Source organism: Patiria miniata, unplaced genomic scaffold (genome assembly GCF_015706575.1).
Source record: "Patiria miniata isolate m_02_andy unplaced genomic scaffold, ASM1570657v1 HiC_scaffold_30, whole genome shotgun sequence".
Classification (NCBI taxonomy): domain Eukaryota; kingdom Metazoa; phylum Echinodermata; class Asteroidea; order Valvatida; family Asterinidae; genus Patiria; species Patiria miniata.
This window is the reverse complement of record NW_024037070.1, coordinates 3,124,495-3,196,583: the sequence shown is the minus strand read 5'-3', so window position 1 is coordinate 3,196,583 and position 72,089 is coordinate 3,124,495. Positions and strand designations below refer to the sequence as shown.

The 72,089-nt window shown below is 39.6% G+C and overlaps 3 protein-coding genes across 4 annotated transcripts; 2 read left to right on the top strand and 1 right to left on the bottom strand.

The window, feature by feature from the left end:
- Nucleotides 1-15,577: 15,577 nt before the first annotated feature.
- On the top strand, nucleotides 15,578-43,072 carry LOC119739072 (cubilin-like). The gene is made up of 13 exons (XM_038213908.1): nucleotides 15,578-15,737; nucleotides 16,387-16,748; nucleotides 17,871-18,066; nucleotides 18,657-18,764; nucleotides 18,888-19,232; nucleotides 32,649-32,756; nucleotides 32,880-33,221; nucleotides 33,812-33,919; nucleotides 36,512-36,847; nucleotides 37,630-37,695; nucleotides 38,824-39,042; nucleotides 39,971-40,070; nucleotides 42,771-43,072. The coding sequence occupies exons 1-13, from the start codon at nucleotides 15,656-15,658 to the stop codon at nucleotides 43,030-43,032; spliced, it is 2,634 nt and encodes an 877-aa protein (XP_038069836.1). The 5' UTR covers nucleotides 15,578-15,655; the 3' UTR covers nucleotides 43,033-43,072.
- A 3,816-nt stretch (nucleotides 43,073-46,888) lies between these two features.
- On the top strand, nucleotides 46,889-60,718 carry LOC119739480 (hyalin-like). 2 transcript variants are annotated; one of them, XM_038214452.1, is made up of 14 exons: nucleotides 46,889-47,561; nucleotides 49,315-49,548; nucleotides 50,961-51,126; nucleotides 51,828-51,955; nucleotides 52,424-52,684; nucleotides 53,320-53,577; nucleotides 53,894-54,151; nucleotides 54,304-54,549; nucleotides 55,465-55,719; nucleotides 56,106-56,348; nucleotides 56,752-56,943; nucleotides 57,852-58,064; nucleotides 58,332-58,413; nucleotides 58,698-60,718. In XM_038214452.1, exons 1-14 carry the CDS (start codon nucleotides 47,345-47,347, stop codon nucleotides 58,990-58,992), a joined length of 3,048 nt encoding a protein of 1,015 aa, XP_038070380.1. In that variant the 5' UTR covers nucleotides 46,889-47,344; the 3' UTR covers nucleotides 58,993-60,718. The 2 variants fall into 2 exon arrangements, with proteins under 2 accessions (XP_038070380.1, XP_038070381.1); XM_038214453.1 differs by lacking the exons at nucleotides 46,889-47,561; nucleotides 49,315-49,548 and adding an exon at nucleotides 50,126-50,477.
- Nucleotides 60,719-64,973: 4,255 nt separating this feature from the next.
- On the bottom strand, nucleotides 64,974-66,595 carry LOC119739071 (the record flags this gene model as incomplete). Its single annotated transcript, XM_038213907.1, has 1 exon — nucleotides 64,974-66,595. A coding segment is annotated over one exon (801 nt), but the record flags the coding sequence as incomplete, so codon positions are not given.
- Nucleotides 66,596-72,089: the final 5,494 nt, after the last annotated feature.

Genomic DNA, 72,089 nt, shown 5'->3' with positions numbered 1-72,089 from the left:
ATTATTCAGGTTTTTTTTGTAATGTAAATCCAAAGAAAAGGCACTGATGAGGAACTTCAAGTAAACCCCCCAAAAAAACATTTTCTCTTATTCTCATTAAAGGGAAGATACAACATTTGCAAACATTACAAAACGAAATGATCAAATTATCACAAAATACCTTGCTGGATTGTTAGGGATTGACAGTCTAAAGCATCCTGTAAAATTGTGGCTCCTGGTGTGCTGACATTTTCAAGAAAAATGGTATTTTTCCAAAGCTGGTCGGCCGTCCAGCGTTGGAGAAAACTGGCTTATTTTCAAAACTGCTCCTAATTTTTCATAATTAGTTATTCTGTGTTTTCTTTGCAATTGATTACACAACTGTGAAGCCTACTAGACTGACTCTCTGATCTTACAATTCCCCAAAGTCTATAAATTCTCCGTTTCATCTTAAGTGGGGTCGGGGAACCAGACTACAAGAACATGAATGGTTTTCTTGGTTTTTCCAACATCTACAAGCCAAAAAACGTGAAACAAGTCATTTTAACAATATTTGCTATAACATACTAATCCTTCAAATCCATTTAACTCTTAAAATTGCAGCAAAAGCAAATGTTGTACATTCCCTTTAATGAGTGGTGAAAGGACAGTACTTACACAACATACATCTGCTTACTCTAAAAAGTCTCAGGTTAGATTTGACCCGGGAATACGGGTCCTATTGGGCCTGACACTTCTCTGGGTCAAAATTTCGAGCCAAAATGACACTTTTCCGGGTAACAATGACTCTTATTGGGTCAAAATTACAATTTTTCCGAGTCATAATGACACCTCTCGGGTCAAAGTGACACCTCTCTGGGTCAAAATGACACTTTTCCGAGTCAAAATGACACTTTTCCGGGTCAAAATGACAATTTACGATTCCAAATGACACTTTTCCGGGTCACAATGACTCTTTTCCGGTCAAAATTACACTTTTCCGAGTCATAATGAAACCTCTTGGGTCAAAGTGACACCAAAATGACATTTTCCCGAGTTAAAATGACACTTTTCCGGGTAACAATGACACTTTTCGGGTCAAAATGACACTTTTTCTAGTCGAAATGAAACCTCTCGGGTCAAAGTGACAATTAACGATTCCAAATGACGCTTTTCCGGTCACACTGACTCTTTTCCAGTCAAAATTACACTTTTCCGAGGCAAAATTACACTTTTCCGAGGAAAATTCCGAGGCAAAATTTGACTCACTTCCAGGTCGTTGCGACCAAGAAAGTTTCATTTCGAATAGGAAAGTGACCCAGGGACATTTTTAGAGTGTAACAAGACATCTTTCAAACCCAATATCTCCAGGCGGAAGAAAAAACGCTATGACACTCGGAGGGCAGCTAATCGCCAATTCGGCGCGCTGACTCGACCTCACGGAAAATCAAAACGAAAGAACGGGACCAAGATCGTTAGAGATGCCACCGATCGGACCGACCCAGAGGTCCCGCTGGACGTGCTGCATTGTCCACTGCCTCCGGATCCAGCCCCGAATGGACCGCTGCCAGATAGTATTCAGGCGCGGTTCTAGAGCCTATATATGGGGGTGGGGGGGAGGGCTAGCAGGGTGGATGCAGAATTTTTTCAGGTAGGCGTGCTTAAATGTAGACCGGTTATTTTCTCAGGACACTTAGGCCTCCGAAAATCAATAGGTGGGGGAGGGAGGGGGGGGGGGGGGGGGGGGGGGGGGGGGGGGGGTTCGTGCCATACTTTCAATGGGGAGCGCTGATAAAATCCTACAATCAGGCACATTTTATTAACGAAAAGTGTGCAAATACACCCTTCTCACGACTATAGGGGGAGACTTTTCGCATGTACGTCACTTTCTAAAATTTGCTAGTGCAAATTTTTATTTTTATGGATTTTCTTGGGGGGGGGGGGGGGCTAGACAAATTTGTGTGTGGTGTTTTTTTTTTTGGGCTAAAGCCCCCCCCCCCCGCCACTGGTCGTGATGACCGACCAAACATTCTACCCACTGATCAATCACAGATTTGCACGGAAGGTATCTAACTATCTTCTAGGAGCCCACTGCGTATTTGCTGGTTATCGTCGGTTTGCGTGTTGTAGTCGATTGCTTCTCCCGCATTGTATAATCGATGCCATCATAATCTTAAACTGCCCGAAATCTCCTTTCACCGTAAACCCTATTATAGTGTTTAACTTATAAATGCTTTTTATTGCTTTAAAAACATTGTACGCGTTTAAGGGCTCAGTTTTTGAGTCGGATTCATTACGCAGGCATCCAGGTACCAGAAACAAAGCCACAAACAGCCGGTAGGACTGTTGTATCTGCTTGCTTGTAACTGAAATGAAATTTGACTTAGAGACATTCTGATTATATTGTAAACGCTTCGTGTAGGCCATTAAGTGGAGAGTGTTTTTCTTAAGGTGTTTGAAATTTGAATTTCATAACATTTAACTTATAGATAATGTAGCGTTTAAGATGAATACAACGTTTTTGTGCACCTAAACAGAATCGTACACGGGCCATTTATAAGTTAAACACGATGTTTAATGTTCCCAAGCAAAACCGTTTACGAATTTTGAAGAATATGTATACATGTATATTACATTATGCATACTATTTACACAGACGGGCATAATGCTTACGCATACTGTATATTGCCTAGACAAGCATAATGCATACACAGACAGCTCTAGTGCTTAGGATATGTACATAGCGCTGTAATGATTATATGAATGTATGGATTAAATCTTGTGGATTGGCATCTTACCCCTTATTGATTTTTGTTTACCATCTTGAAATCACTGTGAGAGATACCTTATGCGTTGCAGGTATCTCAGACGTTGTTCTTTGTTTTGTTAAATGAACGCATAAAGGGTATCCACAACAACATTGTAGTCTAACTCTCTATTTTTTGGGGAGGGCGGGACCGTTTTGAGACAGGAGAAACATCTGCTACTGCCCTTTTTTATGGATTTTTGTTTACCATCTTGAAATCACTGTGAGAGATACCTTATGCGTTGCAGGTATCTCAGACGTTGTTCTTTGTTTTGTTAAATGAACGCATAAAGGGTATCCACAACAACATTGTAGTCTAACTCTCTATTTTTTGGGGAGGGCGGGACCGTTTTGAGACAGGAGAAACATCTGCTACTGCCCTTTTTTATGGATTTTGTTTGGGGGGGGGGGCTAGACTTTTTTGTTTACCCCTCAGCCCCCCCCCCCCCCGCCCGTAGAACCGCCCCTGGTGAAAAAGGTCCCTAAACTAGAGCGTAATACGGTGCCAATTCGGGCGATTCACAATGCAGTGCGCCACCAACAGTTTGCCATGGTGTGTCTATTTTCTGGTCTGGTTCCCAGACCAGAAGATTGTGACTATTCCTGATGGATCTTAGGTCAGCTAGCCCCCAGCGCTCCATTTTGTCACGTGACTAAAACGAGAGGATTGCCTCCCGTTTCCGAAATTGACTGAAGTTTGCCGAATGTATTACGTCGACAATCTCGGATAGCGCCCAGGTATTTCCGAGTGTAACATATATGGGTTTATTTACCCACCTTAATATCGCATATCTAAAAACACTGAGGTTCATTCATGCTGATTTATATTCAGTCTTATTGTGGTTCTTTGGCAAACTCGAGTCTTGGAACATATTTGCGATGTGTGATGTCCCTGAGCCACCATAAGACAAGAATTTATCCAAAGGGACACTTTTTACTCACCCCGTAGAACTTAATTATTGCAACAATGCAATGCAAGCTCTGATCATGAAGACTCTTGTTGAAAAAAGCAGGTACTTTTCCCTGGGTGCTTGCAAATGAAGGGGAGTATTTCAAAACTGGCTGAGTTGCCTTCCCACACTATAACATTCTCCCAAAAATGCTGATTACATTTTTGTCAAAAAACGAAAGAAAATTCGAAAACATCCCATGCTGCTTCTAAACTTAATAAATAAAATCTTCTTAAGGGCGATTCCACGGTAACTTTCGTTACATTTGAGACACACAAAAAAGTTTCACAACTTAATGCATTGTTGTCAACTGTCTGTTTGAACATGTGAATACAAAGTGGAAAGTTTTTTTCGGGGTGGCGTGGCAGCAGTTTTAAAGTTGGTAACTTTCTGTACATAAAAAGGACATGCATAATTTTTGGGAAGTCTTGATTCAGAAGTCGGCTCCGTACTGGACATACATTGATAAAAATGATATACCATTTATTAACTGTACACTTATTACTAGTAGTTTAATTTATATAAACGACATACAGATCCTTGTCATTTGATTGGTTGAACCCACATCACACGTGTCATTCGTTATTACTGCCATTTACGCCGGGGCTCAAAAAGTACTATCCGCCCATGGGGAATGGGAAATATTATTCAACACCTGAATAAATCCCCGTCATCTGATTGGTCGATCGTTGATCACATGTCATTGAATTATTCTTCCCAACGCACGGCGCGCGGCGCACAGTGCAATGGAAGTTCTATTGCACGGTGAATAGAACTTCCATTGCACGGTGTCACTGCTGCTGGTGGTGGCGCTGTTTTAAATCGATATATTTATGATGGTTCTCAACCGGTTGAACAGTTTGCATAAATTAAAAATGATGAACTTGTTGAACTTTTAAACAGTTTTTAACCTGAAAAAAATTGGCTATTAAAAGTCAACCAATCAGATGACAAGGATTTATTCAGGTGTGATATTATACAAATAATGAATGGTTGTGAGTGCAATGGTAAGAATAATTTCATAAGGTGACAGATGGAATGTTCCATACCACGAGGCGAAGCCGACTGGAATGGAACATTTCATCTGTCACCGAATGAAATTATTCTTTCCATTGCACGAACGTGAAACATTCATTATTTGTTTTATATAACACCTGAATATATCTGTGTCATAATAGCCATTTTTTTCAGGTTAAAAACTGTTTAAAAGTTCGACAAGTTCATCATATTAAATTTACGCAAACTGTTCCAACAGGTTGAGAACAATCATATTCAACAATCACGGCAAGCGCAAAAGCGCCACGGCAAGCGCAAAAGCGCCACGGGTTTATTGGGAAGGGGCGTAATCATTCATGCCGCTACTACATCAAAAAATAAAATGGGAAGGAGAATGGCCGCCACCAGGAATTCTTATTAATCACAGACTCTAATTCTTTGAGAAGTGATTTTATGGCTGAGAAAATAGCAATGAAAACCGGTCAGTGAAGCAACGTCCAGGGAATAAATCGTCGATATTAATTTGTTGTAGGATGATTCCAAGATTATTCCACGAGAGTTGCTGCCGTGAATCAGAGTTTATAAAGTAGAGGGAAAGTAGGACTCGCTATATCAGCACCATCAGGGCCGTTCCTCATGTCTTTACATTTCGTGGGATGCAAACAATTACGAGGACAGGAGGCTCTGTGAGCTGATGCATTTTTTGAAGAGTTTTTTCCTTCCGACTAGCATGCAGAGAAGAGTTCCGTTAATTTGAGCCTTAGTTCACCGGTGTGTATACCAGTGTCGGCACACAAGTGAGCTGCCCAGAGTGTATGAGTTAAGTTTTTTTTCTTTTTCAGTATATCATACACATCTAGGAAGTCGATTAAGGCTCTCCTGCAGGGCTGCGGTAGTGGGTGGGTAAGGCTTGTCAACACGTAACTCGCCCGCGTGCCCATTAGGTTAGAAATTCCCAGAGAGCGGGAATTTCAAAACTCTTCCCTGAACGTTGCTTGCACTGACCGGTTTTCCTTGCTATTTTCTCAGCCGTAAAATCACTTCTCAAAGAATTAAAGTCTGTGATTAAAAGAATTCATGGTGGCGGCCATACTCCTTTCCGCTTAATTTTAGATGTAGTGGCGGCATGTATGATTACGCCCCTTCCCAATAAACCCAAGGCGCTTTTGCTTTCGTCGTGGCGCTTTTGCTTTCGCCGTGGCGCTTTTGCGCTTGCCGTGGCGCTTTTGCGCTTGCCGTGGCGCTTTTGCGCTTGCCGCGGCGCTTTTTCTTTTGCCGCGGCGCTGTTGCGCTTGCCGCGGCGCAGTTGCGCTTGCCGCGGCGCTTTTGCTTTTGACGTGACAGTTGTGGGCCACCGTACATTGCACTGTGCGCTGAGCGCCACGCGCGCGTCGTGCGCTGGGACGAATAATTCAATGACATGTGATCAACGATCGACCAATCAGATGACAGGAATTTATTCAGGTGTTGTATTAAAAACAAATAATGAATGTTTCACGTTCGTGCAATGGAAAGACAGATGAAATGTTCCATTTGTCTTTCCAATGGAAAGACAGATGAAATGTTCTATTCCACTCGGCTTCGCCTCGGGGAATGGAACATTTCATCTGTCACCTCATGAAATTATTTTTACCATTGCACTCGCAAACATTCATTATTTGTAAACTATAGACCGCTTGCAGACGCGTTCGATAATCGACGCGCGAAAGCGCGCGACGCCATGTTGTGGGACAGGCGTATATCTATCCACGCACATTTTGTCCCAGAACATGGCGTCGCTCACCTTAGCGCGTCAATTATCGATCGCGTCTGCAAGCGGTCTATTGAACAGTTAGGATCATTCTCATTCCATGACGCGGTATTTGTGTGCAAATGCATGCTGATGTGCGCGTTCAGCGTTGCGCGTAGCGCGTATTGTTCCAAAGAGCCAGCGCTACAGCGTTGGGTTCAAACATAATTCGTGAAGGGGTGGTTTAGATAAGAGAAATTCGTTTTTCACCAATTTTATATTGAAATAAAAGTTCAAATATATCAAATGACAAGGATTTATATGTCAGTTATATAAAACAAATATTGAGTGGCTTTAAAATGTGAAATGGGAGGATTCGCCTCGTAAAATGGAAAAGTCCAAATTTTACCTTGCGATAATATTCCTCCCATTCCACGCTGATCTACTCAATATTTGTATGATAGGAAATCTCAGTTCCCATTTTGGCCACCGACCCTACAACGGTTGTAACTCACGTTACGGTTTGTCCGTCCATCTTTGGTACAAGTTTAAACATTTGAAGATAATATGATAAGGCAAAAAAAAATAATAAGTCGGTCTCTGGTCAGTGCGCGCGTCGATTTTAATCATGCGCGTCAATCTTTTTCTTTCCAAAATGTTCCGCGGTAGCTCCAACAGCGCCCTCTATTGCCGCACCTGCTCATTTTTTTTTTTAACAAAGAGCACCAAGGAATGGGAAATTGCACCAAGGCAAATGATCGAGAGCACCAAGGCAAATAATGGAGGACACCAATGTACATGAGGACACCAAAAAGCAAAATAGTACCCTACCTTGTCTGTACAATCAAAGCTTGAAGAAGAAAAAAAAAAAAAAAAAAAAAAAGCCGCGTCCCCGCGTCAATTCCGGAACTTTGGTCTGACCAGAGACCGAATATTTTTTTTTGGCCTAATAATCAAAAACTCGAACCATATTTTCAATGCGGATAATATCCTATAATCATGCACACTATAGCACCTAATAGTGTACAAATTCCCCCTTCTCATGACAACTTGAAGGGGGGGGGGGGGAGTCCGTTCGTATATAACGTCACCTTCTAACATTTGCTACAGCCATTTTTTAATGTTTTGTTTAAGGGGGGGGGGGCTAGACAAACGGGTTGTTTTTTTTGGGGGGGGGGGCTAAAGTCAGCCATAGCCATACTTCTCATCCCACCGGCATACCACTCAAATGAAAGATGTTGTCCCCGTTAATTTGATGCCACATTTGTTGTTGTGATACTTGTAGTTCTGAAGATATAATATATTTCCATTTTGCAGCCATGTCCACTTTTCCGTGGAATTGCCCTTAAAAACAGGGCCAGAGTTAGCGGACAGTCACGTATTGCACGTACGGTGTCGAGGCTGAAAGTCAATTAAGGTTCATAGATCCGGGATCAGTTCCCTTGGCCTCGGGCATCCGTGCCCTGTTGATTTTTGTTAACATAAATTCCGGTAAACACATCCGTGGTGGCTTCCTGGTACCATCTGGTGCAATCGGTGCAAGAAAGTTCACTAGCTGAAAGTTGAACCAAACCAACCATCCACCTGTCTTCTCTGTCAGTGTTTGGGATTTTTACCTGGATATGCTCACTCTCTTTGAAACAATTCGGTCTTAACATTTGCTCCAGAGTTGAACAACAAGCGGAGCATTTGCCAAACAAAATGTTGTAATTCACCTTGTCATTTCCCTTTGTTGTTCATTTAAAAATACTATAAAATAGTAAAATATAATACAAATAGATTAAAATGATAACAAAATACAATGCACATAAAAAAAACATGAAGACTAATCATTCGGAGATAAGATAAACGTAGTTAAAATGAAGTATAGAATTAATGAAATTCAAATATATCGAAGGCCCTATATTAGTTTTGAATAAATGATGTATACAGCCGTGTTAGCCTGCTAGATACAGTTATTAAGAGAAGGTAGCATTTTAAAGATTTCATCAGATGCAATCATTATAGGAGAGACAACCGAAGTCAGACTTAGTAAAACTGTCTGGGTGAAGAGTTCAAACAAAGGCAGGGACCTATTTCATCAGATGCAATCATTATAGGAGAGACAACCGAAGTCAGACTTAGTAAAACTGTCTGAGTGAAGAGTTCAAACAAAGGCAGGTGGTGACTCCGGGTGGAGTTTAGTACTGTGATGAAAAAAAAGACATAGTTCGCGGTCCTTGTTGAATGTTGTTTCGTTTTTTGGGGGGAATATGGAGAGCTGAATTGAAGTATAAATTGTACATGTGCTGTTGTCGTGCAGCCGGGCGGTGTGAATTATTTTATGCAACCTCATTCAACTCCAAACAGCAACGGAGCTGTCTCATGGAGAGTGTGTGAAGTTCGTGTTCGTAACTTTCTTCCTGGCATTAAATCACAGAGGAGCAACATCATTCATCCTGTTTTAATTACTGTGTACTTCCCCTGTGTCTGATATGGACACCGGGAGTCTACAATGGCCGGTTTGGTCGCCCATTTAGTTCTGTCCTTTTGTTTTAGTTCTGTTCCTTTTGCGCTTGCCGTGGCGCTTTTGCGCTTGCCGTGGCGCTTTTGCGCTTGCCGCGACGCTTTTTCTTTTGCCGTGGCGCTGTTGCGCTTGCCGCGGCGCTGTTGCGCTTGCCGCGGCGCAGTTGCGCTTGCCGCGGCGCTTTTGCTTTTGCCGTGACAGTTGTTGGCCACCGTACATTGCACTGTGCGCTGCGCGCCACGCGCGCGTCGTGCGCTGGGACGAATAATTCAATGACATGTGATCAACGATCGACCAATCAGATGACGGGAATTTATTCAGGTGTTGTATAAAAAAACAAATAATGAATGTTTCACGTTCGTGCAATGGAAAGACAGATGAAATGTTCCATTTGTCTTTCCAATGGAAAGACAGATGAAATGTTCTATTCCACTCGGCTTCGCCTCGCGGAATGGAACATTTCATCTGTCACCTCATGAAATGATTTTTACCATTGCACTCGCAAACATTCATTATTTGTAAACTATTGAACAGTTAGGATCATTCTCATTCCATGACGCGGTATTTGTGTGCAAATGCATGCTGATGTGCGCGTTCAGCGTTGCGCGTAGCGCGTATTGTTCCAAAGAGCCAGCGCTACAGCGTTGGGTTCAAACATTATTCGTGAAGGGGTGGTTTAGATAAGAGAAATTGTTTTTCACCAATTTTATATTGAAATAAAAGTTCAAATATATCAAATGACAAGGATTTATATGTCAGTTATATAAAAACAAATATTGAGTGGCTTTAAAATGTGAAATGGGAGGAATATTATCGCTCGGTAAGATCTGGGCTTTTCCATTTCACTCGGCTTCGCCTTGTAAAATGGCAAAGTCCAGATTTTACCTTGCGATAATATTCCTCCCATTCCACGCTGATCTACTCAATATTTGTATGATAGGAAATCCCAGTTTCCATTTTGGCCACCGACCCTACAACGGTTTTAACTCACGTTACGGTTTGTCCGTCCATCTTTGGTACAAGTTTAAACATTTGAAGATAATATGATAAGGCCAAAAAAAAAATAATAAGTCGGTCTCTGGTCAGCGCGCGCGTCGATTTTAATCATGCGCGTCAATCTTTTTCTTTCCAAAATGTTCCGCGGTAGCTCCAACAGCGCCCTCTATTGCCGCACCTGCTCATTTTTTTTTAACAAAGAGCACCAAGGAATGGGAAATTGCACCAAGGCAAATGATCGAGAGCACCGAGGCAAATTATGGAAGACACCAATGTACATGAGGACACCAAAAAAGCAAAATAGTACCCCACCTTGTCTGTACAATCCAAGCTTGAAGAAAAAAAAAAAAAAAAAAAAAAGCCACGTCCCCGCGTCAATTCCGGAACTTTGGTCTGACCAGAGACCGAATATTTTTTTTTGGCCTAATAATCAAAAACTCGTACCATATTTTCAATGCGGATAACATCCTATAATCATGCACACTATAGCACCTAATAGTGTACAAATTCCCCCTTCTCATGACAACTTGAAGGGGGGGGGGGAGTCCGTTCGCATATAACGTCACCTTCTAACATTTGCTACTGCCATTTTTTAATGTTTAGTTTAAGGGGGGGGGGGCTAGACAAACGGGTTTTTTTGGGGGGGGGGCTAAAGTCAGCCTTAGCCATACTTCTCATCCCACCGGCATACCACTCAAATGAAAGATGTTGTCCCCGTTAATTTGATGCCACATTTGTTGTTGTGATACTTGTAGTTCTGAAGATATAATAAATTTCCATTTTGCAGCCATGTCCACTTTTCCGTGGAATTGCCCTTAAAAACAGGGCCAGAGTTAGCGGACAGTCACGTATTGCACGTACGGTGTCGAGGCTGAAAGTCAAGGTTCATAGATCCGGGATCAGTTCCCTTGGCCTCGGGCATCCGTGCCCTGTTGATTTTTGTTAACATAAATTCCGGTAAACACATCCGTGGTGGCTTCCTGGTACCATCTGGTGCAATCGGTGCAAGAAAGTTCACTAGCTGAAAGTTGAACCAAACCAACCATCCACCTGTCTTCTCTGTCAGTGTTTGGGATTTTTACCTGGATATGCTCACTCTCTTTGAAACAATTCGGTCTTAACATTTGCTCCAGAGTTGAACAACAAGCGGAGCATTTGCCAAACAAAATGTTGTAATTCACCTTGTCATTTCCCTTTGTTGTTCATTTAAAAATACAATAAAATAGTAAAATATAATACAAATAGATTAAAATAATAACAAAATACAATGCACATAATAAAATATGAAGACTAATCATTCGGAGATAAGATAAACGTAGTTAAAATGAAGTATAGAATTAATGAAATTCAAATATATCGAAGGCCCTATATTAGTTTTGAATAAATGATGTATACAGCCGTGTTAGCCTGCTAGATACAGTTATTAAGAGAAGGTAGCATTTTAAAGATTTCATCAGATGCAATCATTATAGGAGAGACAACCGAAGTCAGACTTAGTAAAACTGTCTGGGTGAAGAGTTCAAACAAAGGCAGGGACCTATTTCATCAGATGCAATCATTATAGGAGAGACAACCGAAGTCAGACTTAGTAAAACTGTCTGAGTGAAGAGTTCAAACAAAGGCAGGTGGTGATTCCGGGTGGAGTTTAGTACTGTGATGAAAAAAAAAGACATAGTTCGCGGTCCTTGTTGAATGTTGTTTTGTTTTTTTGGGGGAATATGGAGAGCTGAATTGAAGTATAAATTGTACATGTGCTGTTGTCGTGCAGCCGGGCGGTGTGAATTATTTTATGCAACCTCATTCAACTCCAAACAGCAACGGAGCTGTCTCATGGAGAGTGTGTGAAGTTCGTGTTCGTAACTTTCTTCCTGGCATTAAATCACAGAGGAGCAACATCATTCATCCTGTTTTAATTACTGTGTACTTCCCCCTGTGTCTGATACGGACACCGGGAGTCTACAATGGCCGGTTTGGTCGCCCATTTAGTTCTGTCCTTTTGTTTTGGAACGATCGTGATCGCTGAATTGGAGGAACCAACGCTTTGCAGTAAACGCCATGAAGCACCGCCGAATCTAAGGGCGTACCCAACACAAATAACGCACAGAAAGGTCCCTTTTCTTTTTTACTATACTCATGAGGACCTGACCCTTTCCTGAACTTTTACTCGACAGCTCCTATAGGGTTTGTACACGAAATTCTCCCGAGGACCTGGCCCCAGGTCCTCGGGCCCATTGAAATCGCATACACCCCATTGTCCCAAGTCCTCAGTCTGAATTGATAACCAACCCGCCAGAACATACATGTTTACATTACATAGTATTTACCTTGTGTGGACATTCCTTTGTTTTCGTGTAGTTAAGAAAAACCTGTGAATTAAAACTCATTTTCCTCACACTGTGAAAACTCCTTCAACCCACATTTTTTTCTTTCATTCCCTTCAGTGTTACTCTTCAATTTGCAACGGATAAACCTAACCCAAAATGCCTCTAAACCTGTTTCCCAGAGAGGGGGATACCTTGTGTGGACGAGTGCAAGTCCACACAATGTCGCTGCTACCTGGTTTATGTGAACTTCTTTTGTTCGGAAGTCCACACAGTGAATGTAATGCTTATACACAAGTGTGTAGTTGCCTGCAATCGGGGACCCCCTATTGTCCCTATTTTGTTTGTTACTTTTTAGGAAGGCCTCCCATATGTTTTGTACACGATCGCGGGGACCTTAGGGAATTGAAGACCTGTACCCTATGGAATGCAGAAACAAACTCAGCCTTACACAGTATACTAAGGGGAAGACCACAGTTTCCCTTATTTTGTTTCCTTTGTTCCTATTGAAATCTCAAACTGCGTAGCGTTTCCCTTATGGGGTAGATTGAATTCTAAAAATTTCCTCGGAACCCTGTGCATGTATCCTTTCCGACCCATAGCTCACCACTGTAGTGCGGACCCAGGTATGCCTATCACCTGGCCTCTCGTCTCTCATTGGGCACTGTGGTTTTACACTGAAAACTCTTATGGTGTACTTTTTACGACACATCGCGACGCCACTACAGGACGCGACAGCACAACGTCGTGTCGTGTAGTGGCGTCGCGTCGCTTGTTGAGAGGCGACGTGATGTGTCGTAAATAGTACACCATACACTAAAACAGCACAGACTTTTGTGCGTAAACTCTCAATGCCCAAAAGCATCGAGGCCGTCCCAGTATTAATGCAGGAAGTAAAAGTAAGATTCTGAAGTACATCATACGTGTCGTGCGATGACTTTAGTGCTGGATCAGGGTCATGTTCGGACAACTGATCAGAGGAATCTACTTGTATCAAGGGCAGCCTATCTACCGTGTAATACACAAGGTATGTAATCAATGAATTCCATTTTTTTGCAGCGATCCCGCAGGACGGTGTGTGGGATAATGTCCCTCAAATACTTGTTAGGCAGGGTCGCCAATGCACTGTAAACAACAAGAATTTAAAAGAAGAATTTGCCCAAGAGTGTCGGTAGTTGGTATGTTGACCAATATTCAATGGGCAATAATATACCAACACATTTATCCAACTTATTTTTAATAGTGTTAACGATGTCATCATCCCACAATGCATCCCGGTGTATATATATATTTTTACTGAAAGTTACCTAATCGTAACTGATGTATTAAAATTATTGTGCTTAATACCGCATCGCTCATTTAATATGTACTTAAATTTATGGGGATATTCTGCGAGGGATGGTAGCCTATAGGTGTAGGCCTATGTAGGTGTGCGGTTACGTGCTGATATGCAGATAGCATTCAGCTTCCCCACCCCACCGTCTTTCGAAGTATTACAAATAGATCTTGAAGTATTGGGATTCATCACTGGTCTCTATGGGAACTTATTTGCTTGTGTGCGCTCTATAAACTTTACAAAATGGACGCCGCGCCACGCATGCGCTATTCTGCGACAGTGGTTTTTCAGTGGGCGAAACCTAGGTGGGAGGGGGGAACATATTTTCAAAGGGGTCAACAAGGGCGGATCTGAACAGACGCTCACAAATCTTCAAAGGCCGATTGGCCATCAGTCGATTAAAGTGATTTCGGGCCAAAACAGGAGGGGATTAATTGGGGGTTGGGAGGGGGTGAATGGGGGTTGGAAGGGGCTGGAACTCAAGTTACCTCATGAGGGCGCTCTATAGCCAGGTAATGTGCATTCAAGTTGCGCAAGTTCAGGCCTGATACTGACCTCATCCCTTCTTTTCTCCCATTTTTTTTTTTAATCAAATATGAGTTATGAATCCTTTTTCTTGCCATATAAAATCGGTTTCGGGGAAAATAGCAAAATGTCGATTACATGTATATTAAAGGGAATGTACATCATTGGCTTTTGCTGTAATTTTCAGAAATGAACTATTTGAGGGGTTAGTATAATAGATCAAATATTGTTACACTGACATGTTTGAAGTTTTGTGTTCGAAAATGCTGGAAAAACCAAGAAAAACAAAAATGTTCAAGTAGTCTGGTTCCTTGACTCCACTAAAGATAAAATGGATCAATTTATAGATGCCGGAAAATTGTAAGGTAAGGGAACCAGTCTAGCTGGTCTGCACCCGATCGTGAACATGTAACCAATAGCAAACAAAATTTGGACTGAAAAAAGTGTAAAATTGGAGGAGTAGTTGAAAAATAGTTAGGTTTTTCCAACGGTGATCGGCCGACCACCGTTGGAAATGTATACCAAAATACCATTTTCTTGAAAATGACTTCACACCAGGTGCCATAATTTTACAGGATGCTTTAGACTGTCATTTACCAACATCCTAGTAAGGTATTTCGTAAAAACTTGGTAGTTTTATTTTGTGATGTTTGCAAATGTTGTATATTCCCTTTAAAGGGTACACCTAAGTAAATAGGCTAAAATACGTCCGCCAAGCCAATGAATAAAATGTATACATTCAAGTTATTCTATACTCAGAGTGTTTTAGAGCCATGAAATTGGGGAATTGAAGACAAATGACACTGTACCTACTGGCCTGGATTTATTTCAGTTTAGTTATTTTATATATTTATTTATTACATTTCTTTACCCAGGGTAAGCCCAAATAGTTTAAAACTGGGTTTCATTTGGGCCCTGCATACACTAAAAATGACTACACGCATGTACAAATACAATTCATTACAAATACAATACAACACAATGAAATACAATAAAATAAAAGCATATGGGATTACTGCATGACTTCAAAGCTATTTGGTATTGTGTAACTTTTATAAAGAAAACATGTACAGTTTGTAACGACATCGCTAACAGACTTTTCCTAAAAGATTGACTTGGGGCGTCCAATCCTGAGCATTTTGGGAAGAATATGGTCCGAAATTGGCACTATCGAGCCAGTGTTGTGGAGGGATTCCTTTTCAAATGGCTACTTTTTTTTTGTAATCTGCTCAAACTGAGAGGTTTGAGTATTTTTTTAAAAAGAGTTTTGATGTATGGGGCCTATCACTGGTCTGAGTGGGAAATGATTTGCTTGGGTTGCAGAAAAAAATTATTGCGGCCGGGACTCCGCAAAATCAAAAATGAAAGACTACTAAACACATATGGGACCGCAATGGAAATGAAAATTGGTCCTACGATATATAATCTTGTGGTCCTGTTTGTTTCAGGCTGCTATTTCATCGCGACAGCGTAATAAGTGTTACAGATAAGCTACTAGTCCATTCTATTAATTGCTGGAAAAATCATCCACGATGCGACGTTTCCTAAGCAAGGCGATTGGTGTTCTGACTGGACTTACGCTGCTTCTGCCCTCAGTGATACTGGCAGATAGCGGTGAGTTTTTATTTTTTTTCAGGATCTATCACCCCCATTTGTTATGCAGTTCAAACGATAGGGCTCGCTCACCCATCACGTGATCTGGCCTACGTCCATGTTTGGAAAAGTTAGCGTCGAACAATTAGCATCTCCATTATATACACCTTCAAAACGCTGGTTAAAATTTTGTTGGTTAAAAAAGTTTAACCAACGTTTTGAGAGTGAAGGGTGCATTCGAGAAGCTCACCCTAGCCCCCCCCCCCAAAAAAAATCCATAAAATTAAAAGAAAATAGCAGTACCAAAGGTTACAAGGTGAAACGGTCCCCCTACAAATAGTCGTGAGAAGGTGGCATTTGTACATCATTAGGTAATAAAGTGTGCATGATTGTCAGAATTTGTAAGCGCTCCACATTGAAACGAGAATATCTAAAATGTCTTGAACCCAATTAATGGTTGAAATTTCATCATACCAATTGGAAGGTGCTTCAACTGTGCACGTCCTGCTGGGTTTGTACGTACGAGCTGTGAATCTTGTAATGCTTATAGCATCATTTAACTCGATCATATAAATTTGTATGCAACATCATTGGAATTAATTGGCATGCATTACCAATATAAAGCTACCATTTCTCACCGTGAATCCTTTTGTGTACAATCTAAGAACAGAGCTGAACCTCATCAATCTTGCGGCAAACGAATCAGCCATCATATCCTCGCCATTCTATCCAAGCAACTACCAGAACAATTTGGACATCCAGTGGGTTATCCAAACAGCGGAGGACTTTAGAATCCTCCTCAGTTTCCTCGCTTTCAACACGGAGAGTTGTTGCGACCATCTGAGTGCCGGGAACGGGATCGATTCTGCAATTTCCTCTACAAGGATCTTCCGGTTGAGTGGGACCCTTCTCCCGCTTGATACGACCTCAACCGGCAATGCCATGTGGCTTAGGTTCACATCTGATGGTAGTTACACCAAAAGTGGGTTTTCTTTATCAGCTCGAAGCTTTGGATCAAGTGGTAAGAGTGCGGTGAATGAAGTTTAACACAGTAAGGCCACATGTAGTCTGTGAAAAATAGAATATTGATGGAATATTACAAATGAAATTAAAACGATTAATAAATGTATATTCTAAATATCATGTTGGTAAGTTGGTTGCTTCATAGCACTGTACCCGAGGAGCTTATTTTAGAAACTTTAACGAGGAATTTGTATATTTAAAAAAAAACATTGATTAATGAATATTTCAAATTGCATCCTGATTGCTTTATATAGTGAGGTGCGTAGCTAAGGAGCTATGTGGGAAACTTTAACTATCTATATCATTTTATAAAACTGTTCGAGGCCTGATATTTGGGAACTGAACTTAACTGAACTGCCCGATTCCCATATTCTATATCATTGGAAACTTACTTAATGTCCTTTCCAATGAACCCAAAATCCCATTACCAAGAATTGATCCAAGTGACCGGTTTTGTGCTGGAGGGTCGCATAAATTATACATCAGATATTTCTAAACAATGATGTTTACTGGTATCTTCAATTCGTGAAACTCATTTACAGTCGCGTTGGTTTACTTTTCTCGCAGTACAACATATAGGCTGTTTAGTCAACTCCCGTTGTCTGAACAACGGGACGTGTTAACCAGTTGGATGGACTGGCTCCAATTGTGAATGTCGTGATGGGTTTGAAGGCACGAGGTGTGAAACAGGAGAGGATTAAAATTCGATCTTTAGAATTTCAAATGCAACTTGAAATAAATTGATAAATTGTTACAAGCTGCCGTATGCATAGATATAGAATAAAAATGGCCGTATGACTGTTGTAAATTTGGCCAATCATTGCCTTCCATGGGGCTGGATCAATGCTGGTCCAGGGGCCATTTTTTTCGCTTGTTCTTTGAAGCCGGTCCATATATCACCGTTTATACACCTCACGTGATCGAGTCTCGACCAATCAGAAACCATCAACTCTCCAAGGTATTTATTAATGTTCTTTCACAGAGCTGATCAATCTCCCGGCAAACATGTCAGCCATCATATCCTCGCCATCCTATCCAAGCAACTACCAGAACAATCTGGACATCCAGTGGGTTATCCAAACAGCGTAGGACTTAAGAATCCTCCTCAGTTTCCTCGCTTTCGACACGCAGTACAACTATGATTATTTGGAGGTTGGCAATGGCCGCAACTCTACTGACTCCTCCAGTAGGGTGTTCCGTCGGAGTGGGAGAATTCTCCCGCCTGATACGCCCTCAACCGGCAATGCCATGTGGCTAAGGTTCACATCTGGTTCTAGTAGCACCAGCAGTGGTTTTTTTCTATCAGCTCGAAGCGTTGGATCATTTGGTAAGAGCGCGGTGAATGAAGTTAAACAATTTTATAACCACGTCTGACCCTTCAGTGCAAAACCAGTCGAAAGTTGCAAGGCCACACGAAAACGCAGTCTACGATAATACAATATTGATGACATAACTGTAAATACAAATCAGAAGCGAATACACATTGAGATATCATCTATGATAAATAGAATGTTGATCAAATAGTATTAATAACATGAAGACAATTGATAAAATTAATATTCCACACTTCATTTCATTGCTTTATAGAAATGCGCGTAACTAAGAAGTTTATGTAAGAAACTTAAACTACGAATTTGTAGAATTGTGAAAAAACTTTTTGAGGCCTAAAATTTTGGAACTGAAAATACTTATAACTGTCCGATTACCATTTTCTATATCATTGGAAACTTACTCAATGTCCTTTTCAATGAGCCCCAAATCCCATTTCCAAAAGTTAATGCTTGAGGGTCACACATGGATGTGCTTCAAATATTTCTATACAACACGAAAGATATGTCTTGATAAAACCGGTGTCCTAATTACATGAAATCACATTAATAGTTACTTTTGTTAACTTTTCTCTTGTTACAAACATAGGATGTATATTGAACTCTTGTCTGAACGGCGGGACGTGTCGACCAATTGGATGGTCAGGCTTCAACTGTGAATGTCTCGATGGGTTTGAAGGCACGAGGTGTGAAATAGGTAGGGATTAAAACTCGATCTATAGAATCTCTATTGCAACGTAGAGTTAGTTGATTGGTTTACCATACAGTAAAGAGCCATCCTTTCTCGCTCAATTCAATCTGGTGTCATGGTCTTTCACAGAGCTGATCAATCTCACGGAAAACAATTCAGCCATCATATCCTCGCCATCCTATCCAAGCAACTACCAGAACAATCTGGACATCCAGTGGGTTATCCAAACAGCGGAGGACTTAAGAATCCTCCTCAGTTTCCTCGCTTTCGACACGCAGTACAACTATGATTATTTGGAGGTTGGCAACGGCCGCAACTCTACTGACTCCACCAGTAGGGTGTTCCGTCAGAGTGGGAGAATTCTCCCGCCTGATACGCCCTCAACCGGCAATGCCATGTGGCTAAGGTTCACATCTGGTTCTAGGAGCACCAGCAGTGGTTTTTCTCTATCAGCTCGAAGCGTTGGATCATTTGGTAAGAGCTCGGTGAATGAAGTTAAACAATTTTATAACCACGTCTGACCCTTCAGTGCAAAACCAGTCGAAAGTTGCAAGGCCACACGAAAACGCAGTCTACGATAAATACAATATTGATGACATAACTGTAAATACAAATCAGAAGCGAACACACATTAAGATATCATCTATGATAAATAGAATATTGATCAAATAGTATTAATAACATGAAGACAATTGATAAAACTAGAGATGTGTTTGTGGACAAACACAAGCTGTTTTGGATATTCAAAATACTCTGTGCACGTGATGACCAATCAGTGACGTCACTTAAACTGTCATCTATAACAGCACATTATACGTACATATCAAGTTATAACCAAATCGAACATATAGGTCTGTAAAAAAATATAGGCCTATGAAGAACCAAATGCCCCTTTAAGGGACGTCACATGACATTTGATGATGACATCACATGAATTTTCATATATAACCCATCTCGGCATTGGTACGATCACGAATTTCTTCTAGGACCATCTGTGGGTGGTAGTCTAAGTGTGTACCAGGTCTAACGTCGATCGCATAATTTACAAAAGTGCCAAAGTAGAGTGTTTTAAAACGTGTACATACCCTATGGGGAAAAATGCATCTTTAATGTGATGTAACCCAACACCTGATGACGTCACGATCGCGCATTTCTTCTAGGACCATCTTTGGGTGGTGGTCTAAAAATGTATCAAGACTGAGGTCGATCGGATTTACGAAGGTGCCAATGTGGAGCGTTTTAAAACGAGTACAAAACATATGGGGAAAAACGCATCTTTAACGTGACGTAACCGAACACCTGATGACGCCACGATCACAAATTTTCTTCTTGGACCATCTGTGGGTGGTGGTCTAAGTGTGTACCAAGTGTAACGTCGATCGGATTTACGAAAGTGCCGAAATGGAGCGTTTTAATACATGTACAAACCCTATGGGGAAAATGCATCTTTAATGTGACGTAACCTGACACTTGATGACGTCACGATCACGAATTTCGTCTAGAACCATCTGTGGGTGGTGGTCTAAGTATGAATTAAGTTTAAAGTCGATCGGATTTACGAAGATGCCAAACTGGTGTGTTTTAAAACGTGTACAAAACATATGGGGAAAAATGCATCTTTAATTTGATGTAACCTGACACCTGATGACGTCATGATCACAAATTTCTTCTAGGACCATCTGTGGGTAGTGGTCTAAGTATGTACCAAGTCTGAAATCAATCGGATTTAAAAAGTGGCAAAGTGGACTTGTAGAAGAAACGTGTGTTAAACCTATGGAGAAAAAGTCTGAAAAAGGAGAAAGAAAAAAACTAGAAATGTGTTTGTGGACAAACACTGAGCTGTTTCGACCGTTTTATTAATGAAGAAAATATTAAAATTTGAAAAATTCATAAAAAACAGACGATGACGTCATGATGACGTCACTTCAGATTTTGAATGCTTTTATCTATACCTACCTACCCACCAAGTTTCATAACGATCGGACATACCCTTATGTGAATCACAAAACACGTTTTTGATGACATCATGATGACGTCACACATTTTATGAAATTTTGTGTATGTATCTTTCAACTAACAAACATGTTACAAAAAGAATTTTGAATTTACCATGTTCCATTGATGAGATTTGAGTAAAATAAGGTCAAAAAATTGCATAATTTATATAAAATCACATGATGACGTCATCGTGACGTCACTGCAATTTTCGTCTATAACACTTCCCGGAATACTTGCATACCAAGTTTGAACCCAATTGGACCTCCGGTTTTGTACATATAGGGTCATAAATTATGCACCTTTAGGATGACGTCATGTGACACGTGATGACGTCATGATGACGTCATGATTCGGCATACATCTTCAGATGGTTGTTTAAGTGTGTGCCTGGTTTGAAGTCGATCGGACCATATTTTATATAATTTTTACAAAATTTGAAGAAAATATTAAAATTTGAAAAATTCATAAAAAATCAGATGATGACGTCATGATGACGTCACTTCAGATTTCGAATGCTGTTATCTTTACCTACCTACCCACCAAATTTCATAAAGATCGGACATATTCTTATATGTGAATCAAAAAATCACGTTTTGATGACGTCATGATGACGTCACACATTTTATGAAATTTTGTGCATCTATCTAAGACCTAACAAACCTGTTACAAAAAGAATTTCGAATTTACCACATTCCCTTTATGAGATATGAGTAACAGGTCCAAAAATTTAATAATTTATATAAAATCACATGATGACGTCATCATGACGTCACTGCAATTTTCGTCTATAACACGTCCCGGAATACTTGCATACCAAGTTTGAACCAAATCGTACTTCCGGTTCTGTAGATATAGGGCCTTGAAGTATGCTCTTTTATGATGACGTCACGTGACACGTGATGACGTCATGATGACGAAAAGTTTCGGCACACATCTTCAGATGATAGTCTAACAGTGTGCTAGGTTTGAAGTCGGTCTGATTTGAAACAAGGCAAAAAGTGACTTGTAGAACGAAAACACGTGTTATCCTATGGGAAAAAAAGTGGAAAAAAAAAAAAAGGGAAAACTAGAAATTGTGGTTGTGAACAACCACAGAGCTGTTCCCAATATTGATTATCTGTTGGACCCATAGACATATAAGTAGAGATCTATGTCTGTTTGCAACAGAAGATAGGGCTTTTCCGCATTATGATTTGTTTTTGTCAATAATACGTCCCTGACTATGCATGAACATAAAATCTGTCAAAGTTAGCCGGAAATCGGCTAAAACGGTCACTGTGGACAGGATTTGACCTAAGCAACACGTGCGCTGCGCGCGGGCTGACTGACATACGATATGTACAACGTACGTGCATGTACATGTACTGTACATTGTGGACGTCCTGTGCATGTTTCAAAGCAGAGGTATTGTCAACCTGAAGTTTTAAGCGTGCGCAGGGCATGTCCCAGTTTGCGTATTGCCTCAGAGCTTTCAAATGTTTTAGACCTACCCTTCAATAGACAATTAAAGTAAAAACTAATATAAAAACTGCCATGGTTGATTTTTCAGGAATTTTCTAAGGAAAAAGGATCTTTTCCTTATAACTTCCGGTCTAATGACGTCATACACCTAAAACTTCGCACAAGTCTTAAGTTGGTCAAGGTCATCATATACACCAATATTTAGGCGATTCTGACAAACTTCGCCACAGACATCTATTCAAAATACATTTTTGACAATTTTCAACCTGTCGCTAGAGGGCGCTCGAAGATTGCATGACGTCATCGGTAGATGATTTAAAGAATACTATCAGCCAAGAGACTGACACCGTTGAAAGCAAGTTCATATCTATTACCACTTTCAAATAATAAGCTACTTCCGGTTTTGGCCTTTTTCGACCGGAAGCAAGGGTCACGTGATTGCACGCACACTGAATAAAATAAAGATCTCAACCTACTCCACCACTTTCCGGCAACAGAATGCTTCGGACGCGTACGGTTGATTTCTTATGCATTTTTAAATATTAAAAGTGTCACTATTCAATTGCCTATAAATAAACACCGGATGACGTCATCATGACGTCATCATTACACAAAGTTGTTTGAATCAGGGTCTTTGCTTGGACAAAGAGTGGTGTAAATGAATTACTGGCAAAGAGTCGAAAATGCCCTCTGAAAATCGACTTCTTTTTTTAAATTTCTGTGTACAAAGTCTATGGGAAAAATTAAATATTCAAAATTATATAATAAATCACGTGATGACGTCAGCATGACGAAAAGTTTCGGCATACATCCTCAGATGATGCTTAATAACTATGCTGAGTTTAAAGTTGATCGGATTTAAAATAATTGCCAAAGTGCCTTGTAGAATAAAAACGTGTACAAAACCTATGGGAAAAGTGGAAAAAGAAAAAAAAAGAAAAAAAAAAAAAAAAAAAGGAAAAAAAAAAACTTTAACAAAAACAAGAGCTGTTCCCAATTGAAATTGGGAACAGCTAACTAGAGGTTGTGGTTGTGAACAACCACAGAGCTGTTCCCAGTTTTGATTCTCTATTGGACCGTAAACAAAATGATTTAATGATTAACAAAAAATGAAAGTAATAAATTGAAATTATTACTTTTAAAGATTCCACTTCCAGTACAGCCTTTTAAATATTCATGACGTCATAGCATAACAATAATTATGCGCACAGTAATAATAATTCAATTTAATTATCTGTCAATATAGCTTTGTATTAATGTGAAATTTCAACCTGATCAGATTAATAATTCATGAAATATGATATAAGGGTCTAAAATTACCACTTCCGGTAAAACCGGAGGTGAAGGTCACATGACCTTGACATTTCAATTTTTATCTATAACACTTCCCTGTCTGTATACCTGCCAGGTTTGAGATCAATCGGTCAAATAGTTCTATAGTTATAGGACTGTAAAGATTGTCTCATTAAATATTCATGACGTCATGACATGACAATAATTAAGTGCACAGTAATAATAATGCAAGAAAATTATCTGTCAATATAGCTTTGTATTAATGTGAAGTTTCAACCTAATCAGAGTAATAATTCATGAAATATGATATAAGGGTCTAAAATTACCACTTCCGGTAAAAACGGAAGTGAAGGTCACATGACCTTGACATATCAATTTTCATCTATAACACATCCCTGTCTGTATACCTACTAAATTTGAGATCAATCGGTCAAATAGTTCCATAGTTATAAGACTGTAAAGAGTGTCTCATTAAATATTCATGACTTCCGGTCTGATGACGTCATACACCTTAAACTTCGCACACGTCTTAAGTGGGTCAAGGTCATCATATACACCAATATTTAGGCCATTCCGACAAACTTCGCCACAGACATCTATTCAAAATACATTTTTGAAAATTTTCAACCTGTCGCTAGAGGGCGCTCGAAGATTGCATGACGTCAACGGTAAATGATTTGAAGAATACTATCAGCCAAGAGACTAACACCGTTAAAAGCAAGTTCATATCTATTACCACTTTCAAATAATAAGCCACTTCCGGTTTTGGCCTTTTTCGACCGGAAGCAAGGGTCACGTGATTTCACGCACACTGAATGAAATAAAAACCTCAACCTACTCTACCACTTGCCGGCAACAAAATGCTGCGGACGCGTACGGTTGATTTCTTATGCATTTTTAAATATTAAAAGTGTCACAATTTAATTGCCTATAAATAAACACTGGATGACGTCATCATGATGTCATCATGACACAATGTTGTTTGATAGGGGGTCTTTGCTTGGACAAAGATTGGTGTAAATGAATTACTGGCAAAGAGTCGAAAATGCCCTCTGAAACTTGACATTTAAAAAAAAAATCTGTGTACAAAGTCTATGGGAAAAAATAAATATTCAAAATTCTATAATAAATCACGTGATGACGTCAGCATGACGAAAAGTTTCGGCACACATCCTCAGATGATGATTAATAACTATGCTGAGTTTAAAGTTGATCGGATTTAAAATAATTGCCAAAGTGGCTTGTAGAATAAAAACGTGTACAAAACCTATGGGAAAAGTGGAAAAAGAAAAAAAACTAGAGATCTATGTCTGTTTGCAACAGAACATAGGGCTTCTCCGCATTATGATTTTTTTTAATTAATCAATAATTAATATTAATCAATAATTAATATTAATCAATAATATTCCCTGAATATGCATGAACATAAAATCTGTCAAAGTTAGCCGAAAATCGGCTAAAACGGTCACTGTGGACAGGATTTGACCTTGGCAATACGATGTATGTGCGTGTGCACAAGGTCTTTGCTTGGACAAAGAGTGATCTAAATAAATTACTGGCAAAGAGTCGAAAACGCACTTTGAAAATCGACAAAATTTTTTTAATTTGTTGATGACGTCATCGTGACGTCACTTCGAACTTTGCATACTAGTATGACTAGTATGAACTACCTACCCACCAAGTTTCATGACAATTGGACCTTTCCTTATGTGAGTTTTGCAAAATCGCATTTTGATGACGTCATGATGACGTCACACATTTTTTTTCAAGATTTGTGCAAATAGCTATTACATAACAGACCAAATGCAAAAAAGAATTTTGCATTTTGCATGTTGCGTTCGGGAGATATGGCTAAAAGTCCAAACAAATAAATATTATTTAAAATCTCAGGATGACGTCATCATGACGTCACCTCATTTTTAATCTATAACACATCCTGGTATAGCCACATACCAAGTTTCAACCCAATCGGACTTACATTTCTGTAGATATAAGACTTCACAATATGTACGTAAATTTTCAAAAATCAATAAAGAATTAGGTGATGACGTCATCGTGAGTCATAGTCTTGGCATAATTTTTGTATGAGGGTCTTTCTTGGCTGTAACTTTGATGACGATTCCAGATCGCCAAAATACGAAAATGGTGGCTTGAAAACGTGTACAAAGTCAATAGGTTAAAAATCCCACAGCAGAAAAACTGCACCTTTAAATGCGTGATTTTCCTTTAAACTGAAACATTTTTATAAAATATTACTTGCTATTCTAACTCTTGGGAATATTTTCAATCAAATGAAAGGCGTAAAAAAATACGATTTCTTTTTCCTTCTCATAGTAATTCTCAGCCGAAGTTCAGAACTACTCAGTAAGATATATCAGTGTTGTATAGGGAAAGACTTGTGGAGAAAGCTGTGTACAAAGTCTATGAGAAAAATTAATTATTCATAAATCCATAATAAATCACTTGATGACGTCACCATGACGTCACTCTTCGGGACACGTCTTGGCTATAGGGACTATGCTTATGGCAACTTTCAATGATATCTGAAAAAGATTAATGCCAAGAGTGCTATAATACGTCCCTGTCTATGCGCATGCATGAACATAAAATCTGTCAAAGTTAGCCGAAAATCGGCTAAAACGGTCACTGTGGACAGGATTTGACCTCAGCAACACGTGCGCTGCAGGCTGACTGACATACGATGTACGTGCCTATGTACAACGTACGTGCATGTACATGTACATGTACATTGTGGACGTCCTGTCCTGTGCATGTTTTGAAGCAGAGGTATTGTCAACGTGAAGTTTTAAGCGTGCACAGGGTATGTTCGAGTTTGCTTATCGCCTCGAAACTTTGAAATGTTTTAGACCTACCCTTCAATCGACAATTAAAGTAAAAACAAATATAAAAACTGCCATGGTTGATTTTTCAGGAATTTTCAAATAAAAAAGGGTCTTTTTATTGTAACTTCCGGTCTGATGACGTCATTTGCCTAAAACTTCGCACACGTCTTAAGTGGGTCAAGGTCATCATATACACCAATATTTAGGCGATTACGACAAACTTCGCCACAGACATCTATTCAAAATACATTTTTGCTAATTTTCAACCTGTCGCTAGAGGGCGCTCGAAGATTGCATGACGTCATCGGTAGATGATTTGAAGAATACTATTGGCCAAGAGACTAACACCGTTAAAAGCAAGTTCATTTCTATTACCATTTTCAAATATTAAGCCACTTCCGGTTTGGGCCTTTTTCGACCGGAAGCAAGGGTCACGTGATTGCACGCACACTGAATAAAATGAAGACCTTAACCTGCTCTACCACTTGCCGGCAACAGAATGCTGCGGACGCGTACGGTTGATTTCTTATGCATTTTTAAATATTAAAAGTGTCACAATTTAATTGCCTATAAATAAACACAGGATGACGTCATCATGACGTCATCATTCCACAATGTTGTTTGAATTAGGGTCTTTGCTTGGACAAAGATTGGTGTAAATGAATTACTGGCAAAGAGTCAAAAATGCCCTTTGAAAATCGACAATTATTTTTTAATTTCTGTGTACAAAGTCTATGGGAAAAATTAAATATTCAAAAATCTATAATAAATTAGTCGATGACGTCACCATGACGTCAATCTTCGGGACACATCTTTGCTATAGGGGCTATGCTTATGCTAACTTAGAATGATGTATGACAAAGATTAATGCCAAAAGTGGCGTGTAGAATAAACGTGTACAAAGTCTATGGGGTTTTGGGAAAAAAAGAAGAAGAAGAAGAAGAAGAAGAAAGAAAAAAAATCAGAACAAAAAGAAAGGCTTTTCCGCAACAATGCGGAAAAGCCAAAAAAAAAAAGGAAAAAAAAAAACTTTAACGAAAACAATAGCTGTTCCCAATTGAAATTGGGAACAGCTAAAAAACTAGAGGTCTATGTCTGTCTGCAACAGAACATAGGGCTTTTCCGCATTTTGATTTTTTTTAATCAATAATATGCCCTGAATATGCATGAACATAAAATCTGTCAAAGTTAGCCGAAAATCGGCTAAAACGGTCACTGTGGACAGGATTTGACCTCGGCAATACGATGTATGTGCGTGTGTACAAGGTCTTTGCTTGGACAAAGAGTGATCTAAATAAATCACTGGCAAAGAGTCAAAAACGCACTTTGAAAATCGACAAATATTCATAAATTTTTGATGACGTCATCGTGAAGTCACTTCGAACTTTGCATACTAGTATGAGTAACTACCTACCCACCAAGTTTCATGACAATTGGACCTTTCCTTATATGAGTTTGGAAAAATCGCATTTTGATGACGTCATGATGACGTCACACATTTTTCAAGATTTGTGCGAATAGCTATTACATAATAGACCAAATGCAAAAAAGAATTTTGCATTTTGCATGTTGCGTTCGGGAGATATGGCTAAAAGGTCCAAAAAAATAAATATTCATATAAAATCTCAGGATGACGTCATCATGACGTCACCTCATTTTTAATCTATAACACATCCTGGTATAGCCACATACCAAGTTTCAACCCAATCGGACTTATATTTCTGTAGATATAAGACTTCACAATATGTACGTAAAGTTTCAAAAATCAATTAAAAAATTAGGTGATGACGTCATCGTGATGTCATAGTCTTGACATAATTTTTGTATGAGGGTCTTCCTTGGCTGTAACTTTGATGACGATTCCAGATCGCCAAGTTATAAAAATGGTGGCTTAAAAACGTGTACAAAGTCAATGGGTTAAAAATCCAACAGCAGAAAAACTGCACCTTTAAATACGTGATTTGCCTTTAAACTGAAACAGTTTTATAAAATATTACTTGATATTCTGACTCTTGGGAATATTTTCAATCGAATGGCAAACGTAAAAAAATACGATTTCTTTTTCCTTCTCATAGTAATTCTCGGCCGAAGTTCAAAACTACTCAGTAAGATATATCAGTGTTGTATAGGAAAAGACTTGTGGAGAAAGCTGTGTACAAAGTCTATGAGAAAAATTAATTATTCATGAATCCATAATAAATCACTTGATGATGACGTCATCATGATGTCATAGTCTTGGCATAATTTTTGTATGAGGGTCTTCCTTGGCTGTAACTTTGATGACGATTCCAGAACGCCAAGTTATGAAAATGGAGGCTTGAAAACGTGTACAAAGTCAATGGGTTAAAAATCCAACAGCAGAAAAACTGCACCTTTAAATACGTGATTTGCCTTTAAACTGAAACATTTTTATAAAATATTACTTGATATTCTGACTCTTGGGAATATTTTCAATCGAATGGCAAACTTAAAAAAATACGATTTCTTTTTCCTTCTCATACTAATTCTCGGCCGAAGTTCAGAACTACTCAGTAAGATATATCAGTGTTCAATAGGGAAAGACTTGTGGAGAAAGCTGTGTACAAAGTCTATGAGAAAAATTAATTATTCATAAGTCCATAATAAATCACTTGATGACGTCACCATGACGTCACTCTTCGGGACACATCTTGGCTATGGGGACTATGCTTATGCCAACTTTCAATGATATCTGACAAAGATTAATGCCAAAAGTGCTATAATACGTCCCTGTCTATGCGCATGCATGAACATAAAATCTGTCAAAGTTTAGCCGAAAATCGGCTAAAACGGTCACTGTGGACAGGATTTGACTTCAGCAGCACGTGCGCTGCAGGCTGACTGACATACGATGTATGTGCCTATGTACAACGTACGTGCATGTACATGTAAATGTTTTGAAGCAGAGGTATTGTCAACGTGAAGTTTTAAGCGTGCGCAGGGTATGTTCGAGTTCGCTTATCGCCTCGAAACTTCAAAATGTTTTAGACCTACCCTTCAATCGACAATTAAAGTAAAAACAAGTATAAAAACTGCCATGGTTGATTTTTCAGGAATTTTCAAATGAAAAAGGGTCTTTTTATTATAACTTCCGGTCTGATGACGTCATTCGCCTTAAACTTCGGACACGTCTTAAGTGGGTCAAGGTCATCATATACACCAATATTTAGGCGATTCCGACAAACTTCGCCACAGACATCTCTTCAAAATACATTTTTGCTAATTTTCAACCTGTCGCTAGAGGGCGGTCGAAGATTGCATGACGTCATTGGTAGATGATTTAAAGAATACTTTTAGCCAAGAGTCTAACACCGTTAAAAGCAAGTTCATTTCTATTACCATTTTCAAATAATAAGCCACTTCCGGTTTGGGCCTTTTTCGACCGGAAGCAAGGGTCACGTGATTGCACGCACACTGAATGAAATAAAGACCTCAATCTACTCTACCACTTGCCGGCAACAGAATGCTGCGGACGCGTACGATTGATTTCTTATGCATTTTTAAATATTAAAAGTGTCGAAATTTAATTGCCTATAAATAAATACAGGATGACGTCATCATGACGTCATCATTCCACAATGTTGTTTGAATTAGGGTCTTTGCTTGGACAAAGAGTGGTGTTAATGAATAACCGGCAAAGAGTCGAAAATGCCCTTTGAAAAGCGACAGTTTGTTTTAAATTTCTGTGTACAAAGTCTATGGGAAAATTAAATATTCAAAAATCTATAATAAATTAGTCGATGACGTCACCATGACGTCAATCTTCGGGACACATCTTTGCTATAGGGACTATGCTTATGCCAACTTTGAATGATGTCTGACAAAGATTAATGCCAAAAGTGGCGTGTAGAAAAAACGTGTACAAAGCCTATGGGCTTTTGGGAAAAAAAGAAGAAGAGGAAGAAGAAGAAGAAGAAGAAGAAGAAGAAGAAAAAGAAAGAAAAAAAATCAGAACAAAAAGAAAGGCTTTTCCGCAACAATGCGGAAAAGCCAAAAATCAGAACAAAAAGAAAGACTTTTCCGCAGTAATGCGGAAAAGCCAAAAATAACAAAAACAAGAGCTGTTTCGGCGTGTACACCGAAACAGCTAAATAGAGGTCTATGTCTGTTTGCAACAGAGCATAGGGCTTTTCCGCATTATGTTTTTTTTAAATTGAGGTCATGTTTTTGGTTTGGTGCAAAACTGTGTGCATTTATGTTTTGTCTAACAAACCTCATTCAAAGGGAAATTTGATTTTGGCATATTACATTTGTGAGATACGGCAAAAGTCTTATATAAAATATATATATATATAATCGCAAGATGACGTCATGATGACGTCAGCTCAATATTTATTTGTAACACATCCCGGCCTGCCCCGAAACCAAGTTTCAACCCAATCTAAATTACTGTTGATGAGATATAGAGGCTTAAAATATATAAACGATGACGTCACATGTCTAATGATGACGTCATTCTAACAATACTTGGCAGTGCTCATTATTTTATTGTGGTTTAAGTCTGTTCCAAGTTTGAAACAATCGGATTAATGAAAGTGTTAAATTTTCGAAGCAGAATAAAATTGGCAATATTAAAAAAATCGTCAAAAATATACTGATGACGTCATCGTGACGTCATTAAAGATGTTGTGTACTAGTGTTATTATCTACCCACCCACCAAGTTTCATGACGATCTGACATTATCTTATGTGTGTTTCAAAAAAGCGCATGTTTGATGACGTCATCATGACGTCACACATTTTTCAAAATTGTGTACATATACCTATTGCCTAACAAACCTAATACAATAAGAATTTTAAATTTAATATATTGGGTTCGTGATATATGGCTTAAAGGTCCAAAACTTCAAAAATCTATATACAATCACACGATGACGTCATGATGACGTCACCTCAATATTTATTTGAAACACATCCCGGCCTACCCCCATACCAAGTTTCAACCCAATCTGAAGTACTGTTCGTGAGATAAAGGGGCTTAAAATATACAAGTTAATGATGATGTCACATGTCTAATGATGACATCATCGTAACAATACTTGGCAGTGCTCATTATTTTATTGTGGTTTTAGTCTGTACCAAGTTTGAAAACAATCGGATTAATAAAAGTGTTAAATTTTGTAACCAGAATAAAATAAGCAATATTAAAAAAATCTTTAAAAATCGACCGATGACGTCATCGTGACGTCATTCGAGAATTTGTGTACTAGTGTTATTATCTACCCACCCACCAAGTTTCATGACGATCGGACATTCCCTTATATGTGTTTAAAAAAAAAAAAAAATCGCATTTTTGCTGACGTCATCATGACGTCACGCATTTTTCCAAATTTTGTGCATATATCTTTTGCCCAGCGAACCTAATACAAAAAGAATTTCGAATTTATCATATTGCGTTAGTGAGATATGACAAAAGTCTTCAAAAATTCAAAATTAAATATAAAATCACATGATGACGTAATGATGACGTCATTTCAAATTTCATCTATAACACTTCCCGGTCTACCCACATGCTGAGTTTCAAGCCAATCGGACATACCGTTCTGTAGATATAGGGCTTTGAAATATGCAACGTTGCGATGACGTCACATGACCCATGATGACGTCATCATTGCGTCTATCTTCGCGAACGACCTGTGCTATATGTTTTGTGACTATGTTAAATTTTGATGTCATATGACTTTGTTTTATGCCAAAAGTGTTTGCTAGAAAAAACATGCACAAAGTCTATGGCATTTTGGTTGGAAGTCCCAAGAGGAAAAAAAAAAAAAATAAATAAAAATTTGTAGAGAAACAAAGGCTTTTCCGCAACTTTGCGGAAAAGCCAAAAAGAAAAAAAAAAAAGAAAAAGAAAAAGAAAGAAAAAAATCTTAACGAAAACAAGAGCTGTTTCGGTGTGTCACCGAAACAGCTAATTAATATTCCACACTTCATTTTATTGCTCTATAGAAATGCGTGTAACTAAGAAGTTTATGTAAGGAACTTAAACTACGAATTTGTAGAATTGTGAAAAACTTTTTGAGGCCTAAAATTTTGGAACTGAAAATACTTATAATTGTCCGATTCCCATTTTCTATATCATTGGAAACTTACTCAATGTCCTTTTCAATGAGCCCCAAATCCCATTTCCAAAGTTAATGCTTGAGGGTCACACATGGATGTACTTCAATTATTTCTATACAACACGAAAGATATGTCTTGATAAAACCGGTGTCCTAATTACATGAACACACATTAATAGTTACTTTGGTTAATTTTTCTCTTGTTACAACCATAGGATGTATATTGAACTCTTGTCTGAACGGCGGGACGTGTCGACCAATTGGATTGTCAGGCTTCAACTGTGAATGTCTGGATGGGTTTGAAGGCACAAGGTGTGAAATAGGTAGGGATTAAAACTCGATCTATAGAATCTCTAATGCAACGTAGAGTTAGTTGATTGGTTTACCATACAGTAAAGAGCCATCCTTTCTCGCTCAATTGAATCTGGTGTCATGGTCTTTCACAGAGCTGATCAATCTCACGGAAAAAAAATCAGCCATCATATCCTCGCCATCCTATCCAAGCAACTACCAGAACAATCTGGACATCCAGTGGGTTATCCAAACAGCGGAGGACTTTAGAATCCTCCTCAGTTTCCTCGCTTTCGACACGCCCTACAATGATTATTTGGAGGTTGGCAACGGCCGCAACTCTACTGACTCCTCCAGTAGGGTGTTCCGTCGGAGTGGGAGTATTCTCCCGCCTGATACGCCCTCAACCGGCAATGCCATGTGGCTAAGGTTCACATCTGGTTCTAGAAGCACCAGCAGTGGTTTTTCTCTATCAGCTCGAAGCGTTGGATCATTTGGTAAGAGCGCGGTGAATGAAGTTAAACAATTTTATAACCACGTCTGACCCTTCAATGCAAAACCAGTCGAAAGTTTCAAGGCCACACGGAAACGCAGTCTACGATAAATACAATATTGATGACATAACTGTAAATACAAATCAGAAGCGAACACACAATGAGATATCATCTATGATAAATAGAATGTTGATCAAATAGTATTAATAACATGAAGACAATTGATAAAATGAATATTCCAAATTTCATTTTATTGCTTTATAGAAATGCGCGTAACTAAGAAGTTTATGTAAGAAACTTAAACTACGAATTTGTAGAATTGTGAAAAACTTTTTGAGGCCTGAAAGTTTGGAACTGAAAATACTTATAACTATCCGATTCCCATTTTCTATATCATTGGAAACTTACTCAATGTCCTTTTCAATGAGCCCAAAATCCCATTTCCAAAAGTTAATGCTTGAGGGTCACACATGGATGTACTTCAAATATTTCTATACAACACGAAAGATATGTCTTGATAAAACCGGTGTCCTAATTACATGAAAACACATTAATAGTTACTTTGGTTAATTTTTCTCTTGTTACAACCATAGGATGTATATTGAACTCTTGTCTGAACGGCGGGACGTGTCGACCAATTGGATTGTCAGGCTTCAACTGTGAATGTCTCAATGGGTTTGAAGGCACAAGGTGTGAAATAGGTAGGGATTAAAACTCGATCTATAGAATCTCTAATGCAACGTAGAGTTAGTTGATTGGTTTACCATACAGTAAAAAGCCATCCTTTCTCGCTCAATTCAATCTGGTGTCACGGTCTTTCACAGAGCTGATCAATCTCACGACAAACAATAATTATTCAGCCATCATATCCTCGCCATCCTATCCAAGCAACTACCAGAACAATCTGGACATCCAGTGGGTTATCCAAACAGCGGAGGACCAGAGAATCCTCCTCAGTTTCCACGCTTTCAACACGCAGTACGACTATGATTATTTGGAGGTTGGCAATGGCCGCAACTCTACTGACTCCTCCACTAGGCTGTTCCGTCGGAGTGGGAGTATTCTCCCGCCTGATACGCCCTCAACCGGCAATGTTTTGTGGCTAAGGTTCATCTGGTTCAAGTAGCACCAGCAGTGGTTTTTCTCTCGATGTATGGAATTTCAAATGCAACGTGAAATCAACTGTCGCAGGTCTACTATTAACAATTACGGGTAAAACCGGCAGATTCGTACTCGTACTCGAACTCGAACTCGAGTACAACTCGAGTACCAATAAGTACATGGCCCGTATTCGATCATAAGTACTCGAAAAAAAAAACAAGTACTCGGCACGTACTCGTAATTTTGTACTCGGACTCGTCCCTTAACTCGACAAATTGTACTCGGGGAACTCATCCCAGTCGCGCAGTACTCGGAAGAAAATTCAGATTTTTTCGATACTAATATTTCGATACTAAACTTTGACCAAAAATTTCACATAGTGTATATGAAAATGATGAAACTTGCGCTGTATTCTTTATCGACTCTAAATCGAGTATTCGTGAATGGGTATTGGCAGCGCTCGCAGTATCGCTGGTGCACATTTTTTTTACTGTCCTATTCCTACTGAATACTACAAGAATACCAGCGAAATAAATCGCAACCTTCTTTCCATGGGCTCCATGAGCGTTCATCACACGAGGCATTTTTTAACTAACAAGGCGCGGAAAGATCTTATCCGTGGGGAAGAGGTTGTGCACATCACTCTTTGTTGGAAACGCGTCACATTCTGTGGCGCATGGCGGCGAGTTTGATCCAGACGTAGACATGTCTTCTTCGTCAGAAATTATATCTTGGGGGTTTAGAGATCACAAGGAATATTTCGCTAACAGACAGAAGCAGCACAGCGCAGTATGCAAGTCATGTGGGCTGCGGATTTCGGAGAAGTCTGGAACAACTTCCAACTTTAATAAGCACCTTCGACGCAAACACCTGTCGTTGTAAGTAACGTGCAAAATTGCAAGCAAGCCTAATCCCATGCCATTGGAGTCGGCATGGTCGGGACTTTTCTCAAATTTGTAAGGGTTTCGTATGAAAATGCTCAAGTTTTTCACTGCTAAAATATTACTTTAAAATGTAGGTTATTGCTTCCTGAGACCTAATAAACCACTTTGGGATACACTAGTTAGGATAGGGAACACAAAATGAAAAGGTACTTACAAGCATTGCAAAACCGACTCTTGTCCTAACCTTCAGAATGAGGATGATCGTCAATAAATCAAGAATTCCAAGCAAAAACATCGTACGTGTTAATTTCTTGGAATACTGGGTAATTACTTTACATATCACATGTAAGTAACGGTGCTAATTTCCATAATGCTTTAGTTTGTACTCGATATCTTTGTACTCGTACTCGGCCCGTACTCGGACTCTGAAAAACTCGAACTCGGATTTTTGGCCCAGGACTCGACTAAAAAGTACTCGGACTCGGCCCGTACTCGTCACTGTGTGTACTCGGAAAACTTGGCACTCGAGTTTTGGTACTCGACTAGTATTAACCGTTCTCCACGGAGCCCTATCTCCGGTCGAACGTCTGATATATCCAGGAACTAATGCAAAATCAGGACTTAAACTATGATTGGTCGATTCGGATATAAAATACAACGACGGCCGAGCGCGCATAGATCTACAAAACCTAGACACGACCGTGATTGGCCAGCTCTATTATTGCCGGCATATTGCGTAACATATCGTTACAGAGCGCGTACCCGCAGACTTTTGCTCAAATAACAGCATGTCTAGATTTATTTATTACTCCAGAGAATCAATCACAGGGGGAAATATATTCAACAGATAATTCAAAAACTGTTCATCTTTTAAACACAAGGTGATAATAATGAGATCATTGACTGCTTCAAGTTGTTGATTTAGTATAGAAGCGAAGATCTGAAATGGGAGACGTTAAACAACTTGTAGGTGGTGACTCATGATAATACAACCTGACTTCAGTAAGAACAATGACAGTAAGAATAATGACTGATCAACACTTTAAGATCTTAAATCGCTCTGAGGTAGACCGAATAAAACATTTTAATTTTTATTTAAAAATAGAAATTATTTACAAATTAACTCAGAGAACAGACGCCTGCTTTTGGAAGCACGCGAGAGCGTCAAAGAAATGGCTACATAAATGCATATATGCAAATTAATAGATATAAGAAGGGGCAACTAATGGGTCCTGACACAACTGAGTGGCTTATTAGTATAAAGCCATGATTTCTCACTCAACTCCATATTGTAATGTTCTACCACAGAGCTGGTTGCGGCAAAGGCCACAATCTACATATCCTCGCCATCCTATCCAAGCAACTACCAGAACAATCTGGACATCCAGTGGGTTATCCAAACAGCGGAGGACTTTAGAATCCTCCTCAGTTTCCTCGCTTTCAACACGCAGTACGATGATTATTTGGAGGTTGGCAACGGCCGCAACCCTACTGACTCCTCCAGTAGGGTGTTCCGTCGGAGTGGGAGCAGTTCCCCGCCTGTTACGTTATCACACAGCAATGTCATGTGGCTAAGGTTCACATCTGGTGGTGCTGGCACCAGAAGTGGGTTTCTCGTATCAGCTGAAAGCGTTGGACCAATAGGTAAGAGCACGGTGTGACAACATTTATAACCACATGTGACCCTCCGGTACAAAACCAGTCAAAAGTTGCAAGCCCACATACGGGGACCCCCTCGTTGAGCCACGCCCACCAGTGAATTGACACAAACTCAACATAAATCACACGCGACAACAAATGTTGGTCTCAGGAAAATAAATTAGACAATTCCTTATCTGGGCAGTCACTATTTGATTTCACAAACCCCAAATAAATTTAGACACAAAAAAATAGTCGCGTTATTAAACAAAAGTAGGGCCACGCCAATTTGGCTATTAACAAAAAACGAAGAGACCCTAATTGTTTCAATATTGAGATTTTGTCTGTGTAGGCCTAAATAATAATTTTGATAAAATAGTGTAAACAAAATGACGAAAATATTCGGAATTTCATTTTTATACATGTAGGTTTATAGAAATGTGCGTAACGGAAGAACTCATTTGGGAAACTTTAACAACGAATTTAAAAATAAATAAACAAATTTTATGCCTGAAGTTTGGGAACTGTAAACCTAAATAACTCTCCGATTCCAAAGATTATTCTATATCATTGGAAACTTACTCAAAGTCCTTTCCAATAAGCCTAAAATCACGGTTTCCAAAAATTGATCCAATTGGTTACATAAACATCAAATAGTTACACAACACGAAAGTTATTTCTCGAAAAAAAATGCGTCCTAGGTCACCAGGCAAAGTAGATTAAGCTCATCACATGTCACCTCTCAAATTAGAAAAAAAGCCCATTAATTGCTATGTGTTTATCTTCAGTTCGTATTGGAGCTACTGTGGCCCATCCCGCTGCACCGACTACCATCCCCGCTGCAACCACTAAAGGTAAGTGGCCTACACAATTGGCGCACTATTCTGTTCGAGTACCATGGCCGGTCCGTCGTTCAAATGAATGCATTCGTTAGTTTTCCATGTGGAAAAAAATATGAAATGTGGTCAAAATGTGTTGAATCTACCAGAGTTTTGTTAAGAAATCATGGGCATGAAGTATAGAATGTCGAAGCAGCCTCAAATTAGGGCACACTGCAATATGCTATACCTTTGACGGAGGTACAGGGTTAATACTATATCCGATTAACATGTATAAGCATTGTGGAACGAGCGATGAAGCGTACGCTACAGTAGATAAGTTCCCTTTGCTCGCAAGTAAACTCCCAGGAATACTGACGAAGCTGCGGTCATTTTGATTTAATACTCTGAAACACTATCGGGTGGATTTGTTTTCAATATTATTCAACCCATAATTATGTTTTCCGAACAGATGAACCATGGCTGCACTAGCTTCGACTGGATGGGCTGTGTGTGCATTCCTCTATTAACTCCTAGCTGTGTACAATTTTAATACGATTAGAGCGTACTAAAAAAGCGTATTTCGAATTTGCATCCAGAGGTGATCAGCCGTCAAATATTCCCGAAGCCCGTCGCCATATTAAAAACTGATATTCAGCTTAATGGCAAAGTCGACAAATTTTGGGGGCCAATTTCACCCAACTTTCAAAGAAATGCAAGCTTGCAGACAGGAGCGCGAACTTGCATTTCTGTGAAAGTTGGATGGAATTTGGCCCTAAAATTGCTGTTAACGAAGATGAAGTAAGCTTTAATTGAGGAGAGTTGTGAAAATTTTCCTGCTTTTTGATAGTGCGTCGGTATGGAACCTATATAGAGAGTTTCAAAACAGTGACTTCCATTTTCCAGGGCCAGACTAGTGGAGGCGCTATTTGTCATAATGACACTTATCTGGCGAGCTGAAAAATCCACTGTCCTCATTTCTGATGACAAATATAAGTCAATCTGCCTGACGGGTTCGTCAAAAGGGGGCACATAAGTAGTCAAGTTATTGTTTGAATAAGCTAAACTATTCAGCTTGACTAATTGTTTGTACGCCCAAATGTTTAGAAACTCTTGTTTTACTTTTCAGTTTAAATGCAAATCTTGTATTGTTTCATCAAACAGTCGTCAAGAAGGGCTGCACGGCTCCACCCAAATTGAACCACGTGACGATAGCCGAAGGGCAAGATCACGTATTTGAACCGGGCGAAGTGGCCACTTTCACGTGTAGTGTTGACTTTGTCGTCAGGGGAACCGACCGTCACTACGCAGAGCGAGTCTGCCAATCAGACGGCTCTTGGTCCAGCAAACCAGTGGAGTGTTCTCCGGTAGATGATCCCAGAGGTACGAGATCAAAACTGACTCAATCCCACAAAACGTATCGCATGACGCCAGCGGTGGAACCGGGGTGGGGCATATGAAAGCATATGATAGCGCTCCAAATAAAATTGTCTCCTCTGTTGTAATGCAAAACTGGCCCTCATAAACCCAACTGCCCCTCTCGCATTAACAAGATTGTGCACCTTCTGCAGATGGACCACTACCCCTCGAAAGCACAAATTAAAATTGTGCCCCTCTCGAGATGGAAAAGTGGCCATCAAGAACAATTGTGCCCCTCTCGTGAAAACTTCTCGGGATTGAAAACTGCCCCTTGAAAGCACATTCAATTATAGTGCCCCGCTCGCAACATTAAAATTTCGCCCCTCTCAATAATGATGGAAAAGAGGCCCCTAACAATAATAGTGCTCTTCACGCGAATATAGTCACTGAACATGGCCATCAGAAGCAACAGTGTCCCTCTTGCAATAAAAAAAAAATGGTCTCTCTATAACTAAGTAAAAACAACACAAAGAGCAAGATTGACAACGTATTCATAAAAGTTCCTCGTCAATCATCATATAGGTATATCGCAAAATGAAAGGGACCATATTCTTTTCCTCCACTTTCACATCGACGGAAGGTGCCCCTTTTTTCTGAACAAGCGCGCCTTTTTGGTGTTGTCCCCTCCCTCCCCCATTTTGAAAAGCGTTCCGCCGCCCCTGATCACATGTCACTAGTTTTACTTTGTCATTGGTCTTTTGACAGAAGCTTAAGGACATCAATCGGAATACACTTTGACTATAATGTGATCTGCATAAACATGCACCCAATAAGATATTCGAGTAAGTTATATGGCAACATGAAGAACAATAATCTTGCTCTGTTTTTTTACTTTGGTGGCTGATAAGCACACTGGGACTGAAATAAACTATTGATTTTTTTTTATTGGAAGCTAATGAGACGTTAGTAGGGAAGGCAGCAGGAGGGGGAGTGGCCGGAGGAGTTCTCTTCGTGGTCATCCTGCTTCTTGGTTTCCTCCTCATCAGAAGAAGGTAAGCTCACTTTCTATATGTCTGCGATATTTCGACACCATTAGGCTAAATCCACTCGAGGAGATACAGTCTACAAGGAAGAAACGTAAAAAAGACAATAATTCTACGTTTTAACAATAATTCTACGTTTTAACTGTTTTAACTGACAATAATTCTACGTTTTAATAAGCAGGGGAAGGAGAACATGCTGGTTAGGAGTTGCAAAATGAGGTAGCACGAGGGACGAAACACGAGATTGATGCTTAGCTGGCATTGGCAGCGTACCAGTCAAGAGCATTATCATGACATGAGATTTTGGCTGGTAACTTATGCTTGCTAAGCACGGCTCTTCTTAATTCTATTGATATTGGCCTCACTTTTACAAGCAAACGTTCCAACTTCCAAATGTGAAACAATTGGGCATTTCAGTCGTGTTAAGCCGAAACGTTCATAGACTTAGGGCCTAATATAAGCCATTTTTTCTTGAGCATATATTGAGCATTTCATGATGAATTTGATCTCGTTTTAGAGATGTCACATGCAATGTCAAGGAGAACAACTTGCAGTAGCAGTGGTAGTCCGTGGGACGAGGCCTTTTTTCCGCTCGCCACGCGGTCTGGTTCGCCGAATTTTATAAAACTTCACAGACATGTAGATTATGGTGTACCATATCGAAAAAACTTTGTTCTTCGATTCAGACTTTGTTTGGGAATGGGAAAATCTAGCATAAAAACGTCGAAAATTCTACATGAGAAAAAAAAAAGAAACAGCGCCCTTTATTGACATAAGTCAGAAACATTTTCTCACGCAATGGCCGTACGAATTCGGGCGGTTTGTTCTTGTCACGAGTATTTTTATTGTTCTCGCACTCGAACGGCGCGGCGGAAACTCGACCCACCAACACTGCACTTAAAATAGGATCTCACACCACCTACATGACCTAAGTATGCCTGAAATTTAAAAAAAAAATTATAATTTGATGCAGCCTCAAAAAGGGAAGCGGGTGGGCCGTTGGGGTTTACTGGTGGTTTTAATGGAATGGATGGAGCAACAACAAAACATGAATCAATTCTTAAAACAATATTCAAAATAATAAAAACGATACTCAGCTGAAACAAAATAAAAGCAGTTGTAATGCTGCAATTCAAAGCTTCCAAATAAGGGAAAATAAGTTCATTTTCTCTTAAAGTGGGTCATTCAATTTGCGATGAGACTTTTCACATGTTAGGCCTATATACAACAATTTATGTAATCGGTCTGTGATGTATACATTTTGTCAGTTGAAAATAAACGAGTCAAATGCTCATTCAGTACAGATTGAACAAACTTATGTCATCTAAATACCATTCTTCTTGTGTGGGTGAAAACTGTGCATGTTTTAATTGCCCCCCACAAAACATAAATACATGAAATAAAATTAGATTATATTAAGTAAATCACGATTTGTATTTCTTTAGGTGATTACTTAAACCACATTGTGCCTGGAATATAAAAAAATTATTTGTAGTTATTGCCGTCTTATTTCCGAGTCATTTTTTTTGTTTATCAAAGTGTAATCAAAAATACAAATCAACCTAAGTACATGTTATGTATGAGAACATGAGATGTAATTTTTGAGTGGTTTTGTAATAAGACGCTTCAACAATCTGATATACATGTATATAATCCCCTTTTAAAATTCTGCGTCACTGCTATTGAAAAGGGAGGAAAGTCTGTTAAAAAAATTTCACTTGTGGATTTTCGACAAATCCCCCCCCCCAAAAAAAAAAGGGCGGGGGCAGAACTGAGAGATGTTACTCTGAGATTCTCAGCTGGGTATACGGTTTAACTATACTAATACATTTTTATGTGGCCAATACATAACATTCGATCATCTCAAGTTGGACAAACTGTAATAAAAAGGGTTTGGCATCGTGATGAGAAATTATAACACAAATCAAGAATATGCATGTGTTATGAAAGTTGAAAGAAGTATAGATTTTCCCGGCTATTTTACCACATTTTCCATTCAAATTCACAAACTCTAACATTCAATTTCGCCCAAGAAAAATTTCACACGCTTTTAACAAAACTAATTAGTCATTTACCATTCAATTTCAAAGTTTGGTCAACCTCCTTAGTCACTGGGTCGAGAATATTCGTCATTACAGATCAAATTCGTTTAAGCTGTTGCGAATGGCAGCATTCAGTGATCGAATTCGTCTCATATACACATAAATCAATTAGACGAATTTAATTTCTGAATGACAAGGTTTGGCGTAGAATGAGACGAAATTGAATACTCGGTGACGAAAACGTGTGTTCATCGTTTGAATTTGCTTGGACTGAATTTGAAATTGTCTGACAACAGACAAAATTAAACATTGGAAATGCACTAAATCGATGTTGATGGACAAATTTGAATATTAGAAATAAACGATAAACGTTTTAAAATAGCAGGGAAAACTTATATTAACTGGCAAGCACTCATTGCGTGCGAAAAGGTTTCTGACTGTGTCAATAGAGGGCGCTATTCCTTACGTTTTTCTCATGCAGAATTTTCGGCGGTTTTATCCCAGATTTTCTCATTCTCAAACAAACTGTGGATCGGGGAACAAAGTTTTTTCGATATTGTACATCATAAACTACATGTCGTTTTGGGGCTCTCGTCCCACGGACTATGGGTGATGAGTTTTCATTTCAAGACAACTATTTTTTTTCATGCATTCATTCGCTTTATAGGTGGAGGAAAAACAACAACCAGAGAACAGTTCGAGCCCCAGGTACAGGTATTGCGCTGATATCTTCTGGCAATACCTACAACGATCCACGCACAGACACAAACCCACCACCGGTACATGAGACTACCATCAGCGGAGCTGCTGCAGCCGCAGATGCAGAGTGTGCGACTGAAAATGAGGTTAACCTGAAGGTTCCTCTGCTGCCTACCCCATCACCCCCAGATGGGCCACCCCCGAGTTACGACTACGTACCAGGAAACTAGCCGGAAGATGGACCGCCGACTTAAACAAAAGTCATGTTACTCCCAAGGGTGGGGTGGGGGAGGCGTGGGGTGTGGGGGGGGGGGCTTGGTAGCAGGCATTCGCAGTGGCGTAACTACGTGGGGGTGGGGGAGGGCAGGGTGGCGCGTGGCCGCGTGCCTCCAAACGGATCTAAGTGTGCCCACCCCCCCTCCAATTTCAAATGTTGAATTGAACAGTAATGCATCATTTGCCTTCAGTGCCCCAGACCTTGTGTCTACCCCAGGTGCCTTTTAGAGTTGAACCCTATATACTTCTCTGAATTTGTCCTGTTTTGTATATACACATTTCCTATTTTTGTGGCGCAAGAAGGGCAACAGGTTAAAATGAACCGTACATATATATTTCGAGAAATTTTGTTTCTTCAAGAAACAATGCACACAAAGCATAGATATACATGCACCTTTAAAAATGTAACAGTGTCTGTTGCTGCTGATATTGGTAATATTATCCCCGGAAATAAAATGTAGGGTGATAAATGTTCGTTTGTTTGAGAAATAATGTCAACACAATTGAGTACAATGGAATACTTGTAGCTGCTTGATAATTACGGCCATATACCTATAGATAGAACTGTAGTTTATATACATGTGCTTGGAGTGAAAGGGATTTAAAGTGTCCCAAAATCAGCAAAGGTTCTTTGCATTCTTAAATCAATTTACTTAGAAATAGCATTATTAAACTATTTCGTTACAAGAAAACTATTTTTAAGTGTATAACAATACAAATAAAATATAAATTTGACATACTTTGTAATTGATAGATGGATTGCTATGTAAAAAAAAAGATTACTGAGCGCTCAAGGAATAAATTTCACCTGAATGCACATAATTTTAGAATGAAATCAGTGATCGAATTTGTATGGAAAAAATAGAGTGCATTGAATCCATTACTTGTCGACTACATTTTTTCAGTGCAGTCTCTACCTTGTGTGAGCCATTTCCCGACACTAGAGAGTGTTGTTGCCAATGTTGTATATTAAAAAAAAAAATACACGTAAGCTGATAATACTTTCACACGTTTCCTTAGTTATTAGTCTTTCATAACTATATTAGGACAATAGTTGGTTTCATATAGTTATATATAACTAATGCTATTTTAACTAATGATGTACACAGAGCTGCACATTGATGTGCATTTGTTTACTTTAGCATGTTTTAAACTTTGTAATAGATACATATAGTTTTACGAAATTTAGGAAGTGGCTTTTAGTTTTACGTTGAAAATTAGATTTACAAAACTATTCAGGAAAATATCAGCTTTCTGAAGCATGTTGTTGAACCTTTCGTTTCTGTTCTGATATTGATCAATCTGAAAAAAATGTATGTAGTAACTAATATGCATTTATGAAGCGGTTAAGACATCTCATGTTATTAAAGGTCCATTATAACGAACGTTTAAAACATATGGTAAGCACGTCTTTCGTTCCTCAAGGCACATCTGTTATATTTACAAAAGTGTTTTTTTTTTCCTTTTAAACCGGTTCCCGAGTTATGAGTTATGTTCATTCTCAGACAAATATCAACATGTAAATGAGAGGTAAAAATTACAACAACATGTAATTTGGATTATTTGTATGTAAAAATATATATTTTATTCTCTGTATAAAACATAATGACCGGCAATACTTTATTACGGCTCTGCTAAAAAATACTCCACTAACATCTTGAAGACGTTCATACCTCATTTCAGTCACATTTTTTGCATAATATTAATATGTTTTCCTTGAATGATGAAACGTACAGATGTATAATTATTGTTTGAAATAGCATACAGGATTATTTGCATTTATCCCAGATGTAAACCTACCGGGAATTATCTTTAAAAGCCTACTTGGATTAGAGGTCGTAAAGGTAATAAAAATTTAAAAACTGCAAAATATCCCGTCTGTCTTGCTGTCATTTACAAGAAATCAAGAAATTTAATGTAGGCGATTTCCAACGATCGGTCAAAATCTTTGGAAATAAACTGTGCTATGGACCAAATATTGTTTCGTGATAAAATTTAAGGCTGTGCATTCTTTTCAATGGTTTCTCGAAGAGAGTAATATCTACAACAGTTAAGGTTAATAACATTCTTCTTTGGATGTGTAGTCGGGTTATTCTGGAAATGAACAGCAAATGAGCCTGGGTCCTTTGTGCCTTCAATCCTTCGGGTCCGGTGACACGAAATATCGGAGAGCTGTTTCAGAGAATATCAATCGCGAGTAGTAACTCAACTGCAAGCTGTGTATATTACACTGATTTTTTTTAACCATCGATACATAATTATAGTGAATATGTTATTCTATATTAAGGTCTTAATATTTCTTGGACCTTTGTCGGAGTACATTCAGCCAAAGACAATGCTGAAAAGGAATGAAAAAAAAAGAGTCTTCCCCCAATAAAAAGTTCAACTTTCAACCGCCATCTAGAGACGGACCTGATGAATTAAAACGGGACACTATTACGACTCCTTTACATAAAGTTAATCTGTGTATGCTTTAATTAAACTGTACTGCATGTCACCATGCCAAGTCAACCAGCAAAATTTAATGTTGTTTTCGAAATTTCCATTCGTCTGTCGCTTTCATCACTTTCTTAAGAATCAAGTTGACATAAATTATTAAAGTTTAATGAAAAGAATAATTTCACAGGGAGTAAAGAGCCATTTATATATTTACACCAAGTATGTTTTTCAACATAATTTTGTCACTTATCTTTTGGATAGCTGCAAATGATATACTCTACTTTTTTGTTGCAAATAATTAAGGCTAATGAACTGAGTTGTCCTGCCCATGACCTGCCTAGGATGCTGTTTCCCACATACATAAAAGACTAGGTGCTTTTATTATTACTAAACTGGCCCCGTGACCGAGACCTTTTATGATTTGTACCTGTTTGTGTGCCCATCCAGCCATATCCAAACTACCTTGCTTGTTGAATATCGGCTTGCGACAACAAGCATACAGTTGATGCAGAGGCCTTTCTTTTGTCATTCAAATGAGACCCACACAAATATGACGTGATTTTGCTTGCTGCCTTAACACGCTTTTCAGTACTGTCACCGTCATCGGTTGCCTCAAGTTCAGGAAGTAAAACCTGTTATTTTTTTCTGAGCACAAATCATCAAAATACGTGTTTTTCAAGATGTGTATGCAATTATATTGTTAGTGTTTATAATCATGGCCATTTCAGGAACCACCGAAGAAGTCTGCATGTGAAAACTTACTGCAGAAACTACAAAGGTAGGTTATAAGTTCTCCCAACTCTATCCATAAAACTGTGACCCTGTTTAAAATCATTATTCGGCCTACAATAAACAGATTGAATTCAAAAGCTGTTCTCTGCCAGAGCTTTCACCAAGGCGTAGTGTACGATGTGCTGTATTAATTTGTAAGTGTCCTTATTATACTGTATGACAAAACGTCTTTCATTACATTGTACCTATATGCAAAGTGTATCAGGAGGATCCCAGCGCAGTTTATACCAAACTGTGCTGGGTGAGCTGCATCTGCAGATCCTGCTCAGTATCAGTTTATTTCATGAAGATTAGGGCAAAATCTGTCGTCAACTTGAAATACATTTACAACTTGTTTACGGGAAGGAAGATGCAACTCGATTGTGGCAAAGTTTTTGTCCATACAAGCACTATGATCCCAGCAACTGACACACCAAACAATCGGTGGATGAAGGGGGCAACGGGGGTCATCCACCTCCCCCCTCCCCACTTACATAACGATTTATTTAATCGTCGTAGTGAGTAAACGTCGGAGGATTTAATTCAATATTTCATTCAAAGAGAATAATGTTTAAATCGCTAGGAAAATAGCAATTGAAACAAAACAAAAATCTATTTTTCGAGATGAAACTCTGAAATTACGGGAAATACATCTTTAAAACTAAATTCATCTTTAAAACTAAATGTATCTTTATTTGAAACAGACAGAATTAGTAGGATTATGTCCTTTCCATTGCCAAATGAAACGTAACACTTAACGGGTCGAAAGATTAAGTGGTATCTGACCACAAGTACGGATGACAAATCCACGCTTTGAAAACTCGATGAACATGGCTAACATTAATAGTTATAGGCAACGTTCATTACAGTCTAGTCATTGTGCTAGGGTCTGCGATGCCACAAAAAAAACCCGAAATTCGTTCATATACCTAGGTTTGGCTCCAGGCCCTAGCTATCCAAATATTTGCTATAAATTGTTTTCTACTGTTGTGATGAGATGAGCCCAATGTTGAAACCTTCTGAATAGATATAGGCTGGAGCCTCAAAGCCGAGGCAATGCCGTGGCTTCAAAAATGGCATCTTTCTCTTTGCATAAAACTAGTTCCTACCAAAAGTGTTTTTTTTTTCAGGGTACCAGTTCTTCGTTTATTCCATTACTGCAGCCACGATCTCCCGAACACATCCACAATGCCACGCCTCTTGGTTCCGGGGGCGTTTGGTTTTCTAACTGGACTTGCGCTCTTGGTTTCGTCATGTACATTCGTAGAAGCAGGTAAGATACACGTGTTCAGTAATCCCGGAGGTCAACCATCACATTTTATGTTTACCCCTCCTATTATTGTTAAAAGAAGTTCATTCATAAATGGGAATCTACTTTAAATTGGTAAATTTTACAAAAAAAAATTATATATAAATAAAAATCGCAGGTTATCATTAGCGCAAAATGAATTGAAGTGAAATAAAATGAGTGTGCATTGTATATACGTCGGGGAGGGCAAAGCCTATATTGATTTACATCACCCCGACGCAAAATCCATCTTATTAATAACTCTAGAATCGTCACTAGTTTTGTTTCCTTGATACATTTTAACAATGAAAACGCCATTTTTGGAATCAAAGGTCAATTGTATGTGGCCAAAGATTAAGTTTTGCCCGCAGGCTGCATCGAGCTGTATACTCCCCAGGGAGCTGAGATGGTATTTGGAATGTTTCATGTGCCCAATGAGCAGGGGTAATAATGATGTAGCGCCTGGAGCACCAGTCCTGGTGGATACGTGCGCTTTATAAATATCCAATTTTATTATTATTATTATTATTAAGCACAATATTGCCTTTATTTGTAAGTCCTTAACACAACCACACATGAGCCTGGTGAGTCAGATGGGCGTATGTTGTTGTCATTTCCTCGCCCTCAGCAGCGTATCCAGCTTTTTGATGTCCGCGCCGAAATGTAGACATGTTTTTTTCTCCAGACACTAGCCCTCCGTAAAATCAAAAAGCGGGGGTGGGGGGGGGGGGGGGGCTGGTACCCATCTTCAAGCTGGGCGCTCTTCAAAACTGACCATTATTATGCATACTATATACCATAAGGACATTATCACGGCGCATTGTAAGGCCAAAAAAAAAAATACTCGGTCTCCGGTCAGCGCGCGCGTCGATTTTAATCATGCGCGTCAACCTTTTTTTTTCTTCAAATTAGCACGGAAGCTACAACAGCGCCCTCTATTGCCGCGCCTCCTCAAATGTTTGTACCAAGGAGCACCAAGGAGTGGGGAAATTGCACCAAGGCAAATGATAAAGGGCACCAAGGCAAATTATGGAGGACACCAATGTATAATGAGGACACAAAAAAGCAAAATAGTACCCACCTTGTCTGTACCTTCCAAACTTGAAAAAAAAAGCCACCACAAAAAAAACCGCGTCGCCGCATCAATTCCGGAACTTCGGTCTGACCAGAGACCGACTATTTTTTGGGGGGGGGGCCTAATGGTTGTTGAGCGGGTTTTCTTTGGTGAGATTGAAGTAAGAAGAACTCTATAAACATTTCTTTAAATCATTGCTGACAAAAAAATTGTCAAAAAAATCCGCCAGCTGCCCATGCTGCCCATGCTGATTTGTGGTTGACCGTCCCATTGGTTTCCTTGACTGAATATCATTCCTGCCACCTAAAACCATGTTCTGAACAAGGATTTACTCTGTGGGTTTCTTCGGCTTGCCAGTCACAATGTCTGGACTAATTTGAAACTCTGTATCTATTATTATTATTACGGAGAGATTGGTGATCAATTGATTCTCAAAGAACAAAACATATCTTTGTTTATTTTTGTACTGATCAATTCTTTTTTTCTCTCTCTCTCTAAAGGGGCCTATGATAAAAATACGTAAAATATGGGAAACTACGCGTAATCTTAATATTCAATTTTAATTGTTAGTCTGTTATTTTTAAAGGAAGGGAAGGAAGAATAACAGTCCAATGTCTTTGTTTTTTTTACTATTTTCTTTTATTTTTTCACCTCTGCGAATAGCTGCCTTTGCGCTGATTGCAGACTTGAACAATGGAACCATCTACAAGGGCAGCCTGGAGCGGAGTCTAGCTGACCTGGCACCCCTACCCCTCAGTGGGGTCACGCGGCCCGTAGCCGTAGACTACGACCCGGTGGATGGCATGGTGTACTGGACCGATCAGGGGCCTGATCCTAAGATCTGCCGAGCACATATGGACGGCAGGAACCAGACCATAGTCGTAAGAGACCTTCACGGTGAGTTTGGCTTACAGGACAACGGCCGGGTGCAACCACGTAAATAGGTCAAATATCCGTCCGCCGAGCTGTTATGTATTCAAATTATGCTGTAGTAGGGAGTTTTGAGAGCCATGGAATTGGGGGACTGAAAACACGTAGGCACAGCAACTCTAGGGGCTTCCAATTCTAAAACATTTTGGATGCAATGGGGTCCGAAAGTCGCGCTATTAGCCATGTTGTGGAGTAATCCTTTTTCAAAATGGCTCCCTTTCTAGTTTGGGAAATACCATTCGTGTAAGGGGTAAGTCTTCTTTGGGTGAGAATTTCTCCAAAAAAAGTCATTAGTCAACTCACCAAAACTTGAAAGGAAAATGAAAGACTTGGTCGATCATGATTTTTCTGTGCAGCGTGATTCCCGAACACCTGTGAGAGTTCATGTATTTGGTTGCACCCCTTTATCGCCTGGAGTGCATCGTGGTGGTTTTTTTTGGCGGGGGGGGGGGGCGTTTACCATCAACTAGAGAAATCATTGAAAAAACGAATGTGCATGTGTACAATTACATCTACATCTTGAAAATCGGTTTTTCGTGTAAAGTAATCGTGGCTGGAAATACGTCCAGCTGCCGTGTAAAATGTACGTAGACATACAAGATTTTGAACGTTTTTAGTACGTAAAGAGCATAAGGTGGATATTCTATTCCCCAAATTGTCCAAATATGTTTAGTAAACAATCCTCATTTCTATGTTGTGGCATGGAGGTAGGAAAACCCTCCAATGACATTGCAATCTGCAGAAATGTGGGCATCAGTCGGCAAATTTGTATTCCTTTGCAAAGGGCACTTAAATTGTACCCCTTGCTGCACGTGATTGTTGTCAGATTGGTTGTAATGTGAATGACGCTGGATTTGTTTTACGAGGGCTCGAAATCACCGAGGAGTTTAAATGTGGTAAGTAGTTTTAACAAATCGTGATTACCCGAAATTCGGGTTAAATTTGACGTAAAACATTTCCGAGTGCAAATTAAATCACACTCTCTTAGTAATTTTCCTGGCCATTTGACATGAGGGGGTATCATTTAGACATACAGGGTGAGTGAATAAAAATTAAAAAAAAACCAAATGGCAGGACCAATTTTTGAATGAAGTTTTGCTTGTAGCACTATCAAAATATAGGATATGAAAGCCCAATCAATGAGCTTTTTGACCCACCCTGTACAAACTAAATTGTTGTTTCGATCTAGAAGAAAATCAGGTCAACCAGAAACAGATTCCGGTCAAATCTGACGTGTGACTTTTACTAAGAGTGTAGGTTACTTGCACACGATTGCCTTCTAATTCTACAAGTGTAGGTAGTAAGATCAAGATTGTCAGTGAGAGAGTATAATATTTACTGAAGGCACGGCATTGATGTTTCCTCAATTCTTCTCACAGAACCAGGTGGACTGGCGCTTGATATTACATCCCGGATGTTATATTGGACGGATGCCTCACTGGCGCACATAGGAAGGGCCCGCATGGACGGTACAGGCAGCAAAGAGATCTTCTTCAGTGAGAGTCATTACAGCCCTAAGGGCATTGTGATCAACCTTGTTCATAGGTGAGTGAACAGTGCAGTGGTGGGTTTGAACGGTCCGGAGACCATTACCAGGTTCGGATGGAAGAGGAGAAGGGATTAATTCTCCATTGGAGACTCTCAATTACATCTTTATTGGTTTATATACAACGGCAAGACAGAATCCTGGCCAACATGGGCGAAGGCGTGCACAAGAGAGAGAGAATCTATTCATCATTTACCAACAATGCATTTCTCAATCTATGGTGAACCCAACACGACATGTAGTCACATGGAATGTTCAGTTACTGGTTATTGTGACAATTACAATACCCAGTGTCGTGACTAGGGTCCAATGTGATGGTGATATACACTGGTCCTGATTTTTTTTTTTTTTTAAAGGGGGCAAACGATGGGTTTGTTCATCGCGTAGTAAACGATATAAATCTATTTTGTTTCTTTTCCGAAAATTGAGCCGGGGATAGTTGAGTGAGGTATATGTATAAGCCGAGAGGGGGAGCCATTAGTAACATTCTGGGAGAAAAAGTAAGCTTACAATTCCGAATAAGTATTTTGGTTTCTAGGTAAGCTTTACTTTTAAAAGTCCACAAGTTGCTCTACCCCAAGAGGCAAAGAGGTATGACAGCTTTTACAGGTGTTTGGCATTTAGTATTGCAGCATATAATTCTTGTACCCCTGAATTTGGCCTTAACCCCAACATTTGTGTTTCCGCTTTGCATTTTCAGGTACATTTTTTGGTCAGACATTGGGGATAATCCTCGGATTGAAAGAGCAGATCTGGACGGACGCAACAGGACAATCATCGTGGAAGGAGGACTTAATTGGCCATCAAGTGTCACCATAGATTTGGCTGGTAAACGAACAAAATCGCATCTACCTGTGTTTGAGGTTGTGTAATAGAGCCATAGTTTGGGGTAATTAGAAATTGTAAACCGAAACTCCTGGGCTGGTTATGGCAACATCTCATGAGAAAAAAGCAATGTCGGAATGGTTAAGGTTGTGACGTATACAAGATCGCGCCTTGGGATTCCACTGCTCGCCAAAGGTTGTGTGTCCTTGGGCTAGCCACTTTATCCTCACTAATACCTCACTCCATCCAGGCGTTTGGGCACTGGTTACAGCCAAGGAGTACTCTTTGACGGAATGGCATTCGGCTTCAGTACGATCCTGATTAGCCAATTGGCTCGCCATATATAGGCAGACTTCACTATTTGTACATCAGTTTAAGATCCAATAATCAGTGGGGTTGCAGCATAACTTGTGGTTTTGAGATTTAAAAAAAGAGCTTAACTTGGATGTACAATGTATGTTTTTCTCCTAGGGAACTCTTTATACTGGATTGATGCCGGGCACGACATTATCGAGACTAGCGATATTTCTGGAAACAACCGAAGAATCGTAGCGAACCTGACCGTCCATTCTGTCACCTATCCCTTCGACTTGGCCGTGTACGCTGACTACGTGTACTGGACCGGCTGGCTCATGTCTCCAACTCTTCTTCGCGCACATCTGGACGGCAGAGACGAGGAGACATTCGGCCCGTCCGTCTTTCAGATGCCCGGCGGAATTCATATCCAAGAGGGTTTGTTCAGTATTTGGTTCAGTTCAGAAAGGAGAGGGGGAATTAAACTTCCTGAGTTGTAAAGAAAACTGAGGATTAATCATATAAGAATAATACCACTTAGCGTCCAGAAATTATTATTCACTCTCGTCATTCACTCAGGCCCTATATCATATTGAGGGTTCATTTTTATTCAATTTCAATGAAAACAAAATTGCGACTGATATTCTTATTTAAAATGCCATTCTCTATTATACCTGCGGGCGTTATTTTCCCAACTGTTCATAAACTTACGTTACGCGCCAACTCAACAACTTGAAAACAAAAATAGTTACAAACAATGGTTTAACCATGAACAATTGCAATCATGGTAATACAAATTTGAGGTACGAACAGCACAACTGTGTCGAAAACTCAAATTACTGATTGGGATTTAAAGGTTATTTTGACAATGTGTACTTGGAGGCTAATAACGTCTGTATTAATGTTCAAATGTTGAACTTTTACGAATTGCACTTAAAGATTTAAAGTACATTAGGTAAGAATAGTTTTTGTTAGTTTTTGTCATTACTGGTCTCTTGAAAACAACAACATCATGGGATTCATTGAGAGCTATCTACAATTCCTTACAATATGTCTGCCTTTTTCATTATTAGTTGAAGCTGACACCACGCCCCCTGTAGTCAGCGGTTGTCCAACCGCAGCTATAGAAGCGACAGTACCCCTGGGCACCACCGCAACAACCGTGACGTGGACTCCGCCCACAGCAACAGACGGCCCCGGGGTACTTGTGACGACCTCGTCTAACTATTCACCGGGACACAGGTTCAACCTCGGCATGACCACTGTGCGATACACATTCGCCGATGTGGCCGGGAACCAGGCGTTCTGTGATTTTGTTGTTTCTGTCATTGGTAAAACTGTAATTTGGTGTGATTTCCTAGCCCCAATATTTCGAGAACGTTTAAAAGCAAAAGGAATAATTATAAACAAACAAGTGCTTTTGTTAATGTTCACCATTGCCTTACCAAAATGCTCAAAGATGCAGCTGCATTTAAGTGTATATTAGGCAATGTACCCTGTACGGCTTAAACATTGTCTTATCGCTCAGTCCAGAAGCTGTATTGTCATTTCTGTTTCTGCTTATGACAAATTTACTGAAGACTCTGAGGTATTTTGAATTGATGCATTTGTCGCATGAAGACATTTTTTTTGCTTAATCAACCCCAGCCATCGACTCGATAAACCCAACGATCAGCTGCCAAGCAGACATCGTGAGGTATGTCCGCAGTAGTAGCCAAAACGTGACGGTGTCGTGGCCATCTCCGACTGCGACCGATGACAGTGGCGTCCAGCCATCTGTCACCTCAAACCCCGACTATCCAACTCCGTCTGGGTCATTCGGAGTAGGCCAACATACCATAACATACACAGCGCGGGATGAAGCAAGAAACGAAGCATCGTGCACGGTCACAATCAATATCGTTGGTAAGTACAACAAACAGATTTATTATCTACTTAATAATATTTACTAATTACATGTACATGTTTCGCCTGCTACTGTAGAATGTTATTACTTGCAGCATACTATGACAATACAATTATACGTATCACTGTACTTTTTCTTATAAATCCCGTAGTGGACACCCAAGCCCCTACTATCACTGGCTGCCATAGGACAACTGCTGTGCTACAACCCGGTAGCAGCAGCGTTGCTGTCTGGTGGACTGAACCAATTGCCATGGATGACAACGGGGTGGTTAATACAACTCAGACCCATGAACCCGGTGATATGTTTACTGAAGGACACACCCAAGTGACTTATACCTTCGCTGATCTGGCCGGCAATCGAGCCTCTTGTACGTTTAACGTCACCGTATCAAGAGGTCAGTACCTTCATTAAAGCCTACAGGGACGCTTGAGGGCGGTTTACCTCCATATCTTACATTCTAGAGGATTAGCGCAGGTTCTGTCCGGGATAATTGGTCATTTCATGGTTGCATTGTTACGCTACCTGGTCGAAGTCTAGCCCAGTGTCACCACGAAGCCTCCCGCTCCTCGCTCCGGGTTGTTCTATTGGACCTTACTGGACGGTTGATGTGAAACGTAGACAGTCGACAATAGCCCAACCATCGTCGACTGGCGTGAGTCCAGAACCCAAGTTCTTGATAGTCCTTGTTTCACAATATGATTCCGAGCTCAGTTTGACCTCACAGTTTTCCCCTTTGTTGCAGATGCATTGCTATGAATTCGTTTTTTCACAGTTGTGCTTGTTTTTCTATATGTGATCGAATCCGACAAAATGAGTATTAAACACTATTGTCAGTTATTAGTTTTATCACATGCAGCAGGGAGAGCATAACCTGCTCTTCATTTTGATATCTCCCTCGGTTCGAAATCTTGAGGAATACCAATATTTTAAGGTTGAAAAGGTTGAGGATTCCTAGTGACTCCTGATACGTGAGATTCTTTTTATAGCTAAGCTTTATAGCTAAGGTGACTTGCGACCCATTTTGTTGGGTTGTGCCACAGTATATGCGCGAGTAACATGGCATTTTTTCCCATGCACAATCTGTCAAAGAATGTTAAGCACGTGGGAGTATATCTTCTTCGAAAAGCTAGTTTTGTATATTTTTTCTTCAAACGTGTACATAATAAACTGTCATTGACGATGCCAATGTGAAAATACATGTCGAATTGAACTGAATTACGGATTTTCTAAGTAACTCTGCAGACTGAATTCTGCATGAAGTTCGAAGAAGTGAGTTTGATTGAAGATATTCTTGCTGTTTATTTCCAAGCTGACGAAACTGACCCTGTGATCAGCTGCTCAGCAGGGATCGTGAGATATGTCCGCAGAAGTAGCCAGCACGTGACGGTGTCGTGGCCATCTCCGACTGCGACCGATGACAGTGGTGTCCAGCCAACTGTCACCTCAACCCCAAACTATCCAACTCAGTCCGGGTCATTCGGAGTAGGCCAGCATTCTGTCACATACACAGCCCAGGATGCTGCAGGCAACGAGGCATCATGCACTGTCGGGATTGATATCACTTGTAAGTTCGTCAAGAGCCAAAAGGAAATTTACATTATTTTTATTAATGATCTTTGAAATGCTGCAAAACGTATTTGCAATTGAAAACAAAAAAGGCTTAGACAATCAACATGCATTTCGAAATTTTGGGAGACTTCGACAAATGCACAGTTGGAGTGCATGTCTTTTTTAAAAGAGATCGAGGTAGCTCCGAGAACAATCAGATATGTGTTAACACGACGTTCAGGATAAATCAGACTGTTAACAAAATAACATGGTGATGATGAACAGCTGAATGTCTACTGCATGTATGAAACGCTAACACAAGGCTGGTATCAATAACCTAAAAGCATATAAGCCTTTAATCGACATTTTTGCTTTCTGTCTCTTTCGTAAAACATTTTGAAGTGGATTCTCAAGCTCCTACTATCACTGGCTGCCCAAACGACATAACTGCCGTCCTACCTCCCGGTAACAGCAGTGTTGCAGTCCAGTGGACTAAGCCAGTAGCTTCTGATGATAATGGTCAGAGCAATGTAACTCAGAACCATCGACCTGGAGATCTATTCACCAGAGGGGACACCGACGTCACATATACCTTCACCGATCAGGCTGGCAATCAAGCTTCCTGCACGTTTACCGTCACTGCTGGTCAGTGCACTTGCTGTTTCATTATAATTACCTGACACTTTAGTCTTGAGGGCGTTTAGCTTACAACATCAATTCCCATCTCGAGGGCTCCAAGCTTTATTACACTTGGAGAAAATTACTTAAATTGATTTAATGTGAGTTTAGAAAATGTGGGAAAGTTGTTTTTTAATGCCAAATTTACTTGATCTTTCCAAATTAATTGATAACACTGTGAATCCTTTTGATACTGAGCCTGGTGACATATTTTTTTCGTTTCTTTTCCCTGAACAATTTAATTGCCCACAACGTTTTAAAAGTCAACCCATTCTTATTGATTCGATATGTTTGACGTTTAACCTTTTGTTTTAATCCTTTCATATTGCCATGATAGAATAAACCATAATTTTTCCCTTGGTACGAACAGTTGCTGGTTGTGTGGTTACACCTGACCAACTCGGTCACCTTGAGGTGGTGTCCGGTCAGAAGACTGTGTATCTTCCAGGCGAGTCAGTGCAGTTTGCATGCCCAGCCGGGTACCAACTCAGCGGATCAGCCAATAGGATTTGTCTGTCGGACTTCTCTTGGTCCGGGGAGCCTGCTGTGTGTCAACCACAAGGTTACAGTGGCTGTTGTAATTTAATATATGGGCCATTTAGGCGTATAGACCACGTGCGCGAACGCGCCGCTACGTCACCTGGGAGCGGTATCCAATGGGAAGGACACCATTATGATATACTAATGTCAGAGGGGGATAAGTCTTGTTCCCAATCTGAATAATTTTAATATTTCGGCCCGCAGGGGTCAGTCTAGTTGTCAAGTTGAATAAGTATTTTGTTTCTCAATTTCTGAACACATAATTTATAAAGCGCACGTATCCCCCGGTTCTGGTGCTCAAGGCGCTGCTGCATTCCTATTACCCTGCTCATTGTGCCAATGAAAAATGCCAAATAGTCATGTATTAACTCAGCTCCCTGGGGGGTAGACAGCTCGATGCTGCCATTTCAGCACAAAGCAGCCATCTCTGTCCTCACGGGTGCCCAATTTACTCCTGGATGGGGAGAATCAATGAGTGACAAAGTGCCTTGCCCAAGGGCACACGCACCATAACCCGTTGGACTGGAACCCACAACCCGCACACTACGATATTCAATGCTCCAGACCACGAGGTCACGGCACTCCATCCACAACACCTACCCATGCACCATAGAAAGCCAATAGATGATCGATGTTAAACAACGTCCTGCTCGCTTTCGCCGTTGAGGGAGCACATGTGATGGTGCCGTAATTCGCGTGAGCACACTGGCTGGCTTTAATGGTGCTCATTATTTCACTCTAGTCCATCACGATATAACAAACATACAGAGGCATTAAGTCTTAAGTGTTATTGTGGCCACATTGAAAAAGCGTGAATTGATATAAATTTCATTGATTTGATTCGTTCCAGGCTCTTAGAATCTAGTGGCTCGTGTCTCACTGTTTTATTTTGCAATTTAACCCCAAATCTTGTATTATTTTATCGAACAGTCGTTGACACGACCTGCACAGCTCCACCCACACTTAAGCACGTGACGGTAGCCGAAGGGCAAGATCACGTATTTAAACCAGGCGAGCTGGCAACTTTCACGTGCAGTGATGACTTTGTCGTCACTGGAACCGACCGTCACTACGCGCAGCGAGTCTGCCAATCAGACGGCTCTTGGTCCAGCAAACCGGTTGAGTGTTCTCCGGTAGATGATGGTACGACATCATAATGTGACTCAATCTATTATGTCGCCAGTGTTTCTTTTGAGTCATTGGTCTTTTAACAGAATCAAACAAAATATATCGGCAGGAAAACATTATCAATTTATGCAGTTATTTCATAATGGTGTCCAATTAAGTGATATAATAAAATGAAGAGCCTTGTTTGTTCTTATTTGGTGGTTGATTAGCCCATTAAAAGGCTCAAAATGTCGACTGAGAGAAAGTTTTGGATTTGTTTGTTTCATGTTAACGACACGTCAGTGGGGAAGGTTGCTGTAGGAGCAGCGGCTGGAGGAGTTGTCTGCGTGGTGATCTTTCTTCTTGTTTTCCTCATCATCAGAAGGTGAGCTATATTTTTTAGATTGTTTGTGTGATACGCAAACTTATAAGCTAATCCCACTCCATGTGACATCATTATACAAGAAAAGAATGTAAGAAAAGAGAATTTGCGTACATTTAACGCATTTTCTGTGACATGTATTATAAGAAGGGGAAAAAGAAAATTTCGGTTATGAGTTCGAGCATGAGCATGAGCTACGAAACTTGTGAAATTACCATTTGACGGATGTGTCTATAGTCGTTTCTTTGCAAGAACCTAATTGGCTTTCATGCATTCATTCGCTTTAGGTGGAAGAAAAACAACAACCGGAGAACTGGGCGGGCCCCTGATATAGCGCTGATACCTTCTGTCAACACCTACAACGATACACACGCATACGAAATTCCCGCACCAGTGTATGAGACTACCATCGGCGGAGCTGCTGCAGCGGCAGGTGCAGCGGGTGCGACTGAATATGAGGTTAATCTGAAGGTTCCACTGCCGCCTACCCCACCACCCCCCAATGGGCCGCCCCCGAGTTACGACTACGTACCCGGAAACTGGCCGGGAAATCGACCGCCAACCTATATGGAAGTCAAGTAACTCACAAGGGGCGGATCCAGGTGTGGTCAAGAAGGGGGGGGGTAGCCATCGCTCCCAATGGGTTACTGTATTAGGATGTCACAAGGTCGGCTTCGTTTTTATCATTTGATCATTGACGTCAACATGATTCTTAAGAAAGTGATGAAGACGAACCAACCGAGATTTCGAAAACAACACTTGCTGGTTGACTTGGCATGGTGACATGCAGTACAGTTTAAGGATGGTCTGATGGTCTGATTGGCTGAATATACTCCGGCAAAGGTGTCTTCAAGAAATATTAAAACCTTAATTTAGAATAATGTATTCACTATAATTATGTATCGCTGGTTCTAAAAGAAAATCAGCGTTATAAATTCAGCTTGCAATTTAATTACTCAGGATTGACGCAAGTTGCAAAGGTTGGTGGCGTTGCGCGTTGTGGTTTTTCAAGGCCGTTTTTCTCAAAAAGTGTATTCGACCGACCAAACAACCTGTGTCCTCTTTCTTGCGTCGTATTGGGAGTGAGTTCTGGTGCATGAATACATTTGGTATCATTTAAAAGCTTATGAAATTCCTCTGTATTATTGTGCATATAGTTATCTCAAAAAGTCAGAGTTGGGGGTTACTCCTCATTATGCCACAGCAGTCCACATATTCTCTTCAACAGCTCTGGGATATTTCGTGTAACCGGACCAGGTACTGGGCACAAAGGTCCCAGTATCATTTGCTGTTCAAGCATTTTTCATGACTAGTATAATAACCCGACTTCAAATCAAACGAAGATTGTTGAAAACCTTACCTGTTGTGGTTTCATGAATATTACACTAACATTGGAAAACGTGCACAGCTGTAAATGTAATCACGAAACATGATTTCGTCCATAGAACTCTTTATTTCCAAAGATCAGTCATTTGACCGATCGTTGGAAATCACCTACATTTGACTTCTTCTAAATGACAGCAAAACAGACGGGAAAATGTGAGGGTTTTCTGTTAACAGTGGAGCTTCAATCCAAGTAGGCTTTTGATAATTCCCGGTAGATTTACTTTGGGGATAACTGCAAATGATCCTTTATGCTATTTTTAAGAAAATCATCTGTACCTTTCATTATTCACGGAAAAAACATTAATGTTATGCAAAACATTATGTGACTGAAAGAACGTATGAGCGTCTTTAAGATGTTGTGAAGGTTCTTTTTAAGTGTCATTATGTTATTCAAGTACTCAGTACTGTAGCAGTTGGTTGTAATTTTTTTTAATTAATTTCTATGACTAAATTAATACACAGAATGAAATATAATGAAATATATACATTAATAATCCAAATTGCTGTTTTGGTGTAGTTGTAATGTTTATCTCTCATTTACTATGTCGATATTTCTCTGAGAATGAACATAACTCATAATCGGTAACCAGTGTAAAAGGGGGAAAAAAACACTTGTGTAAACTTAACAGATGTGCCTTGAGGAACGAGAGACATGCTTACCATTTTAGAAACGTTCATTATAATGGACGGAAAGAGAGGTTCAACAACATGCTACAGAAAGCCGCTATTATTCTGAATAGCTTCGTAAATTCATATCTAGATTTGAATGTAAAAGCCGCTTCCTATTTCGTAAAAATATATGTATCCATTGTAAAGTTAACAAACATACATCAATGTGCAGCTTTTGCCAATGTGCAACTATTGCCAATATAATATAGCTTTGAAAGGACTAAAAACAAAGAAAACATGTGTATGAAATTATTATCAGCTTACGTGTATTTTCTTTTGAAATATACAACATTGGCAGCAACACTCTCTAGTTTGGGAAAATTGCTCAAGTCAGGAACAATACGTCGAACATTTGAGTCAAAATGAGTAAAAACCAAAAAAAACCTCGCAATAAATCGATTATTTTTGCCGAAATCTTCGAAATATTGGCAGTCTGAATATTGTATGATACTCTCCTTGCATCAAAAGTCATTTCTGCGTCGTTTTGGGAAAAAACTCTTTGGACCAAATTTGATGAAAAATGTAAGGCTAACCCCTTGCAATTTTTGCAACTTTGGCCAAAAATTTAAACTGCACCAAACTTCCAGGAAAGATGCCTAGGGGACCCTAGAAGACATTCCAACTCGATTATTATTGCCCAAATCTTCGAAATATTGGCAGTCTCAATATTGTATGATTCTCTCCTTGCATCAAAAGTCATTTCTGCGTCGTTTGGAGAAAAGTCTCTTTTTTTACCAAATTTGATGAAAAATGTAAGGCTAATCCCTTGCAATTTTTTGAATTTGGGCCCAAATTTTAAATTGAACCGAAGATGCCAAAAGGAACATAGAAGACTTTCCAACCCGATTTACGGACGGATGTGCCGATAGACAGGCACAATGCGTTGAAAATTTGGGTCAAAATCAGTGAAATATCAGATTTTGTTTCTCAATAAATCAATTATTTGTGCTCAAATCTTCGAAATAATGGCAGTCTGAACATTGTATGATACTCTCCTGGCATCAAAATCATTTCTGCGTCGTTTGGAGAAACGACATTTTTTGACCAAATTTGATGAAAAATGTAAGGCTAACCCCTTGCATTTTTTTCAATTTCGGCCAAAAATTTAAAGTGCACCAAACTTCCAGGAAAGATGCCCGAGGGACCCTAACAGATATTCCAACTCGATTTCTGAGCTGATGTGCCGTAAGATTGCAGGAACAATGCGTCGAAAATTGGGTCAAAATCAGTAAAATAAAATCAAACTTTTTTCTCGATAAATCGAATTGCCCAAATCTTCGTAATAATGAGTGTCTGAATAATGTATGATGCTCTCTATGCATCAAAAATGTATTTCTGCGTCGTTTGGAGAAAAGTTATTTTGTGACCAAATTTGATGAAAAAGTAAGGCTGACCCCTTGCAAAAAAAATTAAATTACGCCAAACTTCAAGGAAAGATGCCTTATGGACCCTAAAAGACATTCCACATCGATGTTTGGGCTGACGTGCCGATAGACAGGAACAATGTGTCGAAAATTTGGGTCAAAATCAGTGAAAAATCTGATTTTGTTTCTCAATAAATCAATCATTTGTGCTCAAATCTTCGAAACAATGGCAGTCTGAATATTGAATGATACTCTCTTTGCATCAAAAGTCATTGCTGCGTCGTTTGGAAAAAATCATTTCTTGGCCAAATTTGATGAAAAAGTAAGGCTAACCCCCTGAATTTTTTTTCAATTTCGGCCAAAAATTTAAAGTGCACCAAACTTCCAGGAAAGATGCCCGAGGGACCCTTAAAGTTATTCCAACTTGATTTCTGAGCTGATGTGCCGTAAGATTGCAGGAACAATGCGTTAAAATTTGGGTCGAAATCAGTAAACAATCCAACTTTTTTCTCAATAAATCGATTTTTTGCCCAAATCTTCGAAATATTGGCAGTCTGAATATTGTATGATACTCTCCTTGCATCAAAAGTCATTTCTGCGTCGTTTGGAGAAAAGTTATTTTGTGACCAAATTTGATGAAAAAGTAAGGCTGACCCTTTGCAATTTTTTGAATTTTGGCCAAAAAAGTAAATTGCGCCAAACTTCCAGGAATGATGCCTGAGGGACCCTAGAAGACATTTTATCTCGATTTTTGGGCTGATGTGCTGTAAGACATGAACTATGTGTCGAACATTTGGGTCAAAAGCAGTAAAAAATCTTACTTCTTTCTCAATAAATCTATTATTTTTGCCCAAATCTTCGAAATATTGGCAGTCTGAATATTGTATGATACTCTCCTCGCATCAAAAGTCATTTCTGCGTCTTTGGAGAAAAGTCCTTTGTTTTTGCCAAGTTTGATGAAAAATGTAAGGCTAACCCCTTGAAATGTTTTCAATTTTGGCAAAAAATTAAATTGCGCCAAACTTCCAGGAAACATGCCTAAGGGACCCTAGAAGACATTCCAACTCGATTTCTGGGCTGATGTGCCGTAAGTCAGGAACACTGCGTTGAAAATTTGTGTCAAAATCAGTAAAAAATCAAACTTTTGACTATGTTTTTCCAAATATTCAAAATAATGACAGAGTTTGAATATGGTATGATACTCTCTTTGCATCAAATAATCATTTCTACGTCGTTGGACACAAGTCATTTTTCAGCCAAATTTGACAAAAATTGTAAGGCAAATCATAACTGATTTTTTACTGATTTTGACCCAAATTTTCGACGCATAGTTCCTGTCTATCGGCATATTTGTCCGTAACTTTTTTTTTTCATTTTTTGCCAAAAACTCAAATTGTGCCAAACTTCCAGGAAAGATGCCTAAAGGACCCTAGAAGACATTTCAACTCGATTTACAGACAGATGTGCCGATAGACAGGAACAATGCATCGAAAATTTGGGTCAAAATTGGTGATAATTCAAATTCTTTTCCTCAATCAATTACTCGATTACGCTTCAAAATTTTCCAAACAATGTGATCGGTCTAGGCCAAGTTCGGGCAAGGACCATTAGTCGACTAGTGGTTGATTTGTGACGTACCTTACGCCTGCGCACTGGTAGCAACGTGCGAACGTCTCTAGTCAAACGCCGGTCAAAATGTCATCGCAAAACTTCTGGATCCTGGCTCTCTGCTAGCGTTATGAATGCGCGCGGCTATTGGTTACCAGCGGAGCAACCAACCCCAGTAGGCTGGTTCCCAATAGTCTACTAGCGTAGTCAACCATTGTGGACTAGACAGAGTTCGGGCAAACGTTAGTTAACCATTGGTCAACTATAGTCCTTGCGCGAACTTGGCCCTAGTTGTTATAAGTGCCAGTGTACAAATAAATGTATTCACAAATCTCCCATGCAATAGTAAATGTGCATGTTAATATCACAATTGTATTTAATAACCGCTACCGTAAAATGCATTTTACTTAACTACAAGCGTTTTATTTCAACAGAGATTGATCTATCATTTCAGAAAGGAAAGGTTCAACGACACGCTATAGTAAACCCCTGGTACCCTTACTAATTTTGTAAATGTATATATCACGTTTTGTGTAAAGGGGAAAAAAAAAAAAAAGCTTCCCATATATTTCGTTAAGGCCAAACAAAAAAAATGGTGTGTTTACGGTAACGGCCTGAAAAAAATCCAGGTAGGTAGGTAGGGAAATAATCTTATTTTGTAATTTTTTTTTTCATTTCAGTTCTGCATGCCCATGCGTGTTCTTTTGCAAAAAAATTTTATAAAACCACTATTCAAGCATTGAAGATATTCAATCGATTCATTTCAATCCAAATTAATTTGTATCGTCAGGCGTCCGTCGGGCAGCCAGGCGTACCCCGATGCGTTTGTGCAAAAATAATCGTACTTCGTAGTTTGAGAATTCAAGTTTTCAGATCGTCACGATTTACGCACGTTTAACACAGGTATGTTTGTGTCAAATCATGGTCAGATTCAAGTGTGGAAAATGTTTTTTGTTCGTGGCAAATAATTAAAAGTACTTGAAATGTTTGAAGTTTGTCAATTATCAACCTTCAAAATGGCAATAAAAAGTTTGAGGTCGGCAATTGGGCCGAAAAAATTCCAGGTCGGTCGGGATACCGTAAACACACCATTTTTTTGTTTGGCCTAAAAATAAATTTATCTATAATTGTTAAGTTTAAAAGACGAAAGCACATGCCCATCAACATACATCACTGTGCATATTACCTACAAAAATATAGTTTGGAAAGACTAATAATAACAAAGAGAGCAACACGCATGACACTACATGTATTATATAATAAGCTTAATGTGTAATTTTGTAAGTTATACACTGGCATTAGCGCCCTCTTGTGTCGGGAATTGGCACACACAATATAACTCAGTCGACAAACTTAGTAATGAATTCAATGCACTCGTTTTCATAGATTTTTGATCATTGATTTCATAAAATGTGTTTTCATGTAAAATTAATTCCTTGAGCACCTAGTAGGTTGAAATAAATCTAGGCTCATACTCGGCCACACGCGAGACTGGCAAATCTGGTCTTATACATGTCAGGTTAAGGACTGCTTAGCTTCTGAAATTAAACATTTATTCAAGTCAAAATCTTCCATACAATGTGATCGGTCTAGTTCTCATAATTGCTAGAGGTTTTACTAGAGTAGAATATACTGCCAATTTGCATGAGGCATATATAATTAATTTTTCTTTGATAGTTTTCCAAAAATAAATGTTTTTTCTTATCACAAAATAGGTTAATTTGTTTATATTTCTGAGAGAATTGATTTAATAAAAATTGCCGTAGCACACTTTAGGCCTACATCCCTTTCACTCAAAACAACACATGAACAAGTACAGTACACATATAATGATATACATGTACATTATGCGGGCCACAATTACGAAGCAACTATGATTTTTCCATTTTCTTTGCAGTAAATTTAGGGTTCTATCATATCTATTTAACTTATTTTTTATTTTAGTTTTTTTATGACTTTATAATGTCATGAATGTATTTCAGTGCATTTTTATTTTTTAAGATCTGATTGTTTTTGTTTATGAATTGATTATTTGAGTTTATTTTAAGAAATTTTATGGAAAGTGCATTTGAATATATTTTTTTATAAAATTTGCACTATACAAATTAGTAAATTATTATAAAATAATTATTCAATTGGGTTGATACTTCTCAAATAACTCATACATGAACATTTCAGAAAGACATGTGAAGAATCCCATCTTCCTACTTGCCCTGCATTGTATTTCAGGTGCTACACGTATATTGCCAGCAACAGCAGAAACTAATACTCACACATTTTTAAAGGTGTATCTATATGCTATATTCTACATGATTTAAGCACTAAGGTGTCAGTCCCTTAGTATCTGTGATGATAAGTTACGGTTGCAAGCGCTTGGCATACAACTTTTCATAAACTAACCTTGCCGCCTCGATCATGTCTAAAATTGGCTGGGGACAATCGGTCAGATCGGGGGGGTTTGGGTTAGGTGGGAGCCAGCAGCTGCTCTTAAGCGCATCTTCATATGCTCCATTTGCCTTGTTGAATGCCAGCAGGGACTTGGGGTTGTGCCAAGGAATTTCCGTAATGGGATCCCACGTGAGCAGGGATTCACAAAACGGAAGATCCACGGCGTCGCAGTAGGCACGCAGCATCTTTTCTGGGTGGCGGCGGATGTCGTCCGCATCCAGCAATACCACCCTCTGTTGCAGCGTGCCCTCCACGTGCTCCAGCAGGTCCAGCAGGTGCTCGTACCCCATGGTCTTCCCAAACACTTGCGACATCTGCAAGTACTGCTCCACGGACATGCCGCCCCTCAGCCCCATCTTGAGAGAAGACGGCACCGCACGAGACGGATCTCGTATCAGGAATGTGTGATGGAAACCTGCCGGGAGTCGCTCATACTTCTTGTCCAGGGAGATGGCGTGGTCCTTCATGAAGACCAGATCACGATCAGGGTAAGCGGCTTCCAGCTGGCTTTTGACCATGTTAAATGTCAGGTGTTCTTCAACTGGTAACGGCATGGGCATCTTCCTTTCAGGACCAAAGGCAAACGCTCCTCCGAACATCTCATTGAAGACTTCCACATTGCCATAGTTACCGAAGCTCATCACCATGGCAGTGGACAAGGATCTTGGATGTGACCACAAGGCCACGCGCTTGGGTTTCATCGCAGAGATTTATTCTCCCTGGTGTTTAACTTTTCGGAACAAGCTTAGCTGAATGTCCTGAAGACCTGAACTACTGAAAAAAAATAGTAAAGCAAGGGCATTACAATTAGAAACAGTTATGGTTGTTCATTTCAGTGATATTAAACACATGCAACATTACATGTCCTATTGTATATCTTAAATTTATTGCCTCACCAATGACATGAATCAATGTCATCGCATTTTTCTATTAACCTTTCAATAGAAGTGGGTAGGCTACGTGTCTTTTAAAAAATGTGAACCTTTTCAATGAACTATTGACAAAATATTTTTGCTCCAAGTTTCCCTTTGTGGATTATTTGAAAATGTGCAATTCCAATAACATGAATAAACATGAAGTTATTGAACGTTGGAGAACGTATAACACCACATGCAGTGAGTGTGAATTATAAAATGTTGTTGGATGAAGTCTTATCATACTTCACAGCAAGGGCGGATCCAGAACACAATTTTCCCGAAAAAAGTGGGGCCCAAAAATGGGGCCCGCTGCCCTTTATAAGGGCCCCAAAAAATGTTTGGATTCCAGTAGCCCCATAAATGTGGCCTATTTACTGGACTGCCTCCGTAAACATAGGCCACACATCCACATGTACAAAAACGTGTCGATTTTGCCAAATTTTGATTTTCACATTTAGGCTTACTTTGTAGGTTTTTTTTGCTTTAGAAGCATTCTCACCCTCTATATAGGCTAATCAGAAAGTGCTGCCTTTTTCAGATGTCCATTTTTCGTGAAATTTCCAGATACATTTGCACACGTTTGCGTATCAAAATTCAACATGAAATTTCACAAATATTAGACATCTGAAAAAGGCAGCACTTTCTGATTAGCCTATATAGAGGGTTAGAATGCTTCTAAAGCCAAAAAAACCTACAAAGGAAGCCTAAATGTGAAAATCCAAATTTGGCAAAATCGACACGTTTTTGTACATGTGGATGTGTGGCCTATGTTTACGGAGGCAGTCCAGTAAATAGGCCACATTCATGGGGCTAGGATTCCAGATGCTCTGTGGAGCGATCCGGGGCCATTTCTGATCACTTTAACCAAATCTTTTGATTGTGGTGTATGCAGTGACTGCCTTTATTGTGTCGCCACTTAACGACGCCATCTACAAAAAAAAATTGGTTTCTTTGGGGGGGGGGGGGGATTGCCCCCGTTGCCCCCCCCCCCCCCCCCCCAGATCTGCCCTTGCTTCATAGTAGACCATGGATAAGTAGTCATATTCGCTTAGATACAGGTACTATGTGGGTCCAACGTTTGCCATGTATGTTGAAAGGGTGTTGATTCAATTAGTATTTGACCCACCATGACTTACAAATCATGTGCAATTGTAACGAACGTGACCTACAACAATCCACATGACATGCATGACCCTAGCCCCATAAATGTGGCCTATTTACTGGACTGCCTCCGTAAACATAGGCCACACATCCACATGTACAAAAACGTGTCGACTTTGCCAAATTTTGATTTTCACATTTAGGCTTAGTTTGAAGGGTTTTTGCTTTAGAAGCATACTCACCCTCTTTATAGGCTAATCAGAAAGTGCTGCCTTTTTCAGATGAATACTTTTCGTGAAATTTCCAGATTCATTTTTACATGTTTTCGTATCAAAATTTCAACATGAAATTTCACCAAAAATATACATCTGAAAAAGGCAGCACTTTCTGATTAGCCTATAAAGAGGGTGAGTATGCTTCTAAAGCAAAAAAACCCTTCAAACTAAGCCTAAATGTGAAACAGCTTGGTTGGGATGGACGTTTTTGTACTTAATTAGTGTTTTGTGCCGACAACAATTTTGCGGGGTTCTGAACCTATGAGGCTCCACTACGTGGAGCCTCATAGTTCTAGGAGTAAGCATGACCCACAAACAAATTGCACATCATAGGCTAGCCCCACTAGTGTGGCCGTCGGTATGCTGCGCTGAACCTCTTGGCCACACACCGTGGTACCGCGCGCTACTGAGGACGAAGTTTCATAAAATCTGCGGGCCGTTTCTTACATTCTCAGTTTCTTACTTTCTTATGGTTGTATTCTATGATGTTTCACCTATCACTTCTGGGATGCTTAGGTCTTATGATGTTCCATTTTCCGAGATATTCTTCAATCTTTCTGGAGCCCATATTTCACTCGTGAAACGTCTGGCGATGGCAGCCATTTTGAATGGGACAAGAGATGACCTCAAGCTGTGACGTCGCGTTTATGCAAATTCCTTGTCGAGCGCGCGAGGGCGCGAGTTGCAAATGCGACGGCTGTTTCCTGTACCGTAGATCCTAAATAGAGATCGGTGCACGTGGCCCCCTGACGATAAATGCATGGTACAGGAAACAGCTTCGCATTTGCAACTCGCGCCCTCGCGCGCTCGACAAGCAATTTGCATAAACGCGACGTCACAGTTTGAGGTCATCTTCTTGTGCCATTCAAAATGGCTGCCATCACCAGACGTTTCACGAGTGAAATATGGGCTCCAGAAAGATTGAAGAATATCTCGGAAAATGGAACATCATTAGACCTAAGCATCCCAGAAGTGATAGGTAAAACATCATAGAATACAACCATAAGAAAGTAAGAAACTGAGAATGTAAGAAACGGCCCGCAGATTTTATGAAACTTCGTCCTCAGTAGCGCGCGGTACCACGGTGTGTGGCCAAGAGGTTCAGCGCAGCATACCGACGGCCACACTAGTGGGGCTAATCATAGGCCTAAACTAAAGCCATTTTACTCGTCACGATTTAGTTTGAACTTTCATAAATAACATGAACAGTAATGAATACGTTGAGTAAATAAAATAACACCTAAGTATTCGAAATAATGAGACAAAAAGATTCCACTTACATTTATCATGGAGGCATTTATACAAGCTTTACTTCTGCATTACCAAAAACCGACTCGGTCATGTTATATAGCGCCCTCATTGATCCCATTAGTAAGACAATGAGCGCCCTCCATCGGTCGTTAGTTACGGAGGTGATGGAGTTTCCCAAAACGTCGGCTTCATCACCAGACTCGGCTCCATCGATTGATGAATGGCTTGATGTCATAACAACAATTGTTAACTCTATCTCTACTCTAACTCTATGGTAACTCTATCCTTTTTAACCTTCGCGTGTCGCTTGATCTTCGCAACAGTGTACTGTGTTAAACACCAGCTTGACATCCCAGCAGACACCTTACACTTGACGGTCAGCTTTCACACTATTGTTATAGTCCAAAATACCAAAGGGCGGTGGTTGTTTTGTTTTGTTTTGTTTTGTTAAAAAAAATACTACATCAAAGGAGACTCCTTATACTCCGTGTTTAATATTCCGTTCTGGTATTCATATAGGACATGTAGTTAGCGCTCAGCCTTTACTTTTTAGGCATGATGTGTGCTTCAAGGTTGGGACGCGAATCTTACTTACGGAAAGTATATAGCTTGATGCTCACGTCATGCGACTCGATCGGGCATAAGAAAGGTCATGGTTTATCACAGGCAGTATACAGCCTTGAGTTTGGATGTTACTTCAAAGTTAATGATGTTTATCGTAACATCCCCGTTCATCGGATAGTACTAGACTCAGTGATCTGAAGAGCCCAACCCTGCCAAGCTTCTGGTCTTCGGTATACTGGGACAGAATTAATAAATTGGTACAATGGCAGCTTAGTTTGTATAAATTATATCCTTCGGCTCAGGTCATTATCAGCATCCAGACTCCAACCGGTCTTAAACACTTTAAAACCGGCCAAGCACACATTTATTCCCTTCATGATTAAGGGAGGGAGGAATTTAACGTGTTTTTTTTTAAGTAAAGAGCGCCAATATTTGCGACTTTTAAAAGACATCTTCATCACAGCCACCGTCGCTAAGCCGTCTTGCAACACTGACATTTCAATAGACCTCTTGCATGGTGAGCCCTCACAGAGTGCAGATTTGAATACGAACGTTCAGTGACATGACAATGAACGTGTCTAGTCTACGGCCTGTGCTTCACAAAGGAGCAAAGACCGGCAAAATTACAGAAAATAATTATGTCTGTGCCATCGTCAAGGACAATTCTGTGGGCCTATCAGATCTACAGGATTTGTGTGTCATCAGTGCATGCCGTATTATTATTGTCGGGTGTAGACGTCTGAATACCAAAGACACTTATTGAAATGCATTGTATATAGAAAAGCAGAGGAAAATATCTCAATTTATCAATGCGATAAATGCACTATTTTGTTAGCATGGCAACCAGTGTTATTATTATAATCAGTAACACAGTTGATGATTATTTTCTTTTTCAAGCTAATGAATTGTACAAATTATAATAACGGGAAAAGTATCTTTTAGGGAGACATTCCCATAGGGTTTCTGCACAATTTTTTCCAAACTGTAATGACCCCTTACCCAAATTGTCTGTTCTTTTTTTTGTATATTTATGTTTTGAAACGAAAGCAATGCTAGGGTAAAAGTTTGCCTCTAAATAGGAGTTGTGACCTTAAGGAGACATTGAAACGTCTCCTTGATATCCGGTGTCTGCCTTATAAGAATATAAACTTATGACAACAAAAAATCTCCTTAACGCTAAGCTACAAAATCATTGAGTAGCAACCTGTAGTATGCATTTCTTTCCATACGGTGTGCACAACGCATGTAGTATTCTGTAGTATTTGGTCCTTGAGCCCCAATTAATGGTACATGAACAGGAATCAACTTTATTATTGGGATTTACATTCAGCATGCATATGGATAATTGGCTTTATGAGTTGATTTATGGGCGAATGAAAAATTTAGGACTTTCTTGCCTAAAGCAATTACTTTTGCCAATTGCTGAATACGTTCTGCAGTTTATTGTGGGTACATGCCTACGTGCCGAGCTAAGCACACGCAGCTCATATTATGAAACCCTCATATGTATTTCAGTATTTCAAATTTTAAAAACGCCCGGGGTTAAACAATTTTTTGTGACTTTTTGATTAGAATGGGAAAAGGGTTTTTTCAAAAGGGAAAGGAGATTGAGCATAACATAATTATAGGAGCGTGCTTTATTTCCACATCGTATACATTAAACTAACAGCTATGCGAGGGAGATGCAACGGTTTAATTCATTTTCTGAAAAATTCAGAGAAAAAGATCGATGTCTTCGCTCCTCCGATTAAAAAACAAACACAAATGTTTTGGGGTCATGTCCCCCGTTGCCCCCCCCCCCCCCGGATTCGCCAATGATGTTGATCCGAAGATCTTTGACATCAACGTCGTTATATAGGTATTTGCTTTAATCTTCGTAATATGAAAGACTTATGACCTGACACATGCATGTTTCTAACTTTGACATTTTTGCCATTATGGTTCCAAGATGATTTGTTTTAAAGATGTAGGCTAGCTGCTTACACATTTAACACCAATTGTACGTTTATGTAGGAAGTACATTTGAAATGTCCTTGTCAGGTTTACAGTTTCATATGTGCCCTGCCGTCATCACAAAATGAGCTTAAAGTTGGACT

What these genes read in the sequence shown, in the direction of transcription:
- LOC119739072 (XM_038213908.1), top strand. Translation starts at nt 15,656, where the DNA reads ATGCGACGTTTCCTAAGCAAGGCGATTGGTGTTCTGACTGGACTTACG. An exon ending in TCGAAGCGTTGGATCATTTG is followed by an intron (nt 33,222 to 33,811) that starts GTAAGAGCGCGG and finishes TTACAACCATAG; the next exon opens with GATGTATATTGAACTCTTGT. An exon ending in TGAAAGCGTTGGACCAATAG is followed by an intron (nt 36,848 to 37,629) that starts GTAAGAGCACGG and finishes GTTTATCTTCAG; the next exon opens with TTCGTATTGGAGCTACTGTG.
- LOC119739480 (XM_038214452.1), top strand. Translation starts at nt 47,345, where the DNA reads ATGCCGTGGCTTCAAAAATGGCATCTTTCTCTTTGCATAAAACTAGTT. An exon ending in AGTCGTAAGAGACCTTCACG is followed by an intron (nt 49,549 to 50,960) that starts GTGAGTTTGGCT and finishes TTCTTCTCACAG; the next exon opens with AACCAGGTGGACTGGCGCTT. An exon ending in TAACGTCACCGTATCAAGAG is followed by an intron (nt 54,550 to 55,464) that starts GTCAGTACCTTC and finishes TTTATTTCCAAG; the next exon opens with CTGACGAAACTGACCCTGTG.